Source organism: Lygodium microphyllum, chromosome 11 (assembly GCF_053477565.2).
Source record: "Lygodium microphyllum isolate KBCC chromosome 11, Lygodium_microphyllum_v1.1.10, whole genome shotgun sequence".
Classification (NCBI taxonomy): domain Eukaryota; kingdom Viridiplantae; phylum Streptophyta; class Polypodiopsida; order Schizaeales; family Lygodiaceae; genus Lygodium; species Lygodium microphyllum.
Window position 1 is genome coordinate 116,558,081 of NC_141145.1, and position 72,089 is coordinate 116,630,169.

Consider the following 72,089-nt stretch of genomic DNA (forward strand, 5'->3'; position numbering starts at 1 on the left):
CCCTACTCGTTCCTTGTTAATGATTGCACCCACGGTACTGACACTAATCAATGGAGGGCATCGAATACCTCTTCAAACTCCTTCGCTTTCTACTATCTATCTCAAGCACCGGTTCGGGAAAAAACCTACTTCAATGCTCGATTCGGAGCACGCAAGCACTCAAGGCTTGAACCCGTTATCTCAGCAAACGGAACCAAAATGTGGGAGCTTTTTCTCAACCGCCAAGACCCACAGACCACTTATTACTTCAAGTGTTTCAAGCCAAGTGCAATGGCTATCTCTCACATAGTCGTACATGCTCTCATAGCTACGAGTGTAATGAGCTTACCTCCATGCTCAATTGAGTTGCCTCCTCACATAAGCACTCTAGTAGCTCCAGGATCCAAGGTGCAAGCTCGATTCTCAAGCTCCAAGCTCCATGCTCCATTTTCGCGTGCGAGACAAGAGAAGAAGAAGAAGAAGGAGGAGGAGGAGAAGATGGAGAGTTTCTCCACCACGGTGCCTCACCCTCACACACTCACTCCCTCACATTCCCTCTCTCAAGCACAAGCTCAAGCAAGCAAGAACAAGAAGAAGAAGAGAAGAGGAGAGCTAGTTTTGGCCACATAGCAGAATGAGCTTCTCTATTCACTTTTTGGCTTTTATACATGTCCTAATCCCTTTTGGGCACCCAACCCTTTTTTACATGACCGGCCACTTTAACTTAGATCCTCTTTTCCTATTCCCTTCTATTTACATTGTGGCTTCACCCATGTCCGTCAAGTCTGTACAAATTGCACAAGAGGGAACTTGGTGCTCTTTTACAAAGATTTAGAGGTGCCTTTGCATATTAAAATGCACCTCTTCCATTTTTGCACTCGCCTTGGGTTTTTAAGGTGTCTTTGTGCTTTTATCCCTTTTCTCTCTTATTTCTGTGTTGAGCCGACTTTTTTCACTTTGCCCTGTATTTTAAAATTTTCTTTTGCTTCTTTTCATTTTTATCTTTCTTGCATTGAGTTAATAGTCCAGAATCTGATGAGCAGAAGGCCTAGATGGCCAAGATCTCTTATGCATCCGCAGTGGGCAACCTGATATATGCCATGATAACCACTCATCCTGACATAGCATTTGCACTAGGAGTTGTGGCACACTACATGGCTACACCTAGAAGACAACATTGGGATACTATCAAGGGTATCATGAGGTACCTAAAGGGCACAACAACTATGTGCATATGTTATGGTGGCCAGGATACAAGAGTCATGGGGTACACTAACTCTGATTATGCATGACATTCAGATAGTAGGAAGTCCACCTCTGGCTATGTTTTCTCTTTCGCTAGAGATGCTGTTTATTGGATGTCTAGGATGCAGCCACTCTATTGCAATACTTCATTATCCTTTCATTTTACATTCTCTCTCTTTATAAGTGTATAACCTTTAATGTCCAAATGATAGGCATACATTCATTTTCCCTTGAAAAGGATAAGGATCGATTCTTTATCAAATAAACGAAATGGTTAACCATGATTCACCTTTGAAAGACCAATAATTCTTCAAGAAACAAGAATCATATCTTTATTTCATGATGCATATATACAATTTCGAGTGTAAAATGCTTTGGTTTTTTTTAAATGACAAAAGCCATTAAGGATTCCTAATATGAACCTTGAAGGTCCTCAAGTTATTATAGTTTGGTGGATTTTTGAGACTTTTAAAGGTTCTAAGACTCCATAATGGTTTGGGAACTTTAGTACCCTTCACTTTCTTAAAGAGTTCTTTTTCTCTTTTCCAATATTGCCACATAATATGTAATAGCTCAAAACACCTATTCATACACCCATTGGCATAAAGACATGGTTTATGCATTGGTGGTGATCATACTACTTGTATAGATCACCACGAATGGTTTCTCCATTTGAGGTGACCATAGCACTTGTGCAAATTCCTTCAAAGAGAAAGGGTCATAGCACTTGTATAGATCACCATGAATGGCATCTCCATTGGTGGTAATCGTAGCACTTATATGGATGCCTTCAAAGAGAAATGGTTGTACTAAATACCTTCAAAGAGAGATAGACATACTAACTTTAGTTCATCAATCCACCAGATCATTAAGGTCAATAGTGAGATTTCCAACCTAATGGGGGAAAATGTGGAAATAACACTTAGAGAATTTTCATGAAAGTCCTCAAGGCCAACCTCTCTAAATATGGATGCAAAGGCTAATAAGATATTTAATACGTAATCTTGATTGTGAATCTTGAATAATCCTATCTCATGTTTTGTTTTAATAATAGATTCCACAAGTCAAACCCATTAAACACACAAGCCACAAAGTAATCCTAATGTTTTAGGAATGTTCCCTTTAACCACTTCCTTCGTTTTCTAGTGTTTTTTGAATTCTAGAAATTCTAACTTGTTCTTGGATACTTAACAATTTGCACTATGATTTTGAGGTATTCCCCTTAGGGTCCAAAAGGTTCACATCATATCTAAGACCATCAAGTCCATGGAGTTCATTCTAAATACATAGAGTTAAATAGTGTAGGGAACCTTGATTCTACCTCCAAGCGAAACAAAATTGGTATATCACATTCCAACACCCAAATGGTCCTTCTTGCTTTCTCATCTTCAAGACTATCTTTTTTTTAATGGCCTCTATTGATTATTTTTTATCTATCATTGACCACCTTTCACCTAGATTTTCTTTGTCTTGTAGTTGTTCTTGATTTGGGTGGTTCATTGAAAGGATTGTTGACTACCTCACCTCCCATAGGCTCTTACTAAGGTCATGATGTCTCTTTAGAGTGCACATAGTAATTAGCATAGATGATAAAATATCTTCAACATCATCTATATACGCCATGTATATGAGGGATTTCTTCAAATAGACCCACCAGCATCACTAGCTATACTCACCTCACATCTTGCCTCGATCCTATACTTAGCAACCACCTTGAGCTTTCCCCATTGAATACAGCCGACACCACATAGTACAAGTTCTAGGATCACTTCCTTTAAAATTTTGTACAAAGAGGAGTGTAGGGCACAATACATATAGCTTTAGACATAGATTACACTTGGGAAAATCACAAAGAGGGAGGCCCAAAGCATTAGAAATGGTAAAAGTATGAGGAGACATGCTATTAGGACCTTCTCCTACTATTCAAGAGCAAAGATATGGCAGGCTTATGGAGAGCACCTACGTGATGTACCACACTACAACTAGTAGAGCCATGCCCCACATCATTGAGCTTCTTCATGACTAGCATGGTGGAGTGGGCCATTAGGATGTTACAGCATGGATGAGCACCCAACTACATAGATACCTAAGGGGGCATCTCACATATGCAATAAAGGTTCTTGCACCATTCATAGCTCTCGTGTTCAATAAGGCCCCAGCTAAAGGGTTTCCCAACCAGTGAGCTTTGCACACCATTGTGCCTATCCATATGGCTAGAGATCTCTTTGATCCAAGGAACTATCAAACCATCATGATTGGCCAAGCTATACTAGAGTAGTGATGGAAGTAGAGCTAAGCACCTATACTTAGCAAAGATCAATGCCAATTGTAGGGAACTAGCACGTTTTAGACAATGCTTGTCCACAATGCACCATATTTTCACCATGTGTGAATGATGAGTAGGTTGGGATGACAAAGACTATACTGCTACTTTGTGGATTTCCCCAAAGCTCTTAATACGATGCCGAGGGACAAATTAATTCAACCCCTATTGACTTTGGAAGTGCCCTCAAACATGACATGGGGCATAAATGTGATATATGCATAGGTAAAGGGATGAATTAGATTCCCCGTGTAGTAATGATGGAGAGATTATATCAACAATGAGATAAGGACTACATCACAAGAGGAGGAGGAGTTGGTTTCAACTTGGAAATTATTCATACCCACATTTTTGTGTATGATATTGATATTGTTTTGATTTTAGAGACACTGGAGGGGATCCAAAGGCATCTCAATGTCCTCCATAACTTTTGCCTAGATAAAGGATTATCAGTGGACCTTGGGAAAACCAAGGTCCTCATTTTCCAAACATCAATCTAGGTTCACATGGGATCATCTTTCACTCTGGATGGCCAACCAATGGAGGTGGTGAGGTCATATGTTAACTTGGGAGTCACTTTTGCTACCACATCATGTCAGTTTTCTATGGAAAAAGGGACAGGAGATCATCTCAAAAGGGATATGCATCATTGGCAATTCTATAAAGAAGTGCCATACGTGCAAGAGCCATGTACCAAGCAATGGCTATTCAAGACCATGGTTACCATAGCTCTCATGTATTCAGCAACAACAGTTATTTGGGCCCCCAAACTAGCCACATCAATTTGGATACAAATAGAGTGGCCCTAGATTATTCTACTATCATGGATGATATGCAACAAACCCTCAATGCCCCATGAGATTCTTAGAGTAAGGTTTGCTACAGTGCCTATGTGGAGAGAGGATCTTTTCCAAATCATCTTTTTTATACATCAAACACATGACATGGCATCTGATGAGCTGCCATAGGCTAGCTCAAAGTTTCATCACACTAGCTAGAGATAGAGACTGGCAAGCCTCACAAATACCTAGGGAGGAGAGGATGTGTTGATTGTCCCATGAGAAGGTGGAGGCAAGAGATAATTTCCTCTACCAGTGTAATGCCTACAGCCAGATACAAGAGAAGTATCATACAATGTTTCAAGGGCAACAAACTATATAGTTGGTGATGAGTACATCATATCAAAGAGACTTGAGCCGGAGACTTGAGCCAATACATATTGGAGATCCAAAGCCTCAAAGCACCTTATTGGTGAGTGCATGCGACATGGCACAACAAACAATCTTCACAAAGTTCTATTAGGGATCCACACCAATTAGGGGACATACAAATAGAGGGACGGGAAGACAATAGGGGGTGTCGCTACAAAGAGCATAGGAGATTAGGATCGGACTCAATGTCTTTAGTAGGAGGAGGCCGTACTCCCACCAAAGAGAGGTCATCCAAATTCGACAATGGCATGGGATATACCTAGCCCACCAAGCCAGCATCGGCCCCCAAGAGCTACGTAGGAGCTTGTTCCAAGGGCCCCCACCTAGTTATTACATTTTACACCTAGTTATTGCATCATTGTATCTCACATGCATATAGATTCACATGTCTAGATGGACATACTTGTGTACATTATGGCCTTGTCAAGATGATGATGCCTACACTTATTGCACATTGCACATATAGATAGGATTTTTCACTTTTCATTTTTGACTTTCATGACATTGAGGATACTCCTTTATACATGGATATGTACATAGGCCAATTTGGTCTTTAGTAGACATTAATATATCTTCTTCTTCTTCTTCTTCTTCTTCTTCAATCTCTCTCTCTCTCTCTCTCTCTCTCTCTCTCTCTCTCTCTCTCTCTCTCTCTCTCTCTCTCTCTCTCTCTCTCTCTCTCTCTCTCTCTCTCTCTCTCTCTCTCTCTCTCTCTCTCTCTCTCTCTCTCTCTCTCTCTCTCTCTCTCTACCTTTGTACATACATCTCATGGTTTAAACTCCATTCACTACTATTTGAACTCAAAACTCTTGCACATAGCTCTCTTATGTGCATCTTGTGTGTTCTTGTTATTAAAGTAATCTTGAGATATTATTATTCCAAGAAGATGAAGGTTTACTAAACATAGATAGAGCCATGATAGGCATCTAGAACAAAAGCAGTAACATTGAGATGATGTAAATATAATAGAACATGTTAATAAACAAGGCAAAAGAATTTGGTGGAGAAGGCATCCTGTCTATCCAAATACTCCTTTGAAAGCCCTTTTCACAAGTTTTTGATAAGCAAACATATAAACTTTCATAGGGATTTTTTTAAGTCCTATAATTTGCATAGTTTTCTAAACTTTTAAAATGCCATTGAAGATGTAGAATGAGACTTTCTTCACATTGCATTAAAACTTTATCTAAAGAATTTGATTAACATATCTCCATAAGAATCGTTTTAATTATAGAGCCTTATGTAACTTTTTTGAACTTGAGGACTTCCTATCCTTATTAATTCTTTTAGAGTTTCTAAATACCATTACATGTAATCTTATATTTCAAGAAATGTTTTTAGTGTTTTGGATACTAGAATTTCAAACTACTGAACAAATACAATCTATCTCTTTGTAACTACTTTTTATTTATCACAGTTGACTTTTTAATATTTATATTCAATTTTTCACATTTCAATTTTACATGCCTTTTTTTTTTAATGGCTTTCTAAAAGTAACAATTATCATATGCTTTAGATAAAATTTTATATTTCCAACATTGTTAATGATATAGTGTATTTTTCGTAAGGCTTTCACTTTAGTTGATATCAAATTCTTTATTATTTTCTTGAATTTCAATGATTTTCCTTATTTCTTTGTAGTTTCATTAACTCTTTCAATTTTAGTTCTTTATTAAATAAGCTAGGATACATGAGAGCGATAATGATCTCCTTCTTTTAAGGACAATCTCCTTGCTTGTTGTATGCCAAAGTTCAATATAGTTTGGATGTAGCAAGCAATATACACAATATTCTTTTCAAGGGTTTAACCACTTATTACACCCTTAATCTAATGCAAGCATTGTGTTGAACCAACAAAATTTAACTTGGAATGTTGAGTGTAACCACATTTTGCAAGACTAGTGCAAGGACTCGTGTCAAAGTTTGGAGAGATTTTTGGCAATTTATATTATACAAGTGGTAGCTACGGTTTTATGTGTTTGACACCATCTAGTCTAATGAGCGCATTCTTCATGCAAGACGTGACAATATGGCAAAGGGTATGTGCTTGGTATTTTGGTCTTGTCGAAAGACAAAGTCTCATATATGCTACACAACTTTACAACCTACACAAACTAACTAAGACCAAAGACACAAGATTCAAAAAAATAAGAAAACAACCAACATGCAGCCAAGAATTTCTCAAATTCAATTATTCTTGTAAAAAATGATAAGAAAAAGAGTACTATAAGAAAAAGAAAGCCACAATTATAGTTGTGTGTACACAAGGCCCTACAATTCAAAAAGCTTTGTTAATATTTATTACTTACCACAATGCTCTTACTTAGATACTTGAATTGAAATTGCTTGACTAACTACATCTCATTTGATCCAAGTGGAGTGGGATAAAATTATTCTTTTTCACAATCCATAGTAGCTAACAATGTCCCTTGGTGCTTATTGATATCATGAATTTAAATTATTATCATTTGTATCTACCATGCCCATGCATCAAATAGTCACAAATCAATAAGATTTTGATGTTTACAAGAAACACCTAAGTAATATTTTGATGTTTAGTGTGGGTTGGTGTATCAACATGAAGAAATAAAGCAAGTTCAAAAAATAGTATAAAGTAATGGCAAGATTATTTGTATAATAACCATGCAGCAATACAATTTCATATGCTTAGTAATCTAACATATTGTAAGAAAGTTGCACCGAGTAGAACAAGCTATTCATAAAATTCCTAAGCTACGTTATGCATACATATTTTTTAGGGTAATATCCCTAGCAATGAGAAGACTCCTTAAAGAATGAGACTATAAATAAAGAAAACAAACTCTACCCCAATCTACAAATGTACTTTTTCTAAGACAAACTAGAGGGCATAATAAAGAAAGGCTCACTTTCAATTGGTATACCCTTGAATCTCAAATTCTACTATGATGTCTTTGAAATGTTGAAAAATTTTGTCCTACTTGTTAAAATTCTTAACTACAAAAGAAGCTAGTCACATTTGAAATAAACAAATTACTAAAGTAGCAATAAATAAGAGAATTTCCTTATAATCCCAAGATGAGGACTTGTTCGTATCTTAAATTTCAATCCTCAACAATTCATTGTCACAATATGATCCTTTGCAGAACTAGCACAACCTTTGGTAATACATTTGACAAGGGGCTATACAATTCTATGTATTGAATTGTATGCCTAGATTCTTAGCCAAAGGAAGTTTACAATTGCTTTGGATGTGTGCCAACATTACCCTTTGTGTAGGCTGGCAAAGTTCAAAGAAAGGTTACAATGTTTTTAAAGTTTTGTGCCAATTTTTTTTAACAGCTTGTTGGGCTTCATCCCAATCTTTACACCACTTGAGTTAAACTTAAAAGAGCCACTCAATCACAAATGTCAACCCCCTAACCCCACATTTCTTGCACATCTTCCTATTGACTGAATTTTCACACATTTAAGGTTATGAAGTTTGTGGAAAGCTTGCAAGAAAACTTGTAGCGTGAATCATCTACCTTCTTCATATACAAGTCAATCTCATCTATGACAAATTCATAACTACTTGTATAAATCATGTTTTCCAAATGCTTGAAAACTTTATTCGACATGGGACTTGTTTTTTAATATGTTCATTTTTTTGTCTGAATTTAGATACATGAAATACATGCACAAATGTTTGCAGAGTCAAATCTCTGCAATTATCTTTGATTTGAGTACAGAACATGAGTAAATGTGTTCCTCTAGCAAAGGTTAAATTAAAACACACTTTTCCCCTCTTATCCAACTTCTATTCAAAGCACATCATAACACAATTAAGACAATTGTGCATTACAGCAGATTAAGTACAAGCCATTAAACTAGGAAACTTGACAACAAGAAAAGGCACACCCTTAACCGTGCCTCCTCGTTACCATGCATCATGTATTCGCGTAAAACTTCAAATCTCTCTAAGCATTCATGCAAGGTTGCCAAATGATGAATAGGTAGATTGTGAAAAGCAAGTTACAATAACCTATCAAAGATTGAAAATGTACTTGACGAATATTTATCAGGCTCCTCTTTAATAAAAAATTCATTTCTCAATCACCATCAGTTGCCATCAGCTCGCCATTCATACCAGTCCCCCATCAAGGTAAGGTCCTTACATTACAAATAGCTAAGCAAGACAGCATGGCATCTAGTAGGCCACATTGTTTGGAGGTGTGGTGAGATACATAGTCACGGTGTGCAGCCCTCTCCTTTATTTCTGATGCTTTACACTTGACAGCAATAAGCTGTGCAACCTTCGGTCATGGATGTGCGGAGAAGCAGAGATGCACACTGAGGGAGAGAGAACACGGAGGGGAAAGAGGGAGAGCACGAAGGCAATCTCTACAATATAGCAAGGAAATATTGGTATGGCTGCCAAACTACCTTTCTCAGCCACCCATTGTAAAACTTCACCCTGTCCAAGCAAAACTTATAGCACCCATGAATGAAGCCTTTAACTTAATGATGAGCTGGCTTTTAGTTGGCAACGATCGTTTTATAGATTGATGGATTGATAGTTTGATGGATTGTAGGGGTAATTCTTATTCACTCTCCTCAGCTTATTCAAAATGGTGTTCCATGTTTTCTCCTTTTCAAGTTTTCAGTTTTCAAATCGAGCAAAACACAACAATGCAAGTAAGTACTTGTGTTCATTTTCACAAGTTGAACTTCTACGCTGAAAGATCAAATCACTGAAGCAACGAATTCTTATATCAGAGCCCTTGGCAAAGTTGCCACTTTTAAGTCGGAACAAATCCACAAAGAAATTCACAAAGTTACTGATTCCACCAGACAAGGTAAGGCTGGCAACATAGCATCAAAACCAAAGCCCGATCAGCCCAGCTATATTCCTCCTTAGCATGTATGACCAGCTCAGCTCTATCCCTCCGTCCTTAACAGAGGGATGCTTCTCCGAAATAGCTCTCTCAGTCACCTGATAGTTTTGAGGTTACTGAGCAGATACCCGCTGAGACCTGACAGGGCTAGACAGCCACTAAATACTGCCCGTCTGCTCTCATAGTATGTGGGCTTCATGCATGTGTTGCTCACATGGGACATATCTGCTTACTATGACGGTAGAAACAATGGATCAGGAACAAACATCCAGATGCATCACTATAATCCAACTGAAAATGGGACCATTGACTTCCTAGTCTTCGGATACTCTCCGAAATTCAAGGCGTGCCATTGAGTCTGCATTCAACACAGTGCTTCCAAGGCGAGCGGGAGGCCAATAACGGAACACTGCCCTTCCAATAATGTTTTTGACAGGCAAAACTCCCCTAAGACAGTTCCAGAAAGACAGGTATGTTGGTATTGGACATTGTGCCTGCAATAACAGAACCAAGTGCTAAACTCTTTACCATGTGTGGGAGTCGTAGCTGTTATTCCGATTATCCCCCATAACAAACACAAATCCCTCTGGTATACACTGAAATGAACACATAGAAACATAGGTAAGGAAAGATACATTAACAAGAACACTTTTTTAGATACAGAACAATTTGTGCCATTGGGGATGCGGAACCCAGGGTTTGAACTCATGCACCCACAGTATTCAACCCACACTCAAAACCACTAGGCTACAACCCTGTTGGCAAAAAAGAACACTTTTCTAAACATGAGCAAGTATGGTTAAAAAGGAAAGGTTACACCTTGCCAGCCTACTTTCAGGCTTCTACCCTTTCTGTATTCAAGCATGCAAACAGTGAGAAATGCCACTCAATAGTAAAGAGAACTCTCTTGGTACCCCTCTCCCTTTTAGCTATTAAGGGCTAACTATCCAGGAGCATTCCTCCCTTTTGCACTCATCAACACAAAAGAGGAGCCAGAAGAATGAAATTGTTATTTCAACCCTTCCGAAACGACCAGAAGAGAAAAAGACAAAGTAGAAGGGCTTAGAGCTCACAATAGGATGCATCACATAATTAAGTGGCTCTGATATGAATCTCTCATCTTGAGCAACACCATTCAGGAAAAGCTTTCCCCCATAGACCTATACCAAAATTAAAGGATCAGCCAAAACAGACAAAGCCAACCTCAATTAGCAATGTGAACATCTGTACCTCTACAATATCACCAGCTTTAGCTACTACCCGTTTTATGAAAACATCCTCACGGCTGAACCCTCTTTCCTGATAATCAAAAATGTTGTACCATTCAGAGCTTAAAAACGTCAAGCAATTTATTTATTAGGTGCATGAAAAGACCACTTGCCTGCAGTACTGGAGGAGCAGTGAAGACTACAATATCATTAATCTTTGGACTTGTAAAGTAATAAGAGACCTGAAAGAAAGAAAGAACACAGTCACATCAGTTAGCCCTTCTTGGAGGCCTGCAAAAACAGGTGCTTCTCTTCTTCTAGTAATGTTGCCATCATGCTTCCATTAGGAAAGGCTGCATGGGTTTTCATTCTCATGCTACAGCTATTGAAGCTCATCACAACAGAAACACAGTTTCCAACTCTTAAAATTTTCAAACAGAGATTTCCTATTGAAGACTGCCTTTCCCTTTAAGTACTCTATAGCTGCACAAGAAGTTGTAGATATTGTGAGACATATAACATGGCTGCCTCATCTAGGCCACATGCATGTGGTTTTAGCAAGTGACTACACAAATGTTATATGAAAACTTATCCCCCATCCAATGTTTACATCTCACCCATCAGGTAATATGTATTAAAAATAACAACAAAACATGGTGATCAGATGCTTGCCACTGGACTCCATCCATCCAGTTCACTATCAATGAGGTTGAATCTTGCATCAGGTGTAAAATAAAGAATGGGCACTCTTTGTCAAGAAGGTGACAGGACAGTATGCACTTATACCATATCAAAGAGACAGTAGGGATTGCAGGGAGAAACATAGTGTGTGCATGGCAGACGCTGACAGAAGAAAAACTCAGGAACTCAAAAGAAGAAGAGTGAAGAAGATGATGAATGATGAATCACAGAATCATACTAAGTGAATCAAGCTGACACAATGGAGCCGAAGCTCAAAGATGACTGCACTGTACTGGATGATCAGGCGCCAATATCTAAAGGAAACCTGCACTCTGAAGGGAGCAAAATGCAGTCCTCCGAACAGTAGGCTATCAAAGGTAATGCCGAATGATGGAGGGAGGGACAGCCAGCTGTCGAGGGAGTGAAACACAGTCCTCAAGGGCCATCAAAGATGAGAAAGAAGATCAGTAGCTACACACACACACTCCGGAAGAGGAAAATCAGCATGGCAGACTGCCAAATAAACAAATGCACCTCTAGAAAGCCCAAAAACTGCAAAACGCAAACTGTAGGTGCCTATCGGAGCTGATGCCAAAAGCAAGGAGCCCAAAAACTGCAAAACGCAACTATAGGTGCCTATCTAAGCCAATGCCAAAGCTAGGAATGGTGAAGACTGCAAAAGCGGCCCTAGGGCTAACATCAAATGATGGGCGCTATCACAAGTGTGGAGAATGACACCAGACTACAAAACACAGCCTAGAAAGATTGTTGCCAGGTGTGAGATGCTGACACCAAAAAAAGGGATGAGTCGCCAAGTAGCCTATGGGTGTTGGGCAGCTAGATGGAGGAGACTGCAGCCAAAACGCAACCTGCATGGAGAGGAACCAAGAGCTTGATAGCAGGAGAGCACGGGCCACAAACTGCAATGTCCTCGCGGGGTATGAGCAATAGTGGAGAGGTGGGAGAGTGTGAAGAAAACTGCTACGTTTTGCACTGAGGACACACAAAGTGTACGACCACGACAGAAACACAAAGAGACAAACGCAGACACAAAGGGCAAAACTCAAACCCTAAACGCAAAACTCAACTCAAACACAAAAACTCAAACACAAACAAAAGAAGGGAGAGAGAGAACATGAAACCAGCCTTCCTTCTCAGATAGGGTGGTTTGACCTGATTAAGCACTTAATTACAGCAATTAGCAAATGAACACAAACGGAAATGCTCACTTTACCTTCATAAACTTGGACAGTGGACACCCTGTTGGCCCCAAAATTGGCGCCCCTTTCGGTATTTCTTTAATTTCAATTGCTGATGGATAAATTACAAGCCGAGATTTCACGATCTCCTTGGCTGATTCAAAAGCCCCTTGCTGTTCCAATAATCAGCAAAGCATTCGGGCAAATTGCCCCTTGATTTTCACCCAAGACTTGCTCTAATGGAACCCCAACTGGTCAAATGCTACCCCAAATTCACAATAGATGGGCTGACATCTGAAATCCTCATAATTCCACGAATTTCCGGTGCTGATTTCAGTGTACAATGCCTTTGACTTGGTTGTACTCTGCTACCAATGGCTGAGAATTACTGAGAATGCTTGAGCATAGACTAAAGGAGATGAGAGAATGCTATAGAGAGAGAAAATCAGCTGAAATGTATCTTTTGATTCGTAGCTCTGATGACAAATCTGATGGCACCAATAGCTTCAAAAGGGGGTAAAACACCAGCTCCGCTACGAGCCCTCCTCTCCTGCCGCCGCCTCTCTTGAGGCGGAAGAGAAAACCTGCTGCCCCTATCCTGTCGCGGCACGCGATCAGTAGCCGTCGCCTCTCATAGCCAAATCTGATCACCTCCTCTCCCTCCACCAAGCTCAGAATGGCTACAATTCAGCTTCCACCACTCTCCAACAGCCTTCTCCCTAGTTGCATGGGAAAGTTTTGCCAAGTGGCAGCCTTCCTAATGCATTTTCAGCCATTAAATTAATTTTTCAAAATTAATTAATTCTGAAAATTAATTTCAGCCCTTTTAACCCTGTCCAAAATTAAACATGCCCATCTGTAATGAAATTGGCTAGGCCATTTGCAACTTGGAGTGGTTCCCAACCTCTGTTGACCCTTAGACTAGCATTAATTATTAATTAATTAATTAATGCTAGTCCCTAGTGTCACCACTGACACGTAATGGCCGAACAATTGTCCTAGGGTCCAACCTGGTACCAACTGACCACCCAAACCCAGTTGGCATAACTTAACACAACTTTTGCCTTTGACACCCACTGCATCCTCGAGGTCCTTGGCCCGTTCCCATGAAATAACTGCCATGTGCATCACATGTGCTAAACAACCTTGCACATTTGATTAATAACTTAATCAAATGTTACTAGCAAGATTAAAGTATCTCAAAATTTCACATCCCCGTGACAGAACACAACTCTAAAGTGAATGAATGTTAAGAGTGTATAGTGTGCTCAAGGGTAGAGCAATGTCGGATAGTGACGTCCACCGGAGACGGATCCCAAGTCTGTGACCACCAATCGGAGTGTGAAGAGAGAGGACACTGCAAAACGCTAATACCAGGGGCTGCCAGAGACAAAGGCAACAGCTGTAGAGGGGCGAGATGACACCAGGCGGCTCTAGAAGGATGCAAACGCAGGCTAGAGGATGTCGCCTGATGTTGGAGATGCTAGAGATGGCAGTTGGAGGCCAAATGCAGCCTGGGAGATGGCGCTAGACAGTGGGTGACAGCTGGAAGAAGGCGCCAGGGCACTGTGAGGCTCGAGGAAGAGGTGGCAACAATCGCGAAGGCTGGACAGTCACGTGGAGGTAGACTAATGGCTGCAATCTGCACTGGAGTGTGAAATCTGCACAGACAAAATGATAGCTGAATGAGGGCAGCCTGTCTATTTATAGATGTGGAAGGGTGGCCCAAAAATTAGGGTTTTTGGAAGGCCACTGAAACTCTCTCAAACCACTCGCTTTTTTAGGGTTTTTCATTAATTAAGTGTGTTTTGGGTCTGTTTAAGAATGCTAATCAGCTGAAAAGCATGTTTTAGCTCAACAAAGAGAAGAAGAAAGTGGAAGAGAATGACTAAAGAGTGTCAAGATGAATGAATGTGAGAGATGTCAAACGAGGAGAGTAAATGCCATATTTATAAGCATTGATTGTTTGGAGTGGTGCCCCATCCAGCCCTTTTTGGGGCTGCCAGTGGGAAATCAAAAGCAATGAATGAGAAGGAATATACTGAATGACTTGGTTTCTCAACACTCTTCCAAGCAAGAGTCATTGCGGTGTAATAACATAACAGCTAGACGAATTAAAGGAACATTTTGACATCAAGATTTTCAAAGTTTGACTAGGGTCCCCATACCAAAACCTAACTACTAGTAGTATCTGCACATAACTAACATTCTAACTTATTTGGGCCATACCTTGAGTTTTAATTGTATTGTTTTGGTAGTTTAGAAGCTAATGTAGAGGAGCATGGCATCATTGTAATGATGCCAATGAGTTGCAAGTATCTGACTTTGACTTCTAACAATCCATGCATTTGCTCATATATCTTCAAATGCCTTGCTTGACAACAAGGGTTTGCAAAATGTATAATTTGGACTTCCAATAATACACGCATTGGCCCACAAATCCCCATAACTTTTCCAAGGTGGGCCTTTCTATGACATTTTGCAATAGAGTCATGTATTTGCTCGAATAAAGCCAGCCTAATAGATCCTATCTTCACCACAATCTTCTAAAAATCAGCCAACAATCTTTTTGTTTTCCCAAGCAAACCAGCCCTCCATCTTTGATCCAATAGTCCTTGAAAATGCCTTACAATGCATAGGACCTTTCACGTCTAGATAATTGTCAACAAACAATTGTCAAACAGACCCTTCAAAGGAAAGTTTTGGTTTGTCCACACCTCCATTAACAAACATGGCAACACTAAAACAAAGCATCCACTAGATCCTTGCAAAAATATAGGCAGCATCACAAATCAACTATGAAAGTTGGAGCTGCAAAGGGGAGAGGTCCTTACCTGTGAATTGCTTGATGGTCAATCATCAACCAAAACTCAGCTCCAAATTAAAAAGGGATCTTCTTCTTCTCGGTGCATGCACCACCATAAGCAACTATTAATCATTGTTTGTTTTCTTGAATCTTCTCCTTTGTTGTAGGAGCTTATTGCTCTCATAAGCCGCAAGTGGCTCTCTTGCTATACTATTTTGTGGATACCTACTATGTAGACATCCATTATTGGAAGTGGTAAGCCACAAAACCAAATCTAAACTCTACATGCCACTCATTGAGTTGAACCAATTAAGAATGAGATAAGGGAAGAGCCACAAGCAATTTAAACTCTAATAATTGTCTTCAATTCTTGAGCAAAGCCACCCACTGAGCTTATCTTACAAAGGAATGAGGCATGCTCATAAGTCTAGCCTATTAAAAAGCTAGCACATTCATCCATAAATAGGCAATAAAGCACCATAAGACCCAAGGGTCCCAAAATTGTTTAAACAAACACTACCCATTGAGCTTATCTTACAAAGGAATGAGGCATGCTCACAAGTCTAGCCTGTAAAAAAGCTAGCACATTCATCCATAAATAGGCAATGAAGCACCATAAGACCCAAGGGTCCCAAATTTGTTTAAACAAACACTGCCCAAAGACTTGAGCATATTTAATAGAATAACCAAAAACAAATTTCTCCAACGCCACAAGTTGATGGCTCCAACTTTGGTGGAAACCATGTAAGTAAAGAAATATCACAAGAGGCACCAATTGTTGAGGCCAATTTGGTAGGTTGTCCAAGATGAAGTGGTAAAATTTGCATTTCAAATTTGTGTATCTTCTACTTGCTGTAATTTGTGGTAAATCAAAACATTCACCACCCTTGCCAAGAAGGAAAGTTGATCTTAGTGTCAGTTTGACAAAGACTATGCTTGCGTGAGAACCCACAAAGCAACAACTAGGATCGTGAAGACTGGTGTTACAACTACCATGATCGAGAGGATTGACACAATGATTGTCATAACCATGAAAATTGAGAGGAGAATCGCAAACACCAAAGAGATCAAGGCTCATGTCGAGATCAAGCTCCCTCCCACCCACTTTCACTCCGCATTGCCACAAATGGTCCACATCTGAACATTTCACCCCTGAAACGTTATGTTTCACCCCGAAATGTTTCACCTTTGGGGAAGTCCCAAGCAAAGCGGGAAGTGAAATGGTTGAATAATACATGTGAGATGGTTTTCTATATAAACAATGAGTTACGACTTACACATATATACAATGCGAGTGTCCAAAAATCTCAAAAATCAAGAGAAATGACCTTTTTTCCATTTAAAAATCATATTTCAATTAGCATTTCACTCAAGGCATTTCGTGTTTCAATGCCGGAAAACATGTTTCATGGTTACCATGGTCCAATGCATGGGCAACTTCTCATTGGTGATAGTTCTTTGGTCCCTATCAAAGGCAAAGGTAATATGCAGCTGATTTCAAATGGGCAAGGTGATGCCCACATATCAAAAGTTCTCTATGTGCCAGGTTTAGATTATCATCTCCTTTAAGTGAGAAAGATTTGTGCCCTTGTCCTTGTGGTCAAGTTTGATAAGGACTCTTTTCAAGTTCTCGATGGAGATCCTTGACAAGTTCTTTGCACAAGTCATGAGGAGAATGAAGTCTACAAGATGTGGACTTCAATCAGCTTTTACTTTTCTCCTTCTCTCTTCATAGACTAAAACTAAGCTATGGCATGCTCAATTTGGCCACCTCAGCTACAAGTATCTTCGGAAGACAGCTCATGGTCAACTGCTAAAGATTGGGGTGAGCCACCCGCCACGTGTCTTGCATTCAAGGCAATCAGCATAGAGATGCAATTCCCAACAAGACTTCATGTAGGTCAAAGGAGCCCTTGAAGCTTGTTTCGACAAACTTATGTGGACCGATGGACAAAGTCCCTTAAGGAGAGTTTATACTTCATGCTAATTATTGATGATTTTGTTAGGAGTCATGTTTGTCACGCCTTGTCATCTCCTACCTATGAGCCTCAATCTAAGTCAAACGAGGACTTTAGGAGCTTTGACATGTCTGTCACTTGTTTTGACGAAGGAGGTAGCTCATTCTAGAGCACTCTGTTTATTGCATTTCAATGTATTTTCTCCTCCCGTCGGGATTTTACATGCAATTCTCAAGGCAGTTTCTACATTTTTCGACTTGCCTCACCTGCCTAACATTGTCCACCTTTTTCGGGATTTGTTTGAGCATTTCTAGTATTTTTACCAACATTAAATGCTCGCTGGCCATATTTTTTGCCCCAAATTTTAGGTCTGCCAATTTTTGGGATGTTTGGTTATTTATAGCCATTTCCCACTTCGCAGTCACATATAACATCACCTTGCCTCCTTCATTGGGAAGTGCACGCTCTGACTTTGTCATCTTCTCCATCTTCAATGCTACCATCATCATCAGCCTAATCTAGTGCCCTCGTTGACGTTGTGGGCTGCATGCAAGGACCGATTGTCCTTCTATATTCAGTATTTGTTCCTTGTACAGTGCAGGTTTCTTTTCTTCTTCTCTTGCAGATTCTCTCTCTCTTCCTCTTAAGTTCGAGTTTCTTCTTCCGTTGCGCACTCTCACAAATTTTAGCATACTTCAAGGACAACCTGGCAAGCATCTCAAAACCTACATTCCAACAAAGGAGGGGGAGTTTGTTTCCAACGAGCTAGCCAAGTTTTGGGCAAATCATGCCTTTCACCAAGAGCTTGCCAACGCACACATCTCAAGAGAATGGCATTATTGAAGCAAAAAAATCGCAATGTGATCAAGATGGCATGGACTATGATGAAGCATTGGCAAACACCTCAATGTCTATGGACTGAAGCAATGGCCTCCACTATCCCCATTCTTACTCAATCCACTACATCGGCCATAGTTGGTCTGACACCTTTTGAGGCATACTTTGGTCAAAAGCAAGATGTATCATAGTTTAGGGTATTCGAGTGCAATGCCTATGTTCACATTCCAAGGAAACAGAGAGAAGTTTTATCCAACTTCCAAACGACAGGTGTTCGTGGGTTATAGCTCACGATCCAAAGGATACAAGCTTTATGATCCCATTTCACGAGCTTTATGGTCCCATTTCACGAGAGAGACACGAGTTGAGATGTTCAATTCGTGGAGTTTCTAGCTACAAAAGGGATGTTGATCATCCCATCCTTGAAGCTCTAAGTGACAATTGGACACCTAAGCTAGTGCCTTTGGAGCCTATGCCTCTTGAGGCTACACCCTCAATGAAGAGATTGCTTCACCACCAAATTCATCCGTTGATACACCATCAACAGATATTCCAAAGACTTCATCAAAGGGCAGAGCAACAAGGGGAGTATCAACCTCCTCCTCATTGGGCACATGATACTCTCTATGATCCAAGGATTGAGGGAGTTCCTCAAGAGTGGCAACTACAAGGTGGCCCACGGTGATCTCGAAGAAACTAAGCACATTCCACCAAGCTTGTTTCTCCAAGGTAAGTCAATCTTTTGCTAATCCCCAGTTGTATGTATACACCTCAACTGAAGGACACGCATTGTTTGTGCTTATGTGGATGATCTCATTTTGACAAGTGACTATGCCTAGAAGGACATGCATATAAAGGAAGCACTATACAAGATGTTCAAGATGACAAAGATGGGACTTCTTTAATTCTTTCTAGGTCATGAGATTTGGCAAACTCTAAGGGGGATTTCATCTCCCAACAACGATATGTACAGGAGCTTTTGACTACTTTTGAGATGAAGGGGTGTAAGGCTACTTCTACTCCCATGGATCCAAACTAGAAGGCTATGGTCCATGCAAATTCACCAACAGTAAATACTACCCACTACAAGCAATTGGTTGGGTCATTGATCTGGCTTCTAAATACTCGAATTGATTTGTGTTTTCCTATAGGTTTGCTTGCAAGGTTCATGAGTGAACCCAAGTTGGTTCATTGAAAGGCTGCCATCAAGATTTTGAGGTTCCTAAGGAGCACCCCGACCTAAGTTTTAATTATCTAGCAAGTACAAGAGATTTAACCTAGATTCTATAGGGTTAGACAAATTCAAGATAGGTTAGCTCTTGACCACAAGGTCAACAACATGATATTGCTTCGCATTGGATGTAGGTGCTATCTCTTGGTGTAGTAAGAAGCAACCAACAATTGCCCTATCATCTACGAAGGCGAAGCAAAGAGCGACATCTTCTACCACATGTAAGATAAAGTGGCTTCAGAGGTTGTTAGGAGAGCTTGACTGCCCTCAGATAGGCCCAACTACACTTCATTGTGACAATGAGAGTTACATTGCTTTGATATGAAATCCTGTATTTCATGCTAGGTCAAAGCACATTGAGATATAGTAACATTTCATTCAGGAGAAGATATTGGATCAGACTACCCGTGTGGTGTATTTGCAAGACGGAGGACAACTTGGTAGATTTGTTTATGAAGACTCTTCTTGGCCACCCTTCGAAAACAATCCAAATCCCTCATCCTTATGCCATGTCCAAGATTTGAAGGGAATATTAGAGATTTAGTCATCCCTTGTATGGGCATTAGTAGTGTACAGTTGTACAATATGTACTCTCGGGCATGGGTACGCATTTTCCAATGCAAGTCATACAGTTTTTAGCAATTGTCTAATGGTTTTTTCAGCAATCTAGGTGGTACAGTTTACATAGGGCACAACGAGTAGTACAGACTGTAGTGCCACGTGGCAGCTCACAATAGTTTTTGCTGCCGGTTTTGCATAGTCAATCAGTTTTCTGACTGGTCATCCAGTTTTTACTAGCCAACCTGCTATTTTTAATTCTTTTTTATGGGCTATTTATGCCCAACCCATTCCCGGTCTTTTTCACTTGTCTTTTCAAGTGGAAGATAGATCACCCAACAGAGATACATTTAACAACCAAAATACATATCTAACTTCTTCATTTCAGTATTCATTCATTGCAGATTTCTACATTCTATTCTCTCTTTGTCTTGTCTTCATGTTCATTTTCTTTCAGTCCCGATCATATGCCTCCACATTCATGACACTCCGAAAAGACCTTGAGTTCAAACTTTTTATCATAAACAACGCTTTCGCAAGCACTATCCTTTATCAAGGACTTGTTGAACCACTCATTCGGCTCATTCACACTTGGCCGATATTTCTTACATGGTAGCTTTGACATTTGTTATCTTCCTTTTGCTATTCTCAACCCTCATTCTAATGCACTATTCAAGTAAAACTACCGCATCCATGGGTTGTTTGATGCGGCCTTGTATTCAAGGTTTCTTTTTTCTTGTTCAATCTTTTTTTACAATCACTCACACACATGCGCGTGTACTCTCTCTCTCTCTCTCTCTCTCAGTGTGATCTATTGTGAACTCACAAATCCAAAGGTGCTTGTCACAAGGACTTGAAATTTTCCTAACAAGTACTAGATCGTACCCAGTGTCAAATTTGGGCCTAGCCCAATTTATTGGCCACTAATATCAATGGTCACATAAGAGAGGCATTAATTAATTAATTAAGCGCTAATAAGTGCTCAAGGACACTTGGAAGACAAATTGGCCTAACCATTTTAATTATTGGTTGGTGAAATCTTTTTTTGGGCATTAGAATAATTGTTTAATTTATTTTCACAATTAATATTCTAAAAATTAATTTAATATGCTGGATATTGCTAGAAATTGGGATTAGTGTCAGAGTAAGCAATGCAGAAGCGAATGACCAAGACAAAGAGAAAATAGAGAGAGGAGAGAGAGAGAGAGAGAGAGAGAATGAAACGCAAAAAATCTGCAGTCAAGAATGTTGTATAAGGATGCAGAAATATACATGGGTGCAAAGAGAATATCTGCACATGTCTCCACCTCGAAGATCTCAGTCTCGGTCAGCCCCGAGAGCAATCTCCATGGTCTGCAGCCTGAAATCTATGAAAACAATTGATCAAGACTGCTAGAATCAAGGCCTATAAATAGGCGGGGAAAAACACGAGAAAACATGCAGGTCGACTGCATTAAAGGCAGCCGATTGCTGTCCAACTGCATGCCACGTGTCACCTGCGCCTAGCTGACCTGCCACATGTCATCTACCCTAATGCCTGCGCTCCTACCACATGGATTGCCTGCTGAAAACTGCAACTACTTGTCAAGGAGTGTCACTCTCTAACACCCCCTCTCAGATCCTGGACATGGCAGAAGGCTAAGGAATTTAGAGTGCTGTCAAAGTAAAGCCTAAGGAAGCACCTTGGTAAACAAGTCTACAAGATTGTCCTCTGGCTTACAATAGACCGAGGAAATGGTCTTGTCCAAAATCTTCTCCCGAATGAAATGGTACAGGATCTGAATATGCTTGGTCCGAGCATGAAACACATGATTCCTGGCCAAGGGAATGCGACTCTCATTGTCGCATTGTAGAACAATAAGACCTGTATGCGGGCAGCCAAGCTCCTCTAGAAGCCTACGAAGCCACACTATCTCACGTGTAGTAGAAGACGCCGCCCGATACTCCGCCTCAGTCGAAGAGAGGGCAACCGCCTCAGTCAAGAGAGGGCAACCATAGGTTGCTTCTTGCTGCTCCAGGACACAGCACCAACACCCAAGGTAAAACAATAACCTATCGTGGACCTCCGATAATCCACATCACCAGCCCAATCTGAATCACTCCAACTTGTAAGTACCAAGTCCGTAGCACTGGTACCAGCAAGATAATAGATCCCAAAATCAAAAGTCCCCCGTAGAAACCGCAAAATCCTCTAAGCAGCCTGCCAGTGCACCATCTTGGGTTCACTCATGAACCCGGTCAACACAACTATAACATAACATAAGTCAACACGAGTATCAAGAAGCCAGATCAAGGAACCAACCAACTGCCTATAACAGGTAGCATTCACCAAAGGAGAATTGGAATGAGCTGTAGCCTTCCAATTCGGGTCCATAGTAGTCGTAAGAGACTTGCATCCCTCCATCTCACACGTAGCCAAGAGCTCCTATACATACCACTGCTGGGAAAGAAAGATCCCCCTTGGAGTCTGATAGATCTCATGACCTAGAAAGAAGTGAAGAAGTCCCATATCCGTCATCTCAAACTTCTCACGAAGTGCTACCTTCGTCTGCCTGACCATCTGAGTATGGTCACCTGTCACAATCAAGCCGTCCACATAAAGGACAAACAACAAACGACTTCCATCTGAGGTGTATACATACAATTAAGGGTTGGCTTTGGAACGCCGATATCCTAATTTCTCTTGGAGGAATGAGTCAATCTTCTCATTTCAAGTATGAGGAGCTTGCTTAAGGCCATAAAGAGCTTTCCGCAACCTACACACCTTACCATCAGAAGAACGAAAGCCTAGAGGCTGCTCAACATAGATCTCCTCCTTCAACTCTCCATTCAAAAAGACAGACTTCACATCTAGTTGATAGACTGGCCATTGCCTATGGCTAGCCAAGGCAAGAACTACGCAAATAGTGGCCATCCAAGCTGTAGGGGCAAAAGTATCATGGAAGTCAATGCTTGGGCGCTGTGCAAAACCTTTAGCAACAAGGCGGGCCTTGTGCTTGTCCAATGTGCCATCACTACAATACTTGATCCTGGAATGAGGAGGCTTCGACACAAGATACCAAGTGTCATTCCTCTCAATTGACTCTAGCTCTTACTCCATCGCTTTCCGCCAATGATCATGCTGTAAAGCCTCCTTTACCGAAGTGGACTCCCAATCTTGCATAACACGAGTCATCAAATAATAATAAGTGTAAACAAGCTCAGTGTGGTGTGCTTGGCTCCTCCGAGAACACCGTAGGTCATTCTACCGCTGCCACTCCTCAAGGACCCCCTCAATCCCTGCATCATGAAGAGTGTCACAAGCCCAACGAGGAGACCAGATCTCCCCTCGTCGCTCTCCATCTGCTGAAGTTTTTGAAATGCCTAGTGACGACAGGTGAGCAATTGGTGAATCCGATGGCAGAAAACCAAGCTCCTCATCCGAAGAATAATCCTCAAGAGAGACAAGCTATAGCGTGTACGACGAGTAGTAGCTAAACTCCTAACGACCGTCAAGTATGAAGTATGGCGTGTATGAAATGGCACGAGTGATTCCTTCTTTCACCTCCCAACCTCACCTAGATGAGTGTTGGCTCCTCTCTCCCCATTTCCTCTTCCAGCCGTCTGCTTCAAGTGAGTCCTACTATTCTTAGATGAGTGCTGGCTCCTCTCTCCCCATTTCCTCTTCCAGCCGTCTGCTTCAAGTGAGTCCTACTATTCTTAGAGTCTCTTACCCTCTAGGCTCCCCTTGACCCCGTTCGGGTGCCCAAGGCCCCTGGACGGTCATCCCTCGCGCCTGTCTCCCATAAATTACCTTATTAATGTAACATTTCCTTCCCCTTAAGAATCGGTTTCGTTCTCGAAAACGATACTTGGAAGGTCCAACTATAAATTGGAAAACCTTTTCCTTAGGGTACTTACTCGCTCCCATGTTGAGCTTTCTTCTGAACAATCTTTCCATTTGACCAAATATTCTTGATAAATAGTATTTCTTGTTCGTCTGTTACGAATATTTAATATTCTTTCTCGTTCATGTGGATTAGATTGGCTATCTAATAGCCCCTCAATATTATCATTTAAGATTAGATTATCCAAATCGCCCAGCTTCTTCCTTAACTTACTTACATGAAAAATTGGATGTGTTTTACTACCAGCAAGTAGTTGGAGCTTGTAAGCCTGTTCTCCCACCCTTTTAAGTATTGTGAAAGGACCACAATACCTGGGTGAAAGCTTTGGACATCGTCCCGTTTTCATGGTTTTAGTTTGTTCAGGCACCTTAAGATAGACCAATTCTCCTTCTTCAAAGGAGATGTCTCTTCGGTGAGGATCTGCATAAGCTCTAGCTCGATTTTGAGCTTTCTTAATATTTTCTTGAGCAAATTTTAACATACTATTCATATCCTCCAAAAAGTCATTGGCTGCCTGAACCTTTTCCTTATGCAATCCCACTGCATGAGGAGCTCTGGGCTGAAACCCATACATTAGCATAAATGGACTATATCCAGTGGAAGAGTGCTTGGCACTATTATATGCAAACTCTGCTATCGGTAGATACTCTTCCCAATTAGTGTGCCTTTTACTTACATATGCCCTAAGCATATCTTCAAGGATTTGGTTAACCCTTTCAGTTTGCCCATTAGTTTGCGGATGATCCGCTGTACTCATGCAAAGTTTAGTATCCAACTTCCTAAATACAGCACGCCAAAATTGACTATCAAATTTTCTATCCCGATCGGAAACTATATTTGCTTGAAGGCCATACAATCGGTATATGTTCTCTACAAACAATCTAGCCAATTCTGGCGTTTTAACACCAATTGAAGTTGGAATAAACTTAGCCATTTTGATTAACCTATCCACAATCACCCACACAGAGTCATGCCCCCTCTATGTTCTAGGTAACACAACAATAAAGTCCATGGAGATACTCTCTCATTTTCTCGAAGGAATCTCTAATGGATGGAGAAGTCCTCCCATTTTCAATCTTTCAGCTTTATTAAACTGGCATTTATTACATTTGACCACATAGTCAAGGACGTCCTTATTCATTCCAGGCCAATAGAACTGCCTTTTAATAAGACTATAAGTCTTATTAACTCCTCGATGTCTCGCGCTAGGGGTATCATGACACTCAAAGAGTATCTGGCGCCTTATTTCTTCATCTTTCAAGACACATGCCCTAACCTTGTAGAGTAAATAACCATTATCAATGGTAAAATTCTTCCACTTGAATCTCATTTGAGCAACCCCTGATGCTCCATTTCCTTGATGAACATCCTCAGATATTCCTTCCTCTGTGGAGGCTCTTCCATTTGGATCCCCATTATTTATTGCTTCCCATATGTTGGAATATGCCGGATCAACCTGGCATTTCCCTTTCAAAGATTCAAGTAAATCGGAAGTGAACTAAGTAAAACTCAATTCATTTATGATGGGCATTCTACGGAGTGCATCAGCCACTATATTGTACTTCCCCTTTCTATACCTTATTTCGTAGTCGAACTCTTGAAGGAGTTCGGCCCATCTGGCTTAACGCCCTTGTAGATCCGGTTGGTCATTAAGCCACTTAATGCTTTCATGATCCAACAAGATTAAAAGTTTGGCACCGTACAAATAGTGCCTCCATTTCTTCATTGCATGTACTATTGCATACAGCTCCCTCTCATAAACAGAATAATTATGTTTTGCACTGTCTAATTTCTTGCTTTCAAAAGCAACTGGTCAACCTTCTTGTAATAAGACCGCGCCTATCGCCTTATCCATCAGCTTCAACCACAAATGGTTTATTGGGATCCACAATTAATAGTACTAGAGCTGTAGCAATAGCTATCTTAAGTTTTTGAAAACTTTCATTTTGGTATGTTCCCCAATTAAAGCTCTTCCCTTTCTCTTTAAGTTGGTCTGTCATTGGAACAGCTATTTTGGCATAATCTCGAATGAATCTACGATAAAATCCAGATAATCCTAGGAAGATCTGCAGCTCTTCCAGGTTCCTTGGAGATGGCCATTCAATAATTGCCCTTACTTTTTCTGGATCCATCTTGATTTCCTCTTTCGAGATAATATGCCCCAAATATTTGACCTCTTGTGCGAAGAATTCACATTTAGTTTTCTTCGCATAAAGGGAATGTGTTCTTAACAATTGGAATACTAATCGTAAGTGTTCCAAATCTTCTTCTCTTGATTTACTAAAGATCAAGATATCATCCAAGAAGACTACTACAAAGTGTCCTAGATAGGACCGTAACACACTATTCATCAACTTCATAAAGGTAGCTAGTGCATTAGTGAGGCCAAAAGGCATCACCAAAAAACCATAATGCCCATATCTAGTACGAAATGTTGTCTTAGAAACATCTTGTGACTTAATTCTTACTTGGTGATAGCCTGATCTTAAGTCTATCTTTGTGAAGAATTTTGCCCCTTGTAATTAATCAAAAAGATCTTCCATTCTGGGCATAGGAAATTTATTCTTCACTGTTATCTTATTAAGTGCTCTATAATCAACACAAAGTCGCATAGAACCATCTTTTTTCTTTACCAATAAAATTGGCGAAGCCCAAGGTGAATTGCTGGGTTGTATAAACCCTTTATCAAGGTAATCCTTAATTTGTCTTTCAACTTCTTCGTGCTGTGTTTCACTTAACTTATAAGGTGGTTTAGAAATAGGGTGTGTATCCCTATCTATGTCAATTGGGTGATTTACATCACCCCTATCTGGTGGAAGGCCACTTGGTAAATCAAAAGGAAACACATCTTTAAATTCATCTAGCAAACCACTTAATTCATTACTCACATTTAGCTCACAAACATAAAAAATTTGTTACTTAATATTACAGAAAGTAAAAGTGTTTTGTACAGGAAGACACCATAATATATATACCTCACAAGCTTCCTTCTTTATCAGCTTCTGAACTTCAGTCTTCAGTGGAACACGACAAAGGATTATCAGATACTTCATGTTCACCTTGAATCACAAAAGTCTTACCATCCCTTTCAAATTCCAGTGTATTATGATGATAACTACGTTTTAAGGATGGTTCCAATCCCCATAGCCACTCCCTCCCTAAAGCAATATCGGCTCTTTCCATATTCATAATTTGAAAATCAAGTTTATCTTTATATCCTTGGATCTCAATTTTCAAATTGGATACCATTGTATCCCATATTTTATTATCCTGACCTTGCATCATACGAACAACATATTGATGCCCACTCTTTTGTTAGGGCAGTTTCAATTTTTTGACAAGTGCATAATTTATAAAATTGTGGGTAGCAGAGTCATCAATCATGACTCTAACCCTCTTTCCAGCTATCAATCCATGCACTCTAACTAAATCATGTGGCCCAAAAGTAGGCTGCCACATAGAAGTTGACATACAACACCTATGTTGTACATCCTTGTGCAAGACCTCTAAAGATTTATACCTTTCATGCCCCTTTAATTCCAAGGCATGCACTACATGGATTTGTTTTTCTTTTCCCTTGCCCTTGTCCTTATCCTTTCCTTTATCTTCTCCCTTTTTCCTTTGAGGGCAATTCCAAGCAGCATGGTTAGGGGATAGGCAATTGAAACACAGTCTTTCTTTTTTTGGCCTTATCAAAGTCATCTTGACTTAACTTTGGCCTTACATATCATTTTTTTTTCGAAGGGTTGTTTCTTGCCCTTAAGAAATGGCATTTTCCTTCTAAATTTGCCTACAAATTTTGAGGTTTCCAATTCTTTAGTCTTGGGCTCCGTATTAGTGAGACTAGTGAGTGTACCTGGATACGTACTATCTTCATTGATTAATGCAAATTTAATTGCCTCTTCAAGCGTCTTAGGTGAACTTCTTTTCACTTCCTTTTTACAGGCCTTATCTAGTCCCCTTATGAATCCTCGTCTTTTGAAATTCATCTATTCCTTCCAATTTGAGGATTATCTCACGATATTCCTCCAGATATGTCAGCAGGGGTCTTCCCTTTTGTCTGACATAATCCCAATCTTCCCAATTTCTTTCCATTTCATTTTCAGAAAGGAATTCTTTCAAAAAGACCAATTCAAATTGAGCCCAAGTTTCAGGTATTTTATTTGCCTCCTTTAAGGTTCGCCACCATTTATATGCATTTGGCCCCAAAGTTAAATTGGCCTCCAGCGCTTGGAGATGTGATGGAGTATTTTTAAGTTTGTGCAAATCTTCCCATTTTTGGAGAAAATTAAAGATAGTGTCTTTATTTCTATCTTTTTCCTCCCCGTGAAACTAAGGGGGTTTCATATCTTTTAACACTGGGTCATCCCTCAACTTTTGGTGGGGTTCCCTAGGATCTCGCATAGTCACATCTAAATCTTTCGATGAAGATGGAATATCCGAGGTTTCTAGCTTATTTTTATCCCTTTCTAGTAATAAGGTTAATTGAGATTTTATTTTGGTGAGTGTTTGAGTTAGAAATTCCATTTGAAACCCCTATGCTTGCACACAAGCAATTAGATCGTCGAATTATTCTCATGTGGCAAAAAATTCTTCCCATTGTTCTTCTTGTATCTCCGTTTCATGGGGATCTACCATAGGGTGGTCCCCAGAACTAGAGCCCTCGATTACCCCCTCTCTCCCTTTCCCCTCCATTAATACACTAGAATTGGAAAGCAAATATAAGAAATGTGTACAAAGTTGGGGTACTTTCTTGATTACAATAAAACAGAAGTCCATGATCTCTGTAAAGTAGAGATGGCAAGAAGAACGAGGCAGCTGGGAACACGGCCTGTCGGCAGGAGCGCTAGATATAGGTGTAATTAATCACCTCCTGTCACGTCACGTGGGAGCACAGAGTGTGAACCAAAAGATTAAAGACTAAAGATTAAAACGGAACTTAGTCCCATCGTAATCGCCCGCAGGAATGTTGACGATAAACGTAATCCGTTTTGCCCCCGTCTGTCGTGGTCGCCTTTGTTAACACAAAAAAATGACGACTAACGTGTCCCGACGGCTCTTCGTAAGGACCTGGCGGCTCTTCGTGAGGACCGGACGACTCTTCGTGAGGACCCGGCGGCTCTGATACCAATATAGCGTGTATGACGAGTAGTAGCTAAACTCCTAACGACCGTCAAGTAAGAAGTATGGCGTGTATAAAATGGCACGAGTGATTCCTTCTTTCACCTCCCAACCTCGCCTAGACGAGTACTGGCTCCTCTCTCCCCGTTTCCTCTTCCAGCCGTCCGCTTCAGGTGAGTCCTACTATTCTTAGACTCTCTTACCCTCTACGCTCCCCTTGACCCCGTTCGGGTGCCCAAGGCCCCCGGACGGTCATCCCTCGCACCTGTCTCCCATAAATTACCTTATTAGTGTAACACAAGCTCTAGAGGAACAATCATTGGGGCCCATCTATCATCGAGATCTCCAAGAATAAGGTGTTCCTCACACCCCCTCTATGGCTGAAACTTCCACAAACTGAACATCACCTCCAAGAATAAGGTGTTCCTCACACCCCCTCTATGGCTGAAACTTCCACAAACTGAACATCACGGCTCATGGAGACATCCCGCTTAATAGGATCATATAATTAGTAGCCTTGAGACTACAAGCTATAGCCCACAAACACATGTCTTTTAGAAGCCGCTTCAAATTTGTCCCGATGTCTTTTCGAGGTGTGAACACAAGCATCACACCCAAACACCTTGAAATAAAAAACATCTGGCTTAGACCCAAAATACGCCTCATATGGAGTCATGCCAACAACAGTGGAAGTAGGGGAACGATAAAGGATGTGAGCTGCAGTAGCCACAACCTCAGCCCAAAAACATTGAGGTGTTTGTCAATGCTCCATCATGATGCGGGCCATCTCGATCACACTGTGATTCTTCCACTCCACGATGCCATTCTCTTGAGGGGTGTTTGTGTTGGCAAACTCCTGGTGAATACCACGATCTGTACAAAAATGAGTAAACTCATTAGAAACAAATCCTCTATCTTTATCCAATCGAAAGGTCTCCAACTTCCGACTTGATTGGTTCTCCTCAAAGAGATCAGTAGAAACAAGCTCCAAGGGTGCGCAAGACCACCTCGAAGCCTTGTTGGGAACAACATCATGAGTCTACTTCCCATGAAGGTAGGATACACAAGGCTGTTGGCTCACCACAATATCTAGCAAACCTCAAACAAGCCGTCCCTTTGACACCTTCCGAAGGTAATCATAATTGAGGTGGCCAAACCGAGCATGCCAAAGCTCGGACTGAGTTTGTGAGGCAAAAAAAAGAGAAATCAAGACAGACAAAGACTGCAACTTGTAGACTCCATTCTCCTCGTAACCTGAAGAAAGAACCTATCTCGATCCACAATCAAGAATTTGAAAAGCATCCTCATCAAATTCGACCAAAAGGCCGAGGGCACAAATCTTGTGCACCGAAGGTAGGTGGTACCCCAAGGCCGTCACATAAAGTACCTCAGATGTATGGGCAACACCATGTCCATCTGGAATAAGATGCATGTTGCCCCATCCCTGTATAGGAATAGACAAACTGTCACCGATGAGAATCTGCCCATGGAAAGGCCGCAAATGAGTAACACCTGCTGAAGGAGTCATATGCCACAAGCACCACTGTCAACAATCTACTCCGGAGTGTAAGGGACCATCAACGTAGCATCAGAGGCTGTTAAGGTCAAATCCTCAACCACCTTCTAGTGGAGGAAAGCAATTGATGAGAAAGCAACCACTGCGCCAGAATCCTTTAAAGATTTCTCCTTTTTTTCCTTGTCGGGGCAATCCTTTTTCTAGTGACCGGTTTTGCCGCAAATTTGACAAGTAGACTTCTTTTCTTTGTCCTTCTTAGATTTGCCGTCCTTTTGGTCCTTCCCCTTCTTTTGAAAGGACTAACCAACCAAGGCCTCAGATTTCGAAGCATTGGTACCTTTCAATTGCTCTTCTTGGTCCAAGACCATATAAACCAACTCTTCCCACCGAGGAGTCTCAAACCACCCTAAAGCAATCAAGGCGGAATAAAAACCACTGAAACGGAGCAGTAACCGTAAAAGAAGAGTTATCTTCATGTCTTCAAAAGTTATCACCTTTCCTACGTTTTAAACTTGCATCTAAAGCTGCCTCAACTCGTTAATATGCTCCCGCAAAGAAGATGACTTGTTCACACTCATCGCCCACATCTGCACTTCCAAAGAAACTTGCTTCATGACAGTCGTCCAATCGTACATGTGATCAAGCTCCAACCATATCTCCTGAGCCACTGTCAAATGCCCAATATGAGAGAGAACAATTGTAATACATGAGAAATAAAAACGAGCAAATGCGAGCACTGAGTTTATCCCAATGTGCTTGAGCCTTTGCCAACACCTTATCACTAAAAGAAAGTCTAAACTCATATCGCGAAGAACGATGAATAGCCTCTGTAACAAGCTCCGTCAAATCATAGGACTCCAAAATGACAAGTATCATGACCAGCCACGTGTGGTGGTAATTCTCGTCGCCGAGCTTTTGATCTGATGGAAGAGCCAATAAGACGAGCACCTTCCGATCCATGATCACCTAAAACTCTGGCTCGGCCTCAAAAGACATCTTCACCTACAATGCCTGCACAAAACACAATGAGCAGTCCCCCTCTGGCTGTGAGAATACAGCCTGCTAGGACTCTGGTTCGCTCACCCCTCTCCATTTTCACCCGCTTGAGGCAATGAAAAGGCAAAATCTGCACTTGAAGATCCAAAATGTAGCCTTCTTCCTTCTCTGACAGCGAAAACCAACAGCAGCTTCAGCAAATCTTCTCCTTTCTCACACGCCCACGCTCGCCTCAGCCTTGCTTTAATGCGCAGCCCACCTACTCGCATTTGGAACGCTAAAACACAACCTTGTGTTGTGCTGAAATCTCCTCTTCAGTTGGGTCCACCCTAGGTCAATCCTTCAATGCTCTGATACCATGTCAAAGTGAAGCAATGTGGAAGCAAATGACCAAGAAAAGAGTGAACAGAGAGAGAAGAGAGAGAAAGTGAGTGAAACACAGAAAATCTGCAATGAAGAATGTTGTATAAGGATGCAGAAACATACACGGGTACAAAGAGAATATCTGCATTAAGTCTCTACCTCAAAGATCTCAATCTCAATCAGCCCGAGAGCAATCTCCACAGTTTGCAACCTGAAATCTATGAAAACAACTGATCAAAACTGCTGGATTCAAGGCCTATAAATAGGCTAGGAAAAACACGAAAAAACATGCATGTAAACTACATTAAATACAACCGATTGCTATCCGATTGTTGATGTCTGACTGCCTACCATGTTTCACCTGTACCTAGCCAATCTGCCACATGTCATCTGCCTTACTTCCTGCACTCCTGCTACGTGGACTGCTTGCTGAAAATTGTACCTGCATGTCCAAGGAGTGTCACTCTCTAACAACTAGAAGGCTGCAACTTAGCAAAACTTGCCTATACTAGTGCGAAAAACTTTTTTGGGCTGGTGAAAGTCTATTCCAATAATTGTGAGAGGAGGCTGTTAAAGAGCAAGGAGATGTTGCTAATGTGATATGCAACCATTAGGGACCATTCCTACAACAAGTGATAGCAATTTGGAGCCCTCTAGGAGCAAGTGACAGCAAGCCAAGGTCCTTCTAATGCACATGACAGCATACATGAGGGAGCAGTAATCTTTCTCATGGTCCTGAGTTGTAGGTGACCACTTCTATGGCTGTTTAAGTAAGGCAACAGTAGTTTTTCAATGTTTCTCGTAATGAAACTCTAAAATTTCACTTTCTAGAGCATTCTCTCTCATTCCCCAACCATTTCTCAACCTATCTCAACATAATCCAATCATTCGAGTCATTAAAGGTGGAGATATTGAAAAATCTTTAGTGTAAACCCTAATTTACAACAAAAATAAGGGTTTGACAACCACCTCAGGATGCATGCTCAAAAGTGAGAGCCTAGAACTTGAATTCCAATGGCGGAAATTGAAGAATTTCAAGGAGATTTAACTACCAAATTTGGGACCAAATTTGTCTTGCAAGGAGCAAGGCGAAAGCCAATCCCCAAGCAAACCAAGGGGCAAATTGGTTAAAAGGCTTGCTGATCATTTGTGACAGCAAGAGACATTTGAATCAAAGGAGATCAAGGAATCTCAGTTGTACTCTATCCAATTGCAATATAAGTTAAAATTTTACCGAACGGGACATTCCAATTTTGTGAATTTGTTAATTGCTGTAATAAGTGTTAAATCAAGCTAGTGCCACCCTATCCAAGGAGAAAGGCTAGTTTCATGGTTCCATTACTGGGATACCATCAAATCCCTTGAATTGGTTGACCCAAAGCACCTGATTGAAAGCCAAAAACCTTTTTCTAGTGCTGAAATTGTATTCAGGTAAGCATTACAACAAGAATGCCTTCAAATAGTGATATGGAATCAAGCAAGGATGATGCCTCTCAATCTAAAAATTCACAAAGTGTTCGGAAAAATATATTGTCTGATCTTGGATAAGACATATAGCATGGGCAACAAGTTGAGAATGAGGGAATTGGACAAGAGATGGATCATGCATCTCTTAAAGAAGATGACCAATAAGAGAAATTTGATGACCGAATTAAAGATCAGCTAGGGACAATAGCTGAAATGTTTATGCAATTGGCAAATGATTCTTAGTTCATGAGCTTTTTATACCCCTTAAAACAAGGCAGGCAAAGGCAAGAAGAGAAAATCGCCTTCAAGAGCTTTAAGCTTTGGGACAACAAGATGCATCAAATAAAAGCCAATACAATAGCATCACATTCTAAATGTGGATAGTAAGCATAAGCAAATGATGCCAATGGGGCAATTGATACATATGCAAGGCCAACTTGGAAGTGCCAATCCAATATTTTTTGGACATCAAGGCATACGCGCAATGATGGTAGCAATGTTGGCATGATGCTAGGGCACAAAGTGGCAAGTTTAGCAATGCATATATACAGCCCATTGTGTTTGGGACTCGTGGTATTAGTGTTGGTCATGCAAATGACCTGTATAGTGCTAATCATGAGAGAAAAATGTATCTAGTAATGCTTGCATGAGGAAAAATGCAACTATTAATGCATGCTATATATGAAAAAATGTATCCTGTTATGGTTGGTAATATACAAATTCCTATGCACAATCACATTGCAATAGTCCAAAGTATGCAAGCAAAAATGTTGCCCAATGCATCTAGTGCCTCTAGCATATCAAGTATACATGAGGGGCGAGTCAACTAGATGCAATGTTGCATATTAGTTTAGAATTACAACAATATAAAAGTATAGAGCATCGCAATGCTTAAGAGGAAAAAAGGCCTAGAATTTCAAAAACATGCAAAAGACATGAGCTTAATGATGCAATAGGTGTACTTGCTGTTTGACTACGATGCCAACATATATTTCCAGTAGTACCAATGCATTCATTCAAGTGACTAGAATTTCAAACACGCAAAGGGCATGAGCTTAGTGATACAATAGGTGTACTTGTTGCTTGACTACGATGCCAACATATATTTCTAGTAGTGACAATGGATACATTTGGCAAACTATAATACAATCGAGGACGATTGCAAGGATTTCAAAGGGATGATTGCACAATGTTGAACCCAAGACCCTAAGATATGAATGGGTGCCGACAAAAGTTATAATAAGTTATGTCTGACAAGTACTAGGTGGTACCTGGCATCAAATTTAATGCCTAGACCAATTTATTGCCCACTAATGTTAGTGATCACATTAAAAACTAGGCATTAATTAATTATTTAATACCTCAAGGACACTTGGGAGACAAATTGGCCTAAAATTTTTAATTAATGGTTGGTGGAATTATGTTTCTAAACATAGAATAATTTCTAAATTTATTTTTAGAATTAATATTTTGAAAATTTATTTAAAAAGCTGAATATTGCTAGAAATTGGGATTAGAAGACTGCCACTTAACAAAACTTACCCATACAAGTGTGAAAAATGTTTTTGGGGCTAGTGAAAGTCTATTCTAATAATTGAGAGAGGAGGAGGATGTTAGAGAGCAAGGAGATGCTGCTAATGCGATTTGCAACCAATAGGGACCATTCCTACAACAAGTGACCCCAATTTGGAGCCCTCCAGGAGCAAGTGGTAGCAGACCAAAGTCCTTCTAGTGCAGGTGACAGCATACAGAGAGGGCAGCAATCTTTATGGTGGTCGTGAGTTGTAGGTGATAGCTTCCGTGGCTCTTTGAGCAGGACAGCAATAGTTTTTCAACATTTCTTACAATGAAACTCTGAAATTTCTCTCTCTATAGCACTCTCATTTTTCCCATCCATCTCTCAAGTTATCCCAACAGAATCCAATCATTTGAGTCAATAGAGATGGGGATATTGAAAAATCGCCGCCGTTAACCCTAATTTAGAGCAAAAATTAGGGTTTGACAACCACCTTAAGATGTGTACTCAAAATAGAGGACTTAGGACTTGAATGCCAATAACTGAAATTGAGGAATTTCAAGGAGATTTAAGAGGTCAACCAGTCAATGTCAAATTTGGGGCTAAATTTGTCTCACAAGGAACAAGATAAAGGCCAATCCCCAAGCAAACCAAGAAATTTGGTTTAAAGGCTTATTGATCATTTGTAACAACAAGAGGCGTTTGGATCAACATAGAAGATTACGAAATCTCAATTGTACTCCATTCAATTGCAATATAAGTTAAAGAAATACCGAAAGGGGTACCACTTTTAGGGCCAATAAGGTGTCCAATGTCCAAGATGGTATGGTAAAGTGTACATTTCATTTTTGTGAGTTTGTTGATTGCTGTAATTAAGTGTTAAATCAAGTTAGGACCACCCTATCCAAGGAGGAAGATTGGTTTCAATGCTAATATGTGAGCTTTGTCACATGGCCTTGTTGAACCTTAGACTTGTCATCTTAATTAACGATATCTAAAACAGTCCCAAAGAGGTTTGAATCCATGCTAAAGCTAGAATTCAGCCAAGTAAACTTTCGTGGTCGTTAGATCTAAAGTCAATTTATTATACGCTACCATAAAAGCAAGGCCAATGCTTTCTCACCCTCCCTCCTTCCCTCCCCTCCTCTCTCTCTCTCTCTCTCTCTCTCTCTCTCTCTCTCTCTCTCTCTGGGCATTGTCACGTCCTCAAAATGGAGTTTCGCAATGAGACTAAGATGAAATGAGTAGCCCAAAAAGTAATAGCGATCCAAATGCCCATACACTAGCTACAAAGAGAGAGATACAAAGAGAGAGAAAGAAAAAGAGTGTCCAATGTCCCTTCAAGACTAATTTACTTTTATCAAGGCAAATCATGTATGCATGTTAATGAAGATATTTGAGTTAATTCCAAATATGAATTTGTATGACCGCCCTTTGAAGTATATGCTAGACCTTAGCCTTGGAAAGTTGATACTTCTTTAGGTCACACTTTATTGAAATTTTAGAAAAAAATCTAGACAACTTGATACAAAGTTAGCTATAACATTTAACAAAATTCCAATGCGACTTGATGTAATGCATTAAGTAGGAACAAAACTTGATACAATATTTATGTGAGATTGATGTATTACAACGGATCAATAGAAATATTAACAATGATCATAAGCAACTCAATGCATTACATCAAGTACACTAATCTATTAACATAATTTTTAAGAACCTTAAAAGCCACACACATACCTACATTCACTTTTAGTGAACAATACTAATAGGGATCATTTGCTCTTTGTGGGACTCTTCTATGGTTTGCCCAAAGGAATTAGCAATCATCATAATCTAAGTCACTAACAATTCTAAGCAAATGATATTTTTTAAAGAAAAACCCGATTCTTACCATCTCTCTTTAAGATATACATTGCACATGTGTCTCACAACACTAATCTCCATATAAATTTTAGTATTCCAAAGATTGTGTTTGCTTATGATAATCCTAAGCATTTAGCTATAGGCTTTAGCCCGCATGCTTATATATACTTATAACTTGAACCCTAATTGATTAGGCTTCTTAACCCTTGCAAATGCCCACTAGATTCTTACATCCTTGAAATGTTATAGGAGGATTGCTCCATATAGCCATGACCATGATATAATTTGGGTCCACATGGACTAATTGATGTGGTGAGTGTATGCTTTTGGTGGCATCTCCACCCTTCCTAATAGACACTAGTAGCATCGGTCATACTGGTCATGAAGTGACTAAAGCAAACACACTATGGGCACTTCGAGGTTAAGGCAACCATCTCCTATTTATGGAACTCAAGGCCCTATTGTCAACGTAATTGTGTGATCACCACTCTTGGACTCTTGGCCCATTGACAAATGTGTCCATACATCAAAATGGTGTGGATTGTTGGTATGGGATGCCCATCCTTAGGACATGGTTAAGACTTGAAGTGCTACTAACTCCCAAGCTCAAGGGTGAGCTTGTTTGGCTCTATAGTTGAAAGGCTCGTCTAATGTCTAGTCCCTTTATATTCATGGATGTAGCTTGTGTTGTGTTTCGTATGCAAGTTGAATACTAGGCAGACATTTCACTTACATCTCCTATATCTAGTGCCATAAAACTAAAAATGAGCATTTGCAAGGCAAACAATGCAAATCCACAAATGAGCTTACTTGTTTATCATGCATTGAAGTAATGAGTTGCCTACTAAAACTGGCAATGATTGTTAGTTTGCTATTGTTTATAACAACCAGTCTCCCAACAGGTGGACTCCCACTTGGTACTTTATTTATTTCATGAAATCATGAGTGAGAATCTTTCTTAGCTCACTAGCTTCTTCTAGCAACATACTTTAAGTCCTACTACTTTTTGTCCTCCGCAACATGACCAACAAATATACTAAAATGCACAATAGCCTCATGGAAGGATGTGTATTAAGCATATATCTCAAATTATATAGCCCATTCTTGTTGATCTACAATTATAAAACAAGACCACAAATTGCCCAAGGGCTAAAAGGAGTCAACATGCAACCCATGCTTAAATTTTTGCACATATAAATATAGCGATGATTGCTAGAATGCAATCCATGCTCAACTTTTGTACAATAAATGTCAATGATAACTTCCCTCACCATAAGCTTTGTGAGATTCTTGAAGGCATGTGAATGACTTTGCTTGAGACACACCAACATCTATTATAAACTAACTTTAGCCTACTGCAGATTAATCCAAATTACCAAGTAGATCATAGCTACAAGTGTATCTCTACGCTTAGGCCGCTTAGATTTACCTCTAAAATATCAACATTCATGGGCACCCCATGTGAGCTGTCTTACAAAACACTAGGGGAAAGGTAACTTGATCATCTTGATAAAGGAAGTGAACTTAGGAAAAGGTGAATTAATTGTCTTGATAAAGTGCATTCATTTGTGCTAACTCCCAAAATATTCTCTCTCTCTCCCCCTTTCTCTCTCAATGCGCCAATGCTTCTACAAGCCCAATCACAAAATGTCAACTTAGCTACAGTTTGCTCTATGAGACAATGTGGCTCTACCAATTTGCTCATGTTTTAAACCGATATAGTGTTTTGAAATATTCTATTGTAAAGAATTAGTAACTCCAAGTAAAAATGATAAGGGCATCAATCTAGGGAGAAACAAAAAATAAAGAACCAAAAAAAAAAAGATCAATCAAAAATCCTCTTCATCCAAGCCTACGTGATAATGATTTAGTTAAATCATAATCATCCCACAAAGTCGAATACAAAGGAATATACTAGGTTTCAAAAGTAACTTGTTTGGTGCATAAGGAGCAAATGTTGCAAGGCAAACCACTTCGATACATATGTGAGTAAAAACAATGTCTTTACAACACTCAATGATGCTTTACAAGTAAGAGTTTGACCCAATTGCCTCCTTATCGAACCAAAAAAACTAGCCACGATGTATCTCCGAGTGACAAAACATGCTTAGACAAACAAACAATAAAAGAAAGCTGAAAAGGAGGAAGCGAGGCGGCAGGTCATTCAATAGTTTTCACCAAAAGTGCACGTCAAACATTACAATAGCATGGCCTTTCAGGGAATAAAACCAACAAATTACATTGCAACCTTGGCTTCAAAGCTAGATTAAGGGCAACCAAGCCCCCACAAGCCATTTCTCTATATTTCGGTTATCATGGCAGGCACTTCTTTTTACACATAGAAGTGCCTGCCACTAGCCTTCACAATGTTGAGGTAGCCTAACGATTGAAGCCATGGAGAATCATGAGCTAAACTTTTAAAAAGCAAATGCAAGTTTCAAGAAGTTTCCACTGCCTAACTGCCCACCTTACATGTTGCAAAATGGGCACAGGAAATGGCAGTGTGCAGCTACCATGATGTAGGGAAACGGCTGGCATGAAGGCATTTCATACGATTCTTATGAGGAGTTGAGTTAAGAATGAAATGCAAACTAAGACTTCGTTGATTTTGCTCGAAATCATGGCTAAACGAATAAATTATACGTGCAAAGGCAATTCATACTGTTGCCCTACGACGATGCAGTTTGAAAGTGAAACAAAAACAAATGGAATGCCTCTATCCGAAAGCTCTGAGATAAAACAAACGTGAAAAGATGTGCTCTCAAAAAAGGAAAAACATTAAAATGTACCTTCTCGGCAAGCACGCGATCACCGATCTCAAGAGTAGGGTGCATTGACTGAGACGATATAAACCTAAGATCTGCAACAAGCGACCTGAAAACAAAAGCTAGCAGCAACAATGCAGCGATACACCTGTGGTCCACAGCTGTGCAATTGCGGCTCCCAGTAAACCATTTAGAAAATAGACCCGACTGTGATGGTATAGCCTTCCTACTCTGAAATATTGCATCATCATCTTGTCCTGACTGATCGACTGCCGCTTTTCTTTCATTTTCCTTTGGATGCACCATGTCTGCTTCTTCCTCCATATTGAAAACTTCCGAGAGCGCACGACTTTCACTTGGAACTGGAAAATAAGACCTTCTGGACAATTTACGTTCGTAAATAGAGAAAATAATGTGATTGAAACCATAATCGTAGTAGAAGAGCGGTCCAACGCTCCATGATCGGAGGTGGATCATGCCAACTACACAGGCAGTAGAACGAGAGGGAAAGGACGGGATGGTAAAGAAGCAAGGGTGAGACAAGTAAGTGAGGATGCCGAGGGAAGCAGTTGAATGGAGTGAGAAACCAGGAGGCCAGGGGACAAGGGAGGGTGGCAAGGAAAGAAAGGCTTACGGATGGCTTCTACATGGAAAAGGGACGACAAGGAGGACAGGAGAGGGAAACATGGCAAGGGAAGAGATGGTTTCTACGTGAAGCTGAACATGTGATCCGTGCGAGTCCCCAGGGAGCCTCTGCAGGGCCAACCCCGGGGCATGATGACGATGAAACTGTGTGACGAAACAGAAAGAAGCAGGTCAAATACAGAGACAAAGCAAGGAGGAAGAGGAAGAGGAGGAAAGGAGAGGAAGAGGAAGAGAAGGGGAAGAAGACCAAAGAGAAGACGGGGAGGAGGACAAGTCTGTTGCTGGCGAGGGAAGGCTTCTACCTGAAGATGCCCGTACGAGTCCGCAGGTCAAGCACGTAGAAGACCCCCGGGGAGCCTCGGCTATGGCGGCAACCCCAGAGCATGGTGAAGGAGGAGGACGAGAACCAGGAAGCTCCGCAGCAGAAGGAATGCCTGCTGGTGACACAGGGCAAGGGTTGAAGCCGCGTGCAGGATCAAAGCTTTCAGGAGGTCGCGTGGGCTGGGATATGTCCAGAAAGAAGGAGGCTATAGCGGGAGTGGAGGTGCTAAGCGAATGCATTCTAGCACAGAGACGATACGTGAGGAAGAAGGCTTGGCGAGGCAAGGAAAGGAATACGCTTCTCAGAAGAGGAGTGAGGCTGCCATGGCGGAAAATGCTTTATGCAATGGAGGGGGGGCCGTTCCCGAGCATTTTACTTGGAGAAGAAGCACCGACCCAGCGCACGCACATCCGTCCGGCCCTAGGTTGTAAGGGGCCCAGAGACACTACAAATCTATATCTATATTACTATTTGAGCTGAAAGTTCGCCAAAACACTAGAGAACTCCCCCAACCTGCAGCTCCGAGAAGGTTTGCCAATATTATTTTATTATATCTATATTACTTTATTTTATTATCTATATTACTATTTGAGCTGAAAGTTTGCCAAAACACTAGAGAACTCCCCCAACCTGCAGCTCCGAGACACTTCAAATCTATATCTATATCTATATCTATATTACTACTTGAGCTGAAAGTTTGCCAAAACACTAGAGAACTCCCCCAACCTGCAGCTCCGAGACACTTCAAATCTATATCTATATTATTTTATTATTTGAGTTGCAAGTTTGCCGAAACACCAAAGAACTCCCGAAACTGCAGCTCTAGAACCAAACTAAATTTGAATTGGTTTAGTGATGAGAAAAGTGAAAAGGTGAAAGTGACAGGATGGTGGTGGAAAGGTGGCTCGTGATTGCTCTTGGCCGACTCTTTCATCTCTCTCTCTCTCTCTCTCTCTCTCTCTCTCTCTCTCTCTCTCTCTCTCTCTCTCTCTCATAGTAGCAGGGGAGCACAGGAGAACGAACAGTAGCAATGGGGCAGAGGGAAGGAGCACGAATAGCAGCAGCACATCTCTCTCTCTCTCTCTCTCTCTCTCTCTCTCTCTCTCTCTCTCTCAGGAGCTAGATATGCATTCCATGGGGAGTCTTTCTGAAATATGTAAGAGGTGTTTAGCTAAATTGTGGGGATGTGAGGCTCGGGTATGTGGGTTGATTTTATTTGAAAAGCATTGTTCTCAGAATGGAAAAGTAATATTGCCATCGTTGCAATGTCCACCATAACCATTGCATGATTTGTTACATAGCATGCACCCTCATAGTAGGATATTTACAAATAATATATGACCACAGTGCTCTTACTTTTGTATCACTTGGAGCTAATGTTGACAAGTTGCCTGTTGTCGCGAATGGTTACACCTTTAGAGTGCATGGTTCTATTTATCATTGTATAGGTCCTCTACTTCTTGATATGCAACGTTAAGAAAGACCAAGATTTGCACAACTCTATGTTTATGATACTGAGCATGAGTTGTTTAATTGATTGGGGGTTAGCCTAATTCATATTTGTTACCAATTTTGTTTGGGGAGCTTCAATCTATGATGCATCGAGACAATGTATATGCACAAGCTTTTAAGTCTATGGGTGTGCAACTACAAAATAATCATGTGCAAGAGTTAAGAATGAGTAACCAGTAAACAATACTCGGCTCCTACAACAACAAAGGTTACTGCTATCATGCCAGGGCAGGGTGATAAGAATACTCTTGATCGGCTGGGATATTCACGTTTACACTTGGGGTGGTTGATGTGTTGTTATTTCAAACTTACATAGAGCATATATGCCAATGCTATATGTCTTTTTTTCCCCTATGGGTGATGACGGTTGGCATGTAAAGGTTCCCTATATTAATGTTAATGTTTCTATTAGCATACATGAATTGTCCAATAAAAATGTGTTACCCAAATGCAATTTTATGCATTTCAACTTCATGTGTGTGAAGAGACAAAGGTGTGCATACTGCGCAGTGGTCAACTATTACAACTATTTATGTTTGATGCTTATTGTAGTATAGAGCAGTGAATGTTAACTTGGTGTTGTCAAAATCAATCGGTGTTGTGATTCGAGGTCTACAAAGGCTTGGCGAACATGATGGGGGCAAACAATAATGGGCTAGTGAAGATTGTTGGTGCCTCTATTGAGACAGAAGAATAGTTTTGCCGTCGTCATTTACCGATAGACCAAGGCACATGCATTAATTGTATCATGACACCATGGCTATAGTGTAATGCAAGGGAAAACTTGACCTTTTATTAACAATGACATGTAATCCAAAGTGGTTGGAGATAACCAATGCTTTGTTGCCTAGTCGTAGTGCTTATGACTATCCAGATTTGACTGCTCGAGTGTTTCACAAAAAACGTGTTGATTTGATGCACATGTTGTTGTGAAGTGACCTCTTTGGAAACGTTGCAGGCTATGCTATTGTGATTGAATTCCAAAAGAGGGGACTACCACATTCTCATACTTTGCTAATTTTAGAGCAGTCTTTCAAACCTTTTGAAGCATGTTGCTACGATAGAATGGTTTGTGCCAAGTTGCTAGATAGAGTTAAGTTTCTAGCCTTATTTGAGACAATTTCAAAATGCAACATTCACAAGAGTCCTTGCATGGAAAAGGGTAAATGTACTAAAGACCACCCTTGAAAATTAGTGGGAATGACAACGATTGATAGTTTCGGCTATCCCATCTATTAAAGGCAAGATGATGGAAACACGATGACCATAAACCGTAATGTTATCGTCGGTAATTAGTGGGTTATTCTATATACTCCTTACTTGAGTAAGAAGTATAATGCACACATAAATGTGGAGATGTGCTTTGACAGTGGTTGGCTGTTAAGTATTTGTATATGTACAAGGGATGTGACTATGTAGGCATAAAATTTTCTACCGGGGTTGATTCAGCATAGAATGGTGGCAGTGTTCGTGAGGTGGACGAGATCTAGAGTTATTTGGATGCACGATATATTTCTGTCTCTAAGGCATATTGGTGGATCTATGATTACGCATTGCATAATGAAAGGCCTAATATACAATGGTTGCAAGTGCACTTGCCTAGTGAAAATTATGTGGTGTTTCGAGATGCATATAAGATATTAGATGTTGTGTAAAATGAAGACCTCTAGAAAACTACTCGTACTAAATGGTTTGTGTACAATGCGATTCTACAAAAGAAGTACACCCTCGACACCCTATTAAAACTACTCTTACTAGGTGTGGAATGCACGACATAAGATGTGGACAAAGAGAAAGTGTAGAAATACATGTGATCGGATGTATTTTGTGGCACCTATCTATGGTGAGCTTTACTATTTGTGGATACTTTTAACAGGTATCAGAGGTATACTTCTTTTGAAGATATGCATGCTATTGATAATATGATCTATGATACTTTTAGGGATGCTTGCATTGCAAGGGGTATGTTGGAGAGTGATGATAAGTACACTATGTGCTTGGAAGAAGCTACATTTGTGCAAATCGGTGCTCAACTTGGTACTTTGTTTGTTGCAATTTTGGTCTTTGTGAGCCAGCTCAACCTAGCCAGTTATGGGAAAGATTTTTTGTACTAATGGTAGAGGCTATCCTATATAGATTGTAACTACAGCATTTGTATGCCTCTCATGGTGTTCTGTAGCATGAGGTATCTAACATGTCTTTGTTACATCTCCAGGACCTTTTATGCCATACAACGAACTCTCTGGATTTTATGGGTTGCTAGAACCTCATTAACCAAACTCTCAAGTATGCTAACCCCCTTTTGCAAGATGAATATGTATATAGCACATCAGAACAACATAGGGTTTCTGAATCTATGGAGACAATGTTGAATGAGGGATAGAGAATTGCCTTTGGTGTAGTTATGGATGCTATTGATGCAAATACTGAGGGTATTGTAAGGTGCCTCTTCCAACAGACCCGGAGAAGTTCTCTCAGTAGTCGACTGAAATTCAAATCCATGCACATCACCATCCCGTCTCCCCATGGGAAACTTTGGACTTAGTTGAACATGGGAATCTCAGTTCTACTTCACAGGAGAAGCATGGACAAGTCACCCTTAACAACAATTTAATGCCCACCTAAGAAAGACCACTTTGTAATCAATCAAAGGTAGGAGTGAGGTTAACACCGCACTTGGTTCAAAGAGAGTGAGAGACGAGGGAGAGTGTAACTCGATCTCCCTACCCATAAGATAAAATCTCAGCTCTGGCCCCCTAAAACAGTGTTAAACCTGGTAACTAATCCTACCAGTATTGTCAGGATTGAAGCCTCCCACTTTCCTCGATGGGGTTTGCTTAGTTTTCTAATTAGCAAAATATACTACCACGATGTTTGGACATATAAAATCAACTTCCTTTTATTACTCCGTTAAACTGGGTTCGTTAAACTCAATCTTTAGCACATAACAAACAATTTGAAAAATCAAATATTTTATTTCACCATCACTCCGCAGAGTAATACCAAACCGTCTTTCCATAGAAAGACATCATGCAGCCTAGGATAGGACCTTCCAATCCCTCGAGATTGGGCTGTATGTGATCGCACTCCATTCGCGCGGTCAACAGGGAATTTACTAGCTCAAAGCCCCTCTAAGCTTCCTTGAGCTTTCGGAGTTGTCCCATATAACAAGGACACTTATCACTGGCCCTTTGCCCTCTCAGGTGCTCGAGTGATCAAATATCAAAAACACATATCTTCCTTAGGAGCATAGGACCCCCACTTGCAAGTGAGTTTTTCCAAAAACACCTACCTCTCTCAGGAGCATAGGATCCCCACCCACATGTGAGTTTTTCCACACTCCGCATAGTGTTTAGGGAGCATTGGGTTGGGGACCCCAATGTCTCGAACCACCACAATCCACAACTCGTTCGGCTGTGCAAGCCCGAAATCATAAGAGCCATAACTCATCATTCACAAATCCAAAAGCAGTCATAACCATAAAACAATTTTAACACAGTTGTCAATGTATGCGATGCATAGAATCTATCCCCTTCATCAATTTTCGTGTTCCTTCCTAAAAGAAGCATTTGATAATACTAACATGCTTTTACTAGTTTAAGTAAGTTCTAACTAATCGTGATCCTTTTCTTATGTACTAACTTGATTATCTCTGTTTAGCCATCCATCGTGATTACGGGTTATAGCCGCAACCTCGGTTTGTTGTGGAATAATCGGTCCTTTGGGTTGAATGGATTCGAGGTTAACTTCCGCTTGCGTTTCAACAGCAACTACTTCCTCACATTGGGGAGTTATCTGAGTGTGACCTCGCTCAACATCTCGACGTCTCTTAGGAGCCATGGAAGAAGCTTGATGGATTTGAGCAGCGCTTCCACATAGGTGTGGAGAGAGAGGGAGAGATTTAGCTTATTGCACTAGAGCTTTGTTGCATCAACAGCAAAGAGACTTCTGCATGGGTCATTGTTGTGTGTGTATCAGTATTTTTTGTGTCCCAGACGTGACTCTCTACCCTTGTTTATATAGTAATCGGAAGGGGGGGAGAGGTTAAAGAGAGGACACTTGCTATTTTTGTAGCATAGCGTGTGCCGTGTCGTCGAGCGGTCATCACCCCAAGGCATACGACTTTCTCATGTTGGGGAGTTCTATGACCGTGACCTCACTTAGCATCTTGATGTCTCTTAGGAACCATGGAAGAAGCTTGATGGATTCGAGCAGTAGCGATTCCATGTAGGTGTGGAGAGAGAGGGAGAGATTCGGCTTATTGCAATAGAGCTTTGTCGCGTCAACAACAGAGAGACTTCTGCACGGATCGTTGTTGTGTGTGTGTTAGTATTTTTGTGTGTCCCAGGCGTGACGCCCTACCCCTGTTTATATAGTAATTGGGAGGTGGGGGTAAAGAGAGGGGGAGGCGTACGACTAAGGCGACGACCAAGGCATCTTGGCCTTGGCATACTTGGCAACGGGCTATACAAAGGCTTCGTTGGCGCCGTTAGCTGCACATAATAAGCTCCCATTAGCTTGTAGGAAAATCTTCTCGGAAGGTCACCCATCTCGGGAGTGTCATCATCCAAGTGCACTTAATTGTCAAGTGACAATCCACTAGGCTAGTTCTTTTTGTTGTTCTATACTACAAACATAGTTTTAATAAGCTTGTCTTGGGAGGGTTTTCCAAGTCTTTATTCCATGAACTAGCATATAATACCTCATTAATAATAACAATTATCTTCATAATTAGAGCCAATTTCACAATCAGAGCTAGTTTTTAAAAATGTGCAATATAAATCAATTTTCGTTGGAATGTATACGCATATTGTTGATTAAAATAAACTAAGTAATGGGAACATTACATTCTTCCCTCCTCAGAGAAATCGAGATGTCCTCATCTCGAGAAAAACTTAGGGTATTCTTTCATAAGGGTTGCCTCGTCGACCTAAGTGGTATCTTCTTCAAGATAATCCTTCCATTGTATCAGGTATTCTCTTAAGATTCGGCTTCTTAGAGGTTTCTCCCTTGTATCTAGAATCTTCTTGGGTTACATTTCTAGAATTCCTTAGGTAGGCATGCAATGGTCTGGTTCACCCTCTTAGTTTGGCCATTACTTTGAGGATGATAAGTAGTACCGAAGCATAGCTACGTTCCAATTGCTTGGAATAGGCAAGTCCAAAACTTAGAGGTGAACCTGGAGTCTCGCTGACTAATTATGCTCTTTGGCAATCCATGTAACCTAAATACTTCTTTGATAAAGACTCGAGCAATGTCAGATGACTTATAAGTTGTTTTGACTGGGATCAAGTGTGCAACTTTTGTCAATCTATCAACCACTACCATGATGGAGAAATATCCACCAGCAGCAGCAGTAGGTAATCCAACAACAAAGTCCATACTTATTGACTCCCATTTCATTTGTGAAATGTCCAAGGGTTGTAACTCTCTAGGTATCTTAATCCTTTCTGTCTTGACTCTTTGATAAGTCAAGCATTGAGTTACATTAATACTTCCCTTTTTAATCCTTGCCAGTGATAGCTCTTATGAATTGCGTCGAGTCTCTTGGCATACTTTGGATGCCCTGCAATGGGGCTATCATGCGCTTCCCATAAGATCTTGGCCTTCACTTCTGGTTTTTTTGGGACACAAAGGTGGTCATGGTTTATAGACAACCATTGCTAGCACGATAATCCTTAATCTTAGACCTTTCTTTGTCAGAGCTTTCTCCTTGAAGTACCTTAGCCATGAGTCCTTCATATTCCTTATCCTAAGAAATAGCTTGGCGTACAATCTCAAGTACAGGGTTATCAGGTATGGATACAACTCTTAAGCTTCAAAGTTCTTCTACAACGCTGTTAAGAAAGGCTTTTTGGCTTAATGCATCTGCAACAACATTGTCCTTCCCTAGACGATATTTGATTTTAAAATCAAACTCTTGCAGTATCTCTATCCATCTTCTCTGCCTCATGTTTAGGTCAGCTTGGGTGAAGATCCACTTAAGACTTTTATGATCTGTCACTAAAGTGAATTCCCTTCTCAATAGATAGTGTCTCCATAGTTTCAATGCATGGATTACTGCAAGTAACTCAAGGTCATGAGTGGCATAGTTGGACTTGTAGGGTTTTAACTTTCTAGAAGTATAGGCCACTGTCCTCCTTCTTGTACTAGCACCCCACCGATTGCAAGCCCACTTGCATTAGTAATCACTTCAAATGGTTGATTGAAGTCAGGGAGTTTTAATACATGTGCAATGGCTACAGCTTCTTTAAGCTTATCAAAGCTTTCTTGATGCTCAATGGTCTAAAGGATTGCTGTATTTTTCTTCAAAAGATTTGTCAAGGGTGCAGCAATGAGGGAATAATCTTCGATGAAGTTTCGATACCATCCTATCAGTCCCAAAAATCCTTGGATTTCTTTTACTGTCTTAGGTATTGGCCATTCTAGGATATCTTTTACTTCGGTAGGGTCTACAGAGATTCCATTAGCGGAAACAATGTATCCAATATATTCAATCTTGTTAGTGAGAAATATGCATTTACTCATCTTGGCATAAAGCTGATTTTCACGGAGTGTTATTAGGGCAATCTTTAAGTGACATTCATGTTCCCTTATTGATTTGGAGTATACTAGTATATCGTCAAAGAATACTAGTGCAAAATCATCTAGATATGGTCGAAAGATGTCTTGCATTAGATGATTGAATGTAGCTGGGGCATTAGTCAATCCGAATGGCATGACTAAAAATTCATAATGACCATACCTAGTGCTGAAGGCAGTCTTTGGAATATCTCGTTCCTTGATTTGAATTTGATATATATTATCCGGACCTTAGATCAATCTTGGACAAAACCTTGGTTCCGTGTAGGCGATCTAAAAGTTTGTTTATCCTGGGTATGGGGTACTTGTTTTTTACCGTAACCTAGTTTAGTCCTTTGAAGTCAATGCAGAGTCTAAGTGTTATGTCCTTCTTTTTCTGGAAGAGGACAGGCGCTTCCCAAAGTGAATTACTTGGGCGGATAAATCCTTTCTCTATCAATTGTCTCAATTGTTCCTTAAGCTCGATAGCTTTAGGAATAGACATTTTGTACAGTCATTTTGACACTAACTCGGCTCAAGGAATCAATTTTATTTCATGATCAACCTCATGCTTTGGAGGCAGTTGAGTTAATTCTTCTGGGAAGACATCCTCGAAGTTGTTGATCTAGGAAGGTAGAGTGCCTTCATTAGTCTTTTCGACCTTATTCAATCGGATCATGTAGATTGGTTGACCTTTCTTCAATCCCTTCCTGAGTCTACTTGCCTTAGCTAGTTGGACTCTAGTTCTTCCAGTTTTCCCATATGCCTTTATGATTTCTCCTTTCAAGTCTTGAAAGATTATTTCCTCTTCAGCACATAGAATATGGGCTTTGTTCTTCTTGAGCCAATCCATTCCTAGAATGCAATCGTAGCATCCTAGTGGTAGGATTTGAAATTTTGTTTCAGTTATATGGCTATTTAACTCAAATTGAAGTTTCCCTACAGTTTTGGTTGAGGCGATTTCCTTCCCACTAGCCAATTGTACTATCATTTTCCTTGTCCCCCCGATTCTAGATGCAATCTTTTAACAGTCTTGGGTGTGCAAGAAAGGAATGCATGCTACCACAATCAATTAAGATTATAAACGACATACCCTTGTAAGTAGCTGGAGATTGAATTACTGACCCCTTTCTCGTGGTCAATCCCTTAACGATTCCTTGAATCGAAAGAGAGAAGAGGAATATTGACGCGACTGGTGGTCCACTTCTTTCTTTTCCACGGTAGCATGAATGGATCCTCTTTCAATGTCTTCTAACGTGCATTCCTCGGGCTGTCCAATCATGGTATTTACCTGGGCACTAGCTGTTCTTCCACATCCACGACCTAGGTCGTTGTTGTCGTTTCCTCGGCCTCTTCCACCAACCTGGTTTGGGAAAGGATTTTGAGGATGGTTAGGACAATTTGCCCTTAGGTGTCCAATCCTTCCGCACTGGTAGCAGTGCCTGATTCCTGTCCCATTTGGTCCTTAGGTGATTGCATTAGCTCTATCATTCCTTCTAGCATTAACCATATCAACACCACGGTTTGGGTAGCCCCTTCCATAGCTGTTTATTGGACGGTTCCTTTGGCCATTTCGAGCGATTTCCTTGGTCATAGGTTTTGCTCGTATAAGAGCATCTTCGAGAGTCATTGGTCTCATTGATTCAAGGCGAGTGTCCAAGGGTGGATTTAGTCCTTGGCAGAACCTTGCAATCTATTATGAGATGTTGTCATTGGGGGTACATATCTACGCAAACTCACAAACTTAGAATAGTATTCTTCCAAGGTTAGGCTTAATTGTCGTAAGTTGTAGAATTCATTCACCTTGATTGATTCAAAGATGGGGGAAGATAATGTCCTTTCACAACTTCTTTGATCTCCTCCCAAGTTTGGGAAGCTTCTGTTACCCCTTTGTCTATGCAAAATTGTTTCCACCAAAGCTTAGCTTAGCCAATAAGATGAAGAGGAGCAGTCATGGAATGATTTGCAGCAGTAGTTTCAATGGCTAGGAAATAGTCGTCCAAAGCCTCAATCCAAGCTCCTGCATCTTGCTCCACCTTGGGTCCTTCATTGCTAAACCTAGGTGTTGGTGTCTGCTTGAGAAAAACTTATTCTCTTGGAGTTTCTTCATTGCTAAACCTAGGTGTTGGTGTCTGCTTGAGAAAAAACTTATTCTCTTGGAGTTCCTTATATGTTTCATCAATTCGCACCAATTTTGGGAATCTTGATTATCTTCTTAACTTCTTTGTTACAAAACCAGGTGGTTTGGCCTTCGTTTCTAGGAATTGATAAGATTTTGGGAGATTGGGATATTCTAGAAGTTCATAATTTTTTGACTTTGCACTCCTGATAAGGGCGATCCTATCGTGAGAAATAATCTTTGTATATTGGTCATACCCCAACGATATAGGGTCATTGTCCCCCATTAATTGTCATAGTATCATTAACCCTATGTCCTTCAAATAAGAAACATTTCAACAACTTGAGATGGACTTTCACATCTTCGCACCACTTGTAGCCCCTTCGTAAACTTAAACAACTCCATAGGCGAGTCTTCTCTAAGATAGCCATTACGCTTTCTCTTAATTCCAACATGTTTGACTAGCAAGTAGTGGAGTACATGATTTCAAAAATCACTCGCATAAAGCGTGCCTCATCATTAACTTGTCAAAGCAACTCAACTATCATCTCATAAGCTCATAAATCACACTCTTCAAAAATAATAACGAGACTTTATTTTTATGAAAAGTATTTACAAAGATGTATTGATCATACTATGATCTACCAATACATCATCTCATGGATCCTTTCCTCCTCATGAAAAGTATCATGGTCTATATTCTCATATCTTGGGGGATTCTCATGTACATGGCAAACAACATAATATGGTGGCTCTTGGGATAAGCAAAACATCATGTACCAAAATAAGGCCTTCTTGGTACTACAACAACTCTCTCGTATGGTACTATTTGTAGCACTTTCTGATATACCCACAAGGTTTCAGGTATAGGCTCATTCCCAATGTCTAATAACCGTTTAGCAAAGGCATTGAACAAAATGTATATCTTAACTATCCTTAATTGTTTAGCCCATCGAATCCTCCATAGCTCATAATGAAGAAGGATGTTATGCCCACAATATAACTCCATATGTGACCTATTTCTTGGCTAGAAATCTCTCATATACTATGAGTTAGGTTAAGGTTGCAATATATTTGGAGGAATAAAGATCATCTCCATTATCTCAAATATAGCCTCACAGTATGTGATGCCAGGAGGCATATTCCACGGTGGATTCCATGCCACGGTGGATTCCGTGAGGTTTTGCGGTGGATTCCGTAAAATTTTGTTACCGGGGCTCATACACAAAGTGGATTCTTTGTGCGAAAGTCGATGGGGATGCCTATCCTTTTCGGGCGCTTTGTTAATTCTATGTGTACATGGGTGATTCCATAGCGGGTGATTCCGCAAAATACATATTTAAATTAATAAACGTTTATGAGTTTAGAGTGCGCACTCGTGATAAATTAAGGTTAGGATTGATTTCTAACCAATTTATTTATGTAGCTGAAGATTGCTAGGTATTCACTTATGTCGGTTTAATTGTATTATTTTTCTATCAATTGTGAATGCTTCAGTTGATGTGTAGAGCAAGCAGCGGTGGCAATGGAAAGCATTGGAGGATAGCGTGTATTCAAGTTATCATCAATATTTTGATGGGCGTGTATCTTAGGCATGGCGCCTATATTTTGTCGCGCTTATTTATCAAAGCGCTTGATATTTATTTATTATTTTTTGTATGCGCATGGGCGCACGATTTAAATACTTGTATTGGACATTGTATTTGGGTATCGCCTGACTTCTTGGGTGCCCATTAGCTTTAATTCTTTATTGGCACAAAAGCAAACTCAAAAGCTAAAGCATGCTCTTTTGTAATTTGGGCTATTATTTGAGCTTGAAGATGAATAATATATGAAATACATGCTTTGTGGAGCGCTCATACAAGGCATGGGGGAGATTGCACCCAATCGGTCTTTTGTTCATGTCGTGCAAGCTTTCTACATTGATTTGTGTGCAAAAAGTAGAGTTTTTTTGTTCTTGGGGACCTTCTGACGCTCACTACGCGCGCATACGACGACCGATCTGTGCACCAGTATGAGAATTTATTTGACCCTAAAGCTACTTGATACATGATGGGAAAAATATCCCGCAAATGTGTAGCTTCCTCATTGTCACTAAGTTCTTAATGAGCACAATGTGTATGCTAGTGTTAGTGCAAGATAATCAACAACAGTTTAACAAGTGTGGTTATTTTATTAATTCCTTTTATACGTTGACTACTTAACCTTACACTAAAAGCTCTTTTGAAACCTAGGCTTTGATACCACATGAGAGGTGCCTTCTCCAATAGACCCGGAGGAGTCCTCTTAGTAGTCAACTGAAATTCATATCCATGCACATAACCATCCCGTCTCCCCATGGGAAACCTTGGACTTAGCTGAACATGGGAATCTCAGTTCTACTTCATAAGGGAAGTATGGACAAGTCACCCCTAATGCAATTTAACGCCCACCTAAGAAAGACCACTTTGTAATCAATCAAAGGCAGGAGTGAGATTAATACCGCACTTGGTTCAAAGAGAGAGAGATGGGGAAGAGTGTAACTCGATCCCCCTACCCATAAGATAAAATCTCAGCTCCAGCCCCCTAAAACAGTGTTAAACCTGGTAACTAATCCTATTGGTATTGGGAGGGTCATGATTTAATCAGCTCTATCTATTGTTGGAAAGTTACCCGCTTATCGGGTCCACCCAGCTATAGGAGTCCAATCGTCAGGATCAAAGCCTCCCCCTTTCATCAATAGGGTTTGCTTAGTTTTTTAATTAGCAAAGCATAGTACCACATTGTTTAGACATATAAAATCAACTTTCTTTTATTACTCTGTTAATCTGGATTCGTTAAACTCAATCTTTAGCACATAACAAACAATTTGGAAAATCAGATACTTTATTTCACCATCACTCTGTAGAGTGATACAAAAGTATCTTTCCGCAGAAAGATATCATCCAACCTAGGATAGGACCTTCCAATCCCTCGGGATTGGGCTGTATGTGATCGCACTCCATCCGTGGTCAACAAGGAATTTACTGGCTCAGAGCCTCTCTAAGCTTCCTTGAGCCTCCGAAGTCGTCCCATATAACAGGGGCACTTATCACTCGGTCCTTTGCCCTCTCAGGTATATAAAAAACACTTATTTCCCTCAAGAGCATAGGACCCCCACTTGCAGGTGAGTTTTTCTAAAAACATCTACCTCCCTCAGGAGCATAGGACCCCCACCTGCAAGAGTTTTTCCACACTCCGCAGAGTGTTTAGGGAGCATTGGACTGGGGACCCCAATGTCTCGAACCACCACAATCCACAACTTGTCCGGTTGTGCAAGCCCAGAATCATAAGAGCCATAACGCATCATTCACAAATCCAAAAGCAGTCATAACCATATAATATTTTCAACACAATTATCAATGTATGCGATGCATAGAATCTATCCCCTTCATCAATTTTTGTATTCCTTCCTAAAAGAAGCATTTGATAATACTAACATGCTTTTACCAATTTAAATAAGTTCTAACTAATCGTTATCCTTTTCTTATGTACTAATCTAATTATCTCCGTTTGGCCATCCATCGTGATTATGGGTTATAGCCGCAACCTTGGTTTGCTGTGGAATAACCAGTCTTTCAGGTTGAATGGAGTCAGGGTTAATTTCTGCTTGTGCTTCAGCAGCAACTACTTCCTCATGTTGGGGAGTACTCTGAGCATGACCTCGCTCGGTATCTCGACGTCTCTTCGGAGCCATGGAAGAAGCTTGATGGATTCAAACAATACTTCCGTGTAGGTGTGGAGAGAGAGGGAGAGATTCGCATTATTGTAACAGAGCTTCGTCGCGTCAACAACAGAGAGACTTTTGCACGAGTCGTCGTTGTTGTGCGTGTTAGTATTTTTGTGTGTCCTAGACGTGATGCTCTACCCTTGTTTATATAGTAATCGGGGAGAGGGGGGTAAAAGAGAGGACACTTGTTTTTTAGCATTTTTTGATGATGTCATTGATGATGCCAAGGAAGGGGCTCCGTTTTTGTAGTGCGGCGCACGACGTGTTGTCGTCGAGTGGGCGTCACTCCAATGTGTACGACCAAGGTGGCGACCAAGGCATAGACCTTGGCATACTTGGAAATGGGCTATACGAAGGCTTCGTTAGCGTCGTTGGCTGTATGTGAGAAGCTCCCACTAGCTTGTAGGAAAATCTTCCCAAGAGGTCACCCATCCTGGCAGTTGGCAATGTCGTCACCCAACTGCACTTAATTGCCAAGTGACTATCCACTAGGCTAGTTCTTTTTGTTGTTCTATACTACAAATATAGTTTTAATAAGCTTATCTTGGGAGGGTTTCGCAAGTCTTTCTTCCATGAATTGGCATATAATACCTCATTAATAATAACAATTATCTTCATAATTAGAGTCAGAATTATAATTAGAGCTAGTTTTTAAAAATATGCAATATAAATCAATTTTCTTTGGAATGTATACGCACATTGTTTATTAAAATAAACTAAGTAATGGGGACATTATAGGTATATTCTTTTTGGATGGTCTTCCTGGTAGATCTGGGAAGACTTTCCTGTATAAGTGTTTGCTTACAAAGGTGCATAATGGTGGTTGTGGGAGCTTTCGCTCAACCGCCAAGACCCACGGACCGCTTATTGTTTCAAGCATTCCAAGCGAGATCTAATGGCTATCTCTCACCTAGCCGATGCGCCGTCGATCCTACAAGTGTAGTGAGCTTACCTTGATGCCCGATCGAGTACCCTTCTCTCTCTTGCACTCTGGTAGCTCCACGATTCTTGATGCTAGCTCAAGCGTCCTCAAGCCTCCTCCATCTCCAAGCTCCATCCTCCATAGCCGCACACGCAAGAGAAGAGAAGAGAAGAGAAGAGAAGAGAAGAGAAGAGAAGAAGAGAAGAGAAGATGGTGAAGAGCTTCACCCACTTGATCCCTCACTCTCACACACACTCACTCCCTCACACTCTCACACTCCCTTTCTCAAGAGCACACACAAGCAAGAAGGAGAGAAGAAGAGAGGAAGAAGAAGACTCTTTTTGCCACACACCCAAGAATGAGCTTCTCATTCACTTTTCAACTTTATATACAAAACCCTAAATCCCTTTTGGGCGGTCATCCCCTTTTTTACATGGCCGGTCGTAGCCTGGGCCCTTTTTCCCATTTCCTACCATTCTAATATATCCTATTCCCAACTAATGCATACACTTTGCACAGGAGTGAGCCTGGCACTCTTTTACAAAGATTCGGGGGGTGCTTTCGCATTTTAATTCTTTTGTTGCCTCTCTCAAGATTGTGGGAGAGAAGGAAGGAGTCTCACTTGTAGCTTTCTTGCTTGCACAATGGGGGAATACACACAAAGGTTGAGGCTAAAAACAGTTTTCCACTTCTTAGTTGTGTAAGCCAAAATAACTCAAGTACAAAGAAATAGAAGAACCCTATATATGGGTCTCAAACCAAACTCAACTAACTAATGTGGCATACTAACTGAGCCACGAACTAGAGTAGATAAGGATAGCTGTCATCTAGCTATTATTCATGGGCGGTGTACCAACCGCATCTGCAACTGACACGTCGGTGACATAAATGCACAACAGTCACCCTGGAATATCACGAGTGGAGCTCGATATCTCAACACTCCCCCTCGAGCTCAATCCCAATTCCTGCACACCAAGCAGGTCTCTGAACTTGCGCAGCTTCTCTGCGCCCAATGCCTTCGTAAATATGTCAGCTACCTGATCCTCTGTGCTGACATAAACTAGATCAATAAGACCTAGTAAAACCCTCTCCCGCACATAGTGATAATGCACCTCAATGTGCTTTGTTCTAGCATGATAGACTGGGTTATTTGCCAAGTGTATACTACTCATATTGTCACAATAAATGACAACTGGCCCATCTATAGGCTGATGCATATCATAAAGTAGCTTATGCAACCAAGCTACCTCACATGCAACCATTGCTGCACCCCTGTACTCAGCCTCTGTGCTGGATAAGGCAACTGTAGGCTGTTTCTTGTTGCTCCAAGTGACTGCAGCACTCCCAAAAGAGAACACATATCCACTAGTAGATCGTCTATCAGAAATGCTACCAGCCCAATCAGCATCAGTGTATCCATGCAACTGTATCTGAATCCCAGTCTCATAAAATAGTCCATACTGCAATGTGGACTTCACATACCTGAGTATGCGTCTAGCCGCATCCAAATGCGGTTTCCTTGGAGCCTGCATAAACTGACTTACCAATCCAACAACATAGCTCAAATCTGGCCTAGTAATAGTCATATAAATCAAACTCCCTACTATGCGTCTGTACATAGTAGGGTCTTTCAGAAGCTCACCTGCATCTGCGCTCAGCTTCACATTCTGCTCCAAAGGAACTGAAATAGGCTTACAGCATGTCATCCCATATTTGGACAGCATGTCCAATCCATATTGCCTTTGCAAGAGCTGTATCCCACTTGGTGATCTAATCATCTCAATGCCCAAGAAATAACGCAGCTCTCCCAAATCCTTCATCTCAAACTTCTGCTTCAATAGGATTTTCACATGAAGGATATCTTCATCACTGTCACCTGTCATAATCAAATCATCAACATAAATGACAAGTAGAATAATACCTTTCTCCGTTTTTCTCACATAAAGTGAGAAGTCTGCCTTGGAAATCTGAAAGCCAATAGTGACAAGATATTGTCCTATCTTGTCAGACCATGCTCTAGGTGCTTGCTTCAAGCCATACAAGGCTTTCTTCAACCTGCAAACAAACTCAGGATAAATAGCATGCACATAACCTGATGGCTGCTCCATATAGATCTCTTCTTGCAAATCACCATGCAAGAAGGCATTCTTTACATCCATCTGATGTAAAGACCATCCCTTTGATGCAGCCATAGCAATGACTGCTCTTACGGTTGCCATCCTTGCAACCGGACTGAATGTTTCTTCATAGTCAATGCCATATGTTTGTGCATACCCCTTGACTACTAATCTTGCCTTGTATCTGTTCACAGAACCGTCTGGATTGTGCTTTACCTTATAAACCCACTTACAGCCAATTAAATTCTTACCTTTAGGCAAAGGTACCAATTCCCATGTAGCATTTGCTTCCAAGGCATCCATTTCTTCATCCATGGCTTTCTCCCATTTTTCTTTTCCCATGGCTTGCTTAAAAGAAGTGGGTTCTGGTTCCTGTATCACTTTGACCATATATGCATAGTGAATGGCTGTAAATCCATCATATTTCAGCCTATCCATAGGATACCTAGCTCTCGTAGACCTGCGCAAAATAGGTTCACTCCCAGGTGCTCTCAAAACATCCCTGGTCTTCCTTACTCCAGGTGTAACAATAGAAGGAATACCCAACTCATCATCAATGCTCTGTTCTGAGCCACTGGATTCACCATCCACATAAGAGTGACCTGCATTCGCATCAAACATGGGCTGATCTACCTTCTCTTTTCCTTTTCGTGATACCTGCATACCACTGTCTGCATTGCTTTGAGAAGATTCTCCTGATCTCAATCTACCTGTCCATGGCAACGAATGTGAACCACTGCTAGAGGACGCTCCAGATCCACTAATATTTTGTGACTGCTGCTGTGAATTCTGTGCAGCATTACCATCTTGTGCATCTACATTATCAATCACATTTACTGGTTTATACCAGCTACTCATCTCATCAAAAACAACATCTCTGCTCACTGTAAACTTACGAGTAGAAGGGTTATAGCATCTATACCCTTTTTGATGTAGAGAGTAACCAATAAAGATGCACTTCTCAGCTTTTGGATCCAACTTGGATCTCAACTCATCTGTCACATGTACGTAGGCAATGCAACCAAAAATTTTCAAATGAGAAATATCTGGTTTCCTACCAGTATACCTCTCCTCTGGAGTCATCCCATGTATTGTTGCAGTGGGAGTCCTGTTCATTATGTAGACTGTTGTAGCAACTGCTTCAGCCCAGTAAAAATCTGGCAAGTCTTTTTCATTGAGCATGGCACGAGATACCTCTCCAATATGCCTCTTTTTCCTTTCTGCAATTCCATTTTGTTGTGGGGTATGACTGCATGAATATTGCTGCTTTATGCCATGCTCCTGCAGGAATCTTGCAAACTCATTTGAGAGATACTCTCCCCCTCCATCTGACCTTAGGCATTTTATTTGCAAACCTGTTTCTTTTTCAACCATAGCTTTAAGAGTTTTGAAATGCCCAAAAACTTCACTTTTCTTTTTCATAAAATACACCCAAACTTTTCTGCTATAGTCATCAATAAAAGTGACAAAATAATGATAGCCTCCAAGAGATGCAGCTTTAGTAGTCCACACATCAGAGTGGATTAATTCCAATGGCTTCTTACTCTCTTGAACATGTCTAGGAAATGGTTTCTTTGCCTATTTTCCAAATTGACAGGCTTCACATATCTTATGCATTTCTGCAACCTTGAATTTGGACAATCCTGCAACAATATTTTGGGCCTGCATTGATTTAAGTCGCTGTACATTAACATGACCAATGCGTTTATGCCAGATATCAATATCTGCAACTACACCGGTCCCATGTGCAAACATTGCTGCACTCAATTCAGGCATGTCTGCATCCAATGTAAACATTCTGCCCTTCTTCTTTCCTTTTGCTATCAAGCAACCTTTATTTTTCATATCCTCAACAAAGCATCCATGAGGATTAAATCTGACCTGCAAGCCTTGCTCAACCATTTGACCAACAGAAACCAGATTCTTGGTGATATTCGGGACATGAAATACATCGGACAGGTATTTCTTTTTCCCATCCTGCATAGACAAAGGAATTTTTCCAATCTGCACAATAGGATGTGCAGTATCATCACCAGTTTCCACAAATCCTGGTTTTTCCATTTTCCTTGCATCCTCCATCCACTCTGCATGACCTGTCATGTGGTTTGATGCACCTGAGTCAACATACCATACATCATTGCTTTCTTCTGCACTTGTCACAGAATTGTTCATGTGCTGCACCATAAACAAATGCTCATTTCTATCATCACCCTGTCTACTAGAAGATGCATAATTCCCTTGTTGCAATTTCCCATTCATGATGTCATTCTGCTTTTTATAGCAGTCTTTAGCCATATGACCCATTTTACCACAGTAGTAGCATTCAACATTGCTGTTTGCATTTTGACCTCTTTGCCATCCACCACGACCTCTTTGGCTCCCTCTGCCTCTAGAGTTACCACGTCTCCTCCATAAGACTGGTTTTCTTGAGTTTGCTGCATATTTTGATTTCTACCACGGCCTCCAAATCGGCCTCCTCTACCTCTGCCTCTACCTCTTCCAGCATTTGAGTAGAAGACAGCTTCTTTTGAAGTTCCTCCTGAAGAAGATGCACCACCATTTCTCTGCTCGTCAGAAATTAGAAGAGCAATCAACTCCTCAAAATCAGGAAATCTTTCACGAACTGAAATGGATGTCCGAAACTGTGCATAATCCTTTCCTAGACCATTCAAGATCACAGAAACTAAATCATCATCTTCCACTGGCGACCCAATGGAAGCAAGTGCATCTGCAATCTTCTTCACTTTCATGTGGTAGTCATTGATGCTCATACTTTCTCTTTGCACATTATGCAACTCTTGCTTGAGCTGCATTTTCCTGGCTTGCGTATTTGTGCTATACATTTTTGACAAAGTATCCCATGCCTCCTTTGGCGTACTTGCATCCTGAATATGCACGATCATAGAGTCTGAAATACTGATAGATAGCCAGTACATAACTTTCCTGGCTCTCTCATGCCATGCTTTGAATGCCTGCATTTGCTGTTGATTGGGAACATTAGGAAGAACTGGTTCTTCTTCATTTCCTGCAACAAATTCCCAATATCCTTTTCCCATAAGGAAATTCGTCATTCTAAACTTCCATGCTTGGAAGTTATTCTTGTCAAGCTTTTCAGTGACAATCTGTGAAAGAGAATCAGACGCCATTACAGAACACTGCAAAAAATTCTGTCACTGCAAAAAACACAGCTTCACTCTCACAAGGGAAAATCTGCAAAACTGGCGAAAGTGGTATTTGACCACACAGTCACTTCCTAGTGACGATTTTGCATCAACAGGCAACAAGGATGATTCTGTAACTCCCAATGTCTCTGCGCATAGGCATACGATGCAATTTCTACAGTAACTTTTCACCGACCTGTAGAACAGTGGCTGCACAGCATAAAACTGGGCCTTTTCCTGAGTGCATGCAGAAAACTTCCCCCTCCAAAACAGGCCCCGAAATGGCCTCAAATAAAAAAAACAGGGTCGCCAAGGGCTAAAGCCCTTACCCGCAGTATATACTGCCCTCTTGCTTCACCGCGAAGGGCGTCTCAACCTGAGACAATGCACTCTTGCAATTTCCGACTGTGCCACCTGCAGAGATCTGCTCCCAAAACAGAAAATGAAAGCAACACTGCTCCTCTTACCAGAACATCTCGAGCTTGGCTTGCTTCCTTGAGCTCCTTACCACGAACAAGGCTCTGATATCATGTCAAGATTGTGGGAGAGAAGGAAGGAGTCTCACTTGTAGCTTTCTTGCTTGCACAATGGGGGAATACACACAAAGGTGGAGGCTGAAAACAATTTTCCTCTTCTTAGTTGTGTAAGCCAAAAGAACTCAAGTACAAAGAAATAGAAGAACCCTATATATGGGTCTCAAACCAAACTCAACTAACTAAGGTGGCATACTAACTAAGCCACGAACTAGAGTAGATAAGGATAGCTGTCATCTAGCTATTATTCATGGGCGATGTACCAACGGCATCTGCAACTGACACGTCGGTGACATAAATGCACAACGGTCGCCCTGGAATATCACGAGTGGAGCTCGATATCTCAATAGCCTCGGGCTGACACCGAAGCTTCTTGAGGGTCGTGCCCGAACATTTGAATTTTTCAGGGACTGGCTCTCGGCCAAGGCTCCTTTTTCTGCTTTTATCCTGCGCATTTTTGCTATTTCCATTTTTTCATTTTCTGCTCCTCTGTGTTGCGGAACCATGGTAACATTACCCCCCTCCTAGCCAAGTGCCAGTCCCATGGCACTACGGTGGGACGGAGTGGCTAGTTAGGTCGGCTGCTGCTGGGCGGAATAGGTAGGTGGGTGGTTGGGGGAATGATAGGTGATGGAGGTTGGGGACGACGACCAGGAAAGATTCTAGTGTGCTTTAGGCTCCATGAAGATACTCGACATCTTTCACACTGTTGGGGCGCCCCTTGTGTAACTGGTCGTCTTTTGAGTATCTGAAACACTTGAAGCAATAAGCAATCCCTTAGGAGGATGGTATTGGAGGGATTTATTCTGGAGAAACCCCCCGAACGTTGTTTGCCTTGAAAACCTGTGGCCTTGATTGAAGATCCTTGTCTTTGAGTAGAAGGTCTTCAGTTTTGAGTTGAAGGTCTTCAGGTTGGTGGAGTCAATAAGCGATCCGTAGATCTTGAGGCGTTGGGCATGGATCTTCGGACGATGAGGTTCCAAGATCTATGCCAATGGCAGTTCTACCTTGACCTGGTTCGATTGTAGTGGCCATCAGCAGGTGGATGGCTGGATGCCGGCACGTTTGGGTCATTAAAGGGTGCCGTGGGTGATCATCTTCCATGGATAGCCATTTCTTGAGAGTCGAACATAACCTGCAAGAAAAGTTGTGCACTCCCTAAGGGGTGTGTCTGCTTGCCATGTAGTGTGTGGTGCTCGTGGCAGTGGAACTGGGAGATGGGTCTAACCTTGGGCAAGCCCTTGGTAACGTCCCACACTTGAGGACCCAGCTTGTGCTTTGTTGGAGGTGCGGTGCGAGCCTTAGGGTGACAGGTCTGAAAGTCCTGCCCTTGATGTGCCCTAAGCATGAAGTGGGGGAGGGGGCTAGGGAGAACCCTAGGTGCAGTGACTGTGGTGCTTCTTCTTCTTCTTCTCTTTTTTTTTTTTTGGAAATGATACATAGGCCTAATTATCTTGGTCAGAATGAGGAGGAGAAGGGGGGCGGAGAGACTTGCTCAACAATTGACGACTTTGCATGTAATCTTTTAGATTCATGCGGACATGAAGGGAGGTGGTGGAGAGGAAGGGGTGGTTGCATCTAATGAACTGGCTGTCGTTCATGTCCTCTAGGAGGGCTAGGCAAAAAGAGGGAAGGAGACTAGCCCTCATCATGAGATGAGCCATGGTGCAATTATCTATAGCATTAGGGTCAAAGAATAGGGGAGGCAGGCCGCGCTCTTGTGGAGTCGGGTCCTGCTTAAGAAGTAGCCTAAGTAACCTAAGATAATTACAAGTGGTTATAAAAGCGGGGTCAGGACATGAGGAAAAGTCCGCAAGGAAGCGCATCATAGACTCGTCTAGGCTTTCTGGTAAAAAGAAGGGCATTGTCAAAGGATGCTACAGTGGAGTTATAAATAACAGGAAAGTCATACCACCCGTGGAGGGTGGCATCAAAATCTACCCCTACCCTTCGAGGATATGCCATGTAAGTAGGGTCGTTCCGCTCGAACGGCAGGGTATTAGAAAAAGCCATCCATGCGAGCATGCTTATGTCGCATACTCGCCTCCTCCACAGGGGTTGGCTCTTATAGTTTTGTATAGTGTGGGGGATTTCAAAAATTTTATCTTGCCAGTACTTCGGTGCCCCAGGAGGTTGGGGTCTTTTCCCGCTCCTCCAGCTATTTTTTCCCCAACCGGCCCACCGACCACAATCACCTCGTCCATCACTTTGAGAGGCAGGACCCTCCTCAGACTGTTGGGTAGGAGGAAACTGAAGGAGAATGGATCCTTTCCTAGTTCATGTACCTCCCACACCACTAGTTTTGTGTGGAATCCCGTGGGAAGATCATCTGGGCACGGAGGGAGAGGCGCGGATGGTAGCACGGCTGGTTTGGCTCTCAGTTTCTATCTGGTCTCCTCCATCAGCTTTTTGCATCTTTCTTTAGAGATGGCTTATCTTTCTGTAGCAGCTGGGTCTTCTTGTGGCGGGTCTTGGGCCTATGGCGAGGGGGGTTGTGGGACTACGTCTTCCCTGAATCGATTCACATCGATTTCCAGCTCTGCTTCTTCCCCCTGCCATTCTGCGTGTGCTGCTTCTTCCTGGAACCCGAGGCCGTCTATCTCCTGGGGGGTTAGGCCGGCCTGCATTAGGTATTTTTGCTGTTCCTCCAAACTCAGCCTAACCTCCGCCGGTAATGGTGGCATTTGTAGTCCAGCGTGGAGGGCTCTTTTTGCCATGCCAAGCTTCCTTTGCACCGCCTCCAGTGGCTCTCCTTGTGCTGCGTGGGTGGCGTCCAAGATGGTGTCGAGGAAGGCCTTCTGTTGAGTGCTGAAGGCCACTTGGGCTGCCTCTGCCTTGCTCTCCGCGATGATTTTCTCTTTTTCAATTAGAGCAAGGCGGTGCGCCAGTGTCTTCACCCTCTTCTCGTTGTGCGCGGCCCACTCCTCTGCCCTTTTATTCATTATTTCCAAGCCTTCTTCATGTCTTAAGGTCAGCATCATGATTTTTTGCTCATAATCCTCTAGTTCCATGACTAGCCTCTCTTGTTCTTCTCTTTCAGAGGTCAGCTGATCTATTAGGCGCTTGAGTTCCTCCTGCTGCTCCTCCATGCCTCGTTTTCTTTCTTTGTCCCTGGCATTCAACTCCACCATGAGTGCATCAATGTCAGCAGATTTCGCAGCAAGCTCCTAGTACTGCACTATTAGGAGCTTGTGCTCTCTTTGCATATTTACTAACTCTCGAGTCTCCTTTTCGAGTAGCTGCCTCCAATGTTCCTCCCTCTCATGCTTAGCCTTCAGTTCTTGTTTCAGATCTGCAATCTCGCTCTGCTGCAAGGCTATCATTCTTGTCTTGTCCAGCTGGAAGGCGGCCATGGTTTCCTTCTCGGCTGCCAACTCAGCCACGGCTATTTTGCGTTCCTCCTTCGCTCTCTCCAATTGGGAGAGCAGCTCGGTGGCGTATTCGTCGTAATTAGTCGGTGGCATCATCGTTGCGTGAATGGGCGAGGTAGAGGCTTCGACTTTTTGCTTTTTGGGCTCTTGCCTGGACTCTGCATCCGTGGCTGGCCTCTTCTGTCCTGTGGCCGTAGTCTCCGTGCTCTGCCCCTGGCCGATTTCCTTGTTGATAAAATACTGCATCCACGCCATGAAGTTTGACACATTTGCGCTAGTGGGGATGCTGGGGGTGATGGTGGTGAGTTCTGCGTGGGGCACCAAGAGGGTAGGGATCGGATGGAACGGGGCCTTGCCTTTGCCTTCGGGGACTGGAGGTGGCACGAACTTTGGTACCTGTGTGCTGGACCCTAGCCCCTCTTCTCTGCATGGGCTCAGGTTTCTTAGTTCTTTTGCTCGGCACTATTGTTTGATGGACCGGCAGGTGGCCTCCGCCAGGTCCTCTTCCTCCTTTCTTCGTAGCTCCTCCTCCTCCTCATCCGCTATTCTCTTCCTTTCCTCCTGTCTTTTCTTCTGCTCCTCCTTTTTCACTTTCTGTTCTCTTTCCCTTCTTTTCTCCTCTTCAGCTTCCTGTTTTGACGCCTCCTTGGCTTTCTGTAACTCCTCTTTTTCCCTCTCCTCCTCTAGTCTCTTTGTTCTCTCTCTCTCTTTTGCTTCTTTTAGGCATTTCCTCTTCGCCCTTTCCAAGTCTTTCCTTTCCTTCTTCATGCCTTCGTCATTCTTCTTCTTCCCCTGCACCGCCTTCTTCTTCGTTGTCCTGATTGTCTTCTTACTAGTTTGTCCCTCCCCTTCTTCTTCTATTTCTGTCCTGTCGGTGGACCTGTCTTTGTCCTGACGAGGGGGCGACCTCTCCGGCGTTTCTCCTTCTCCCTCCTCCGGCTCCTGTGCTGCCTTTACTACCTCCTGAATGAGTGCAGTCAAGACTCCTCCGTATCCGATGAAAGAGGCCTTGGGGGAGGCTTTCTTCCTTTCCGTCACCTTAGAAGCCAGAGATTCTCCTCCTGTTGGTGCACTTCCCAGGGCTAGTGTCTTGGCCGCTTGATCAATCGTCTTCCGCACGTAGCCATTCCAATCCACCTCATCTAGGGTGTGGGCCGCTACATTCTCCAGCATTAGCATGCTAATTCGATGCATTAAAGAATTGTATCGTTGGCTGGAGAAGAGCACGTGCACCAACTTGCCCTGCAACCTGGCATCTATGTGAGGGATGTCCTGGATGCTTATGCCGTCGTTCGTGAGCACCTCTTCCTTCTTCATTTTCAGCAAGGCATAAACATCCTTTTTTGTCTCCTTTCTGTCCTTGGTACCAATCCCAGAGCCTTTTCCACCAAGGCTGGATCCAACCGGACGTGCATCTGCTTTGTACCCTCTCCTCGGCCCACTGTTACAATGCCACCTTCTTGGTCTGGATTGTATGTTCTGAGGAATTCTACACATTTTAAGTGATCCGGCTCCTGCGAGAAATTTTCAATATACTTTGTAAGGTTGCACTGTTCCACTACCCTCCTGGCTGCCTCCTCCTTCGCCACCACGACTTCGATGTTGTGGATGGTTCGGAATTTGAGCTGGCCGAATGCGCGGTTTTCTAATTGGATGCGATACTGCTCCCTTTCCTCGTCAGTGAACGGGAGTCGATGGGCGCGGTCTTGCTGCGACATTTTCTGCTCCTGCCGTAATTCGTAACTTTCGTTAGCATTTTCCACATAGCACTTTGCTGTTTATGCGAGAATAAAAACTCTTGACTGAATTTTTAGGAAGCCATTTTTCTCATACTAATGCTTATGCTTTTCACTACCTTTACTTTACTGTACCCCCTTTTATTCATTTCCTATCTGATTCTTTTCACCTTCACCACATACCCACATACATACCCACATACCCCCTCCTCTTCTGGCTGAGAAAAGAATCCTTCCTAGGATTGGGGGTTAAAAGGTGAAGGGCTTTGGGCCTGTTGGGGTCGGAGTTTACGTGTGAAGAAACCACGTGTAGAATTTTGGATTATATTCTAGTTGAGCATGACAATCAAGAGCAGATGGTTGGATGGAGACTTGGGAGATGTAGGTCAAGACATCGTGAAAGAGATCTCCAATATTAAGGCGGTTGGCAACATGTAACTCCTTTTTCGTGAGGAATTGGTCAATGTAGGGGTGAGCGAGCACATGGTCGTCCAAATGCTGATTGCGGGTGATGGCCAAAACCCTAAACGAGATAGGTGCCACATAAGTAGGGCCATATTCGATGGTTTTGACTGCCCTGCACTGCTTAGCATTGGTCATTATCCGGCAACCTTTTTTCTCCCATTGGATTCTCAGAGCAAACCATTGCTATAAGAACGTGGAAGGCGAGCTTGCCATCTACATGAGCTCTTGCAACTCGTATTCAAGAACAGAACGAGGAGGTTTACGATATGAAGTGATTAGTCTTTTGAGGGCAGCTTGCTCCTTAGAGATTTCGTCGTTTGCTATCAGTTCGGCAGCAGTTTTGGGGAACTTAGTGGTCATAAGTTCATATTCTTCCCAACTGCATGGTAATGCACGAACATCCGAAGCAAGTGTTTTGTCAAAAAGGCCTAGGTCTAGCCTCTCATAATTTCTAACGAATGTAGTGAAAGTTTCATCCAACATCTTGATGCAGGTTATTAAGTCATCCCCAGAAGTCACGGCGAGGTCCTTAGCCAAGGAGAGGAAAGGTCGTATCGCGTAGGAAGGTTTCAGACCTGCTGGTGGGGATGGTGCAACTGGACTGGATAGTGGTGACTCCATCATTGGTGTCATAGGTCGCGCTTTACACTCCGAAGCATTTTGAGGTGCTGTAGGAAGCCCTGAGGGCATGGGAGTTGTGCTGGGTTCTGAGTGAACCGTCATAGGGGTTTTTGAGTTCTTTGGATTGGGCAAGTTTAAGGCTTGTGGCGTTTGCTTTGGTCGATAGATGAATTGGGGCTTACTAGCCACAACTGGCGATGGTTTGCTGACTATGTTCTGGGCACCACGTGTGCAAGCCTCCCTCTCTGGGGTGAGATTGCTTGTAGATGAGCTTTTTAGCTGGCCATTTTTAGGCACCCAAATCCAAGGATTGCCCTCGTAGTATCCTTGTGCTCGCAAGAGATCTTTGGGGATCCATCGCGGCATAGTTGTGCGTCTACATAGATAGCTTCTAGACTGCCTCTTAGGCCGTGACGGGCTGATGATTTTGGCGTTTAGGATCACGTTTGGGTGGTCTACCCAGATGTGTTTTTTGCCGTTTTGGCACCCATATAAGCTTGGACTCCTTGGCCTTGTGAGCACTCTTGGTGGGTTTGGGCCTGGGGTCGAGAGCCTGGCATGAGGTCGTAGTTTTCTTCTCCTTAGACTTGGGCTGGAGCGTGGTCGTAGGGGTTTCTACCGGTGGCTTTGTAATGGTGGAGGAATCATGACAGCCTTTGCTGAAAGTCGTCACTATATGCACATTGTCGATAGCAAGATGAATGCGGTTTAGGTTGTAATCCACATTACAGTTCGTTTGCTTCTTGAAAGTGCAACCCAATAGTGACATATTACCGGCTCCTCTAGTGTCAGGCAACACATGGAAGAAAGCTGGTAAACTTTCAGACTCGATGGAAACCGACTACCTTGCATTTCCCCAGGAGTGAATAAGTAGCACCCCCAAACGGGGTGAGTTTGGCATTAGTGGGTTGTAGTTTCGGTTGACCAATGCGTGTCCAATGGTCATGCGTCAAGATGTTGTAGTCGGCCCCTTCATCAATCAAGGCATCGAAAGAACACATCGCTACTTCTACGACTGTGATTCGTAGATACGCCGGTGCCACTGCTTCTTCGTCCTGATCTGTAAGGTTGGTTATAGTAGCCATGAGGACGTTCAGTGGGGGTTCTAACATGGGTGGCTCATGTAATGGATGGGAAGGAGGATAGTACTTCTTTATGCGGCTGCCATTAAAAAAGCCTATTCCTTCGCCTTCAAGTGTCTCCAACTCAACATTCCCTGTTCTACCAATCATGCGTACTCTAAAAGGCCCTAGCCCCCGAAACTTCATCTTCTGTTTATGTCCTTTTACAGAGTATAGCAGAACAAGGTCCCCTTGTTCAAAGTCTTGCTGTTTGACATGATTGTCAAACCACATCTTTCGTCAAGCCTTCTCACAAATCAGAGAGTGAGTGGCGAGGAGTTGGGTCTCCGTTAGGCGCTCTAGCTCCACTAAGCGATTGGTCCAAGCCTCTCTTTCCTCCCAACGCTCCTGGACTGCTAGCCTTAAGCTAGGGATGAAGAATTCCAAGGGCAAAATGGCTTCAGTTCTGTATGTCAGCCTAAAAGGCGTCTATCCTACAGCCATTTTATAAGCTGTGCGATAGCCCCACAAGGCCGCCATTATCTTGTTGTCCCAGTCACTTCTTGAAGTAGATACGACTTTTGTAAGCACATTGACTAAGATTTTATTTGTGGATTCGGCTTGGCCATTAGCCTGAGGGTAATAGGGAGAGGAGTTCCGATGAATTATTAGGAAGATAGAGAGTAGGTGGGCAATCACTTCATTAACGAAGTGTGTGCCTTGGTCGCTTACAAGTTCGATTGGATAGCCAAACCGTGAAATGACCTGCTCCCACAAGAACTTTGCAGTGGTCCTAGCATCATTCTTCCTCGTGGCTCGTGCCTCTACCTACTTCGTTAGATAGTCGGTTGCTACTATGATGTAGCGAGCTTGGGAATATTGTGCCGCATGACTGATAGGTCCAACAAAATCAATGCCCCATTTTTCAAAGGGGTGTCGGGCTATGACAGGGGTCAACTCCATCTTGTCTTTCCGCACCGGCGCTTTGGTCCTTTGGCACTCATCGCAGTGCTTTACGAATCTAGCTACATCGTGGAAGCGGGTGGGCCACCATAGTTGGGATTGTAGCACCTTTCGGGCTGTTATGTCTCCACTAAAGTGTCCTCCAGCGATTCCGCCCTGTGCTTCGTTCAATGCATCGTGCATCTCGTGCTCACATACACATCTGCGTAATAAACCGTCTTGTCCTAACCTGTAGAGCTGGCCGGCTATCAGTTGGTATGGCTGAATTTTCAGGATAAGTCTTCTCAGCCTGGCCTTCTCAATGGGTCGCTCAGGTAGTCCATTTTCTAACACTTGCACTATGTGCCCAATACGGTGTCAGATCAGCTTTGAACAATTCTCTCTCGCTCGACAAGTTAAAGAGATGAGGATCCGGTAAATCGTCTGGTATGCCTTGTCCAACGGCTTTCCCTGTGGGTATGCGGGACATATGGTCAGCCATGTAATGCTGTTTCCCTTGCGTACAACCACAGAGAAGTCAAACTCCAGTAGAAGGAGTAACCATCTAGCAATGCGCCCTGTAGCATAAGGCTTGTTCACAAGATATAGCAAGGCTCGATGGTCAACAAAGAAGACAAAAGGAGTGGCCAACAGGTAATGCCTGAATTTCTTTACCGCAAATACCATGGCCAACCCCTCCCTTTCCGTCGTGGAATAGTTCATCTCGGTCTTTGTGAGCTGCCTGCTGGCAAAGCTCACCGGGTAGTCTAAGTTATGTTCACCAGGTTGGCATAGCACGGCTCCAATAGCGAACTTAGAGGCGTCTATTTGTACATGAAACGTTATGTTCCAGTCTGGGGCTCGTAAGATTGGTGCAGTAGTGAGAGCCTTTTTCAACTCCTCATATGCGCGTTGGCATTCCTCAGTCCACTCGAACACAATCAATAGCTTGTACAATGGTCTAGCAATTAGTGCGTAATTTAGTACAAAGCGTCGATAATATTCAGTGTGTCCTAAGAAGCACTGAACTCCCTTGTAGTTATCGGGTGGTGGTAAGTCAACAATGACTCTGACTTTAGAAAAGTCCTGACTTTAGAAAAGTCAATGGCAATGCCGTTCTTTGACACTACGTGCCCTAAGATGCATCCGTGTTTCACCCAGAACTAGCACTTTAAGGGGTTCAAGGAGAGACGATATAAGCGGCACCGTTCAAAGACTGCTCGGAGTTTGTCTAAGTGTTCGATCCAGGTCGAATGGACACACAGACCGTCGACAAAGATCTCTAACTCCTTGCGAAGCATGTCTTTAAAGATGGTGCACATGAGGCATTGGAAAGTGGCAGGGGCATTGGTCAACCCGAAGGGCATGACTATGTACGCAAAGACGCCCCACTCAGTGGCAAAGGCGGTCTTGTGCCTGTCTGCAGGATTCACTTGCACCTGGTTGTACCCTGAGAAGCCATCCAGGAAATTGTAGGCTTCCTTGCCTGCCACCCTCTCAAGCATGTGCTCGGTGTACGGCAAGGGATAGTTGTCTCTCTTTGTAGCAGTGTTCACCTTCTTCTAATTGGTGCACACTCGAATTTTGCCATTCTTCTTTATCACAATGACTATGGGTGATACCCAGTCTCTGTGTGCTCAATTTCGTAGATGAATCCAGCTCTCATCAGCTTGACAATTTCCTCTTTGACAGCATGAGCATGGTTTGGATTCATGGGGTACGGTCGCTACTTGACTGGCGTTGCATCCGACGTCATGGGTATGTTGTGAGTCACAACACTCGGATCTACCCCCTGTAGCTCTTCTAAGGACCAGGCAAATACATCTATGTACTCCCACAAGAGAGCGACAAGACTCAACTCTTCTTCACCAGTCAAGTCATCGGTGATGAACACTGGTCGGGGTATCTCCCCTTCCAGGGCTAGGTTTACCTCCTTGACCTTGGCTGGTCTTTCAATTGGTTCGCTCGTCTGCCCTTGACGCTTGGCACCTAGCAGAACCACTATCCTATCCCCTTTTTTGAATTTAGTGAAGCGTTTAGGGAGGTCCTGCGACTTTCGCTGTTCTTCTGATCGTGCATCCCTAGGGTGCTTTGCCCCATCTTGCCTTGACCGTCTGTGCCTCAGGTGGACGGGTAAGTCCCCCTTAGTGCGTCTTGCCATGGGCGGCCTAGGGATCTTTGGGTCGCTATCCGAAGTAACTTCCGATTCAGAGTCAAACCCTCCATTTTCGCTAGAAGAGGTGGTCTCCCCTGGTGGCCGCAATTCAGATGGCGATTCGGTTCTAAGTATTGATGTTGTTCCTGAATGGGCTAGGCCTGCTTGCTCAAGGTCTATGGCTCCTATACATTCTAACCACACATGATCACATCTCATGCGCATAACTCCTTGCTCCAGTCTAAGGGCCTGCCTTTTCTGCGGCTTGGCGTCTACTCGTATCTGCTCAATTTCTCGTCCTTCAGTGTCGTACTCTATGGTGTCCACTTCACCCTCGCTCTCATCACACTGAAGGATTGGCAGTCTTCGTATTCATTGCAGGAAACTTTGTCATTCGACTGCTCATCGTCTCTTAGGACTTGGTATGCCCCATGTCGTTGGTCAGGAACCAGGGCCCAGTTATACATGAGGTTCAGCTCGTGCACCCTGGTCCATTGCCACTTGGAATC

At 42.0% G+C, this 72,089-nt stretch overlaps 1 protein-coding gene across 2 annotated transcripts; it reads right to left on the minus strand.

Moving 5' to 3' along the window:
* Window positions 1-8,766: 8,766 nt before the first annotated feature.
* Window positions 8,767-40,954, minus strand: LOC148029268 (chloroplast processing peptidase-like). 2 transcript variants are annotated; one of them, XM_087688036.1, is made up of 7 exons: window positions 40,537-40,950; window positions 39,614-39,951; window positions 10,996-11,064; window positions 10,845-10,913; window positions 10,688-10,774; window positions 10,143-10,210; window positions 8,767-10,061 (listed from the first exon to the last, which is right to left on the minus strand). In XM_087688036.1, exons 1-7 carry the CDS (start codon window positions 40,793-40,795, stop codon window positions 9,929-9,931), a joined length of 1,023 nt encoding a protein of 340 aa, XP_087544162.1. In that variant the 5' UTR covers window positions 40,796-40,950; the 3' UTR covers window positions 8,767-9,928. The 2 variants fall into 2 exon arrangements, with proteins under 2 accessions (XP_087544162.1, XP_087544163.1); XM_087688037.1 differs by lacking the exon at window positions 10,143-10,210 and having other exon boundaries at window positions 8,767-10,108; window positions 40,537-40,954.
* Window positions 40,955-72,089: the final 31,135 nt, after the last annotated feature.

What these genes read in the sequence shown, in the direction of transcription:
- LOC148029268 (XM_087688036.1), bottom strand. Translation starts at nt 40,795, where the DNA reads ATGCATTCGCTTAGCACCTCCACTCCCGCTATAGCCTCCTTCTTTCTG. An exon ending in ATCGCGTGCTTGCCGAGAAG is followed by an intron (nt 11,065 to 39,613) that starts GTACATTTTAAT and finishes TCTTTCTTTCAG; the next exon opens with GTCTCTTATTACTTTACAAG. An exon ending in AGCTACGACTCCCACACATG is followed by an intron (nt 10,062 to 10,142) that starts GTAAAGAGTTTA and finishes GAACTGTCTTAG; the next exon opens with GGGAGTTTTGCCTGTCAAAA.